General features: G+C 33.6%; 3 protein-coding genes across 3 annotated transcripts; 1 reads left to right on the top strand and 2 right to left on the bottom strand.

Moving 5' to 3' along the window:
* Nucleotides 1-32530: 32530 nt before the first annotated feature.
* LOC130948690 (disease resistance protein RPV1-like) lies at nt 32531-41675 on the top strand. Its single transcript, XM_057877533.1, has 5 exons — nt 32531-32840; nt 33759-34331; nt 35957-37061; nt 38634-38957; nt 40215-41675. Exons 2-5 carry the CDS (start codon nt 33775-33777, stop codon nt 41403-41405), a joined length of 3177 nt encoding a protein of 1058 aa, XP_057733516.1. The 5' UTR covers nt 32531-32840; nt 33759-33774; the 3' UTR covers nt 41406-41675.
* Nucleotides 41676-44628: 2953 nt separating this feature from the next.
* LOC130949175 (uncharacterized) lies at nt 44629-49642 on the bottom strand. Its single transcript, XM_057877971.1, has 6 exons — nt 49410-49642; nt 48885-48990; nt 47787-48292; nt 47229-47334; nt 45770-46639; nt 44629-45346 (listed from the first exon to the last, which is right to left on the bottom strand). Exons 1-6 carry the CDS (start codon nt 49640-49642, stop codon nt 45263-45265), a joined length of 1905 nt encoding a protein of 634 aa, XP_057733954.1. The 3' UTR covers nt 44629-45262.
* A 4206-nt stretch (nt 49643-53848) lies between these two features.
* LOC130951440 (developmentally-regulated G-protein 2) lies at nt 53849-59634 on the bottom strand. Its single transcript, XM_057880090.1, has 11 exons — nt 59421-59634; nt 59214-59281; nt 58160-58236; nt 57760-57940; nt 57440-57496; nt 56509-56583; nt 56281-56400; nt 54930-55100; nt 54658-54771; nt 54381-54551; nt 53849-54240 (listed from the first exon to the last, which is right to left on the bottom strand). The coding sequence occupies exons 1-11, from the start codon at nt 59488-59490 to the stop codon at nt 54145-54147; spliced, it is 1200 nt and encodes a 399-aa protein (XP_057736073.1). The 5' UTR covers nt 59491-59634; the 3' UTR covers nt 53849-54144.
* Between the last annotated feature and the right edge of the window lie 12455 nt (nt 59635-72089).

Raw genomic sequence — 72089 nt, 5'->3', positions numbered from 1 at the left:
ATGATTAAAAGCTTAAAGAGTTGTTTTCCTAGTCATATGCTTGTGGTGTGATTGTGTCAAGTAATCCTTGAGACAGAACACTTAGAGTCGAGACCAAGTGTGTTTAACAGAGTATGCCAAAGGCTTTGAGCACCACTGTCTGGGAGTAACTAAAAGAAAAATCAGAACTCAAAGGGAGTTCCCCAGTTAAGTGCTTGTGGTGTTTTTGTGTTAAGTAACTCTTGAGACAAAACATTTAAAGTCACGGCTAGGCTCAAGGTGCAAAGCACCAAAGAAAAATAAATTAAAGTAAATGTTGCTGTGTTCAAGGATTAAACTGAAATGTAAAGATTAGAGAATTCATAATATTATCCGGATTCTAATTCCGAATGACATTAACATTCTTCTGATTCAAAGGAGAGTGAGATGCCAAACCTATTCAGGATTACAGTTATAAACCCCACTATAAAAAGAGACATAAGCTTAATCGAACTCTCATACTCATGCAAATTCACATCCTAAGCCTATATTAGTTTTGGTTGCTTGAGGACAAGCAACAGTTTAAGTTTGGTGTTGTGATACGTGAGCATCTTATCTATCTTTTCCTAGTGAATTTGCATCTAATTTGTTGAGTTTAATTTAGAATTAATTATATTTTAGCCACTATGGATGCTATTTTGAGTTTTGTGCAATTTTATTTATTTTAGGTAGCATTCGGAGGGATTTGATGAAGTTTCTGCAGAGAAAAAAAAGAAACCAAAGAGATGACCAGCGAAGACCGACGCGGACGCATGGCTCACGCGACTGCGCAGAATGGAGAAATCGCAATGATGCGATCGCGTGCTTGACGCGAACGCGTGGACTGGAATCTACACAAATGACGCGAAAGCGTTGACGACGCGGACGCGTCACATGCACGATCTGCAATATTACAGAAAACGCTGGGGCAATTTTGGGCCACATTTTGACCCAGTTCCATTCCAGAAAACACAGATTAGAAGCTGCAGAATGGACAAATCAAGTGGTCCCCACCCATCAACTGAAGATCTGTTAATTAATTTAAATTTAAATTCAAATCTTATCTTTTAGGAAAAGATATTATTTTTATTTTTAGAGAATTAGATTTTAAATTTATTAGGATTAATTAAAAATAGGAACTCTGTACATTTAGACACGGAGAGAATTTTTACGACAATCCTTATTTTCTACTCTGAACCATGAGCAACTAATCCTCCATTGTTAAGGTTAGGAGCTCTGTCTATTTGTAATGGATTAATTCGTTTGATCTTTCTAATTTATTCCATGCTTTTATTTATATTTCAATAATTGTTTTCGCTCTTTATTTTATGAACATGGGTGGAACGGAAGTATGACCCATGTTCTAATTGAGTTCTTGTAAAACTTGGAAAAGCTCTTTACTTGAACAACAGCTTGGAAACATATAATCCTAAATTTTAATTATTTGGATTTAATGGGATACGTGACATATAATTCCCTTATTTTTGGGTAATTAGAATTTTTGTGGCATATAAACTGAAAATTGATTTTTACCCTCTAATTGGAATTAACTGACCAAGGAATTGGCAGTTAATGAATTTTAGAGGAGACTAGGAAGGTCTAAGGAATTAGGGCCTAGTCACATATAGTTTGCCATGAAATTATATCTTGCATGATTAAATTAGTTAGTAATAAAAATTAATCCGGAAAAAAATAGATAACTCTGAAACCTTAACTATTTTCTACATATTTTATTCCCAACGCATTGCTGTTTTTGCTTTCTGAAAGTCTAACATTACTGTTTAATGCTTTTGAACTTCCAACATCCTTTTCTGCTTGCCTAACTAATCCTATCAAATACTATTGTTGCTTAATCCATCAATCCTCGTGGGATCGACCCTTACTCACATAAGGTATTACTTGGTACGACCCGGTGCACTTGCCGGTTAGCAAGTGTGGGTTATAAATTCCGCATCAGTTCTCAGCATAGTAAAGGTGCCACATACATAAGATATAAGGTCCTAGAAAAGTCAGAGACGATCCTAGAATTTCGACACTCATATGATAAAACTTAACGATTTAAAACGAAAATCATAAACAGGGTGGTTCTCTAAGGTTCTTAAACTTAACCAAACTCTAACTAAAACCCTCCAAAATCTTTCGCCTTCCTCCAAAATTCTCCAGAACACCAATAAAGTCACACAGACAAAGGCGAACACAATTAGAGTACAGTTAATGCAGGTAACAAGTATGACAAATAGCATATTGATCCATATAGGCAAACTCAATTAATAAACAAAACAAGCATATGCATATGATATATACCTACCCTATGGCAGATGAGTCTCATCTTTCGGTTATAAAGCCAACCCGACATGTCCGGCTGCTAAACCCTAGATAGTCCCCCATGCACGCATCCCCAAGAGTCTATGCATAACTTTTTCACATTCATAAATAATTTTAGCTCATAGGGAGAATTTCCGGGGATTTAAAGTACCCGGCTACATCTTGCGACGTACGGTCAACAGAGTATCGAGTCTCGACCTAGAGCACGTGGTGACAAGCCACTGCATTTACCCAAAAAAACTTGTATCTTAGATAAAAGAAGTGCATAAGCCACATTATCATTCATATTTATTTATACTCATGCATAATCATTCATTACGGCCATATTCATCATATGTACATCATATTTCTGCACTTCTCCTTCATAATTCATCATGTATCAAGCTTTCTTTACCTCCAAATTACCCCCTTTTCATAGCTTAATATCTTCACTATACTTAAAACTAATATTTAGGGTCTAAAAGAGTAAAAATAGAGGTTTAGAGGTTTAAAAATCATGTTTAAAACACAAAAACTCAATTTGCTAAAAACAGGTCCCCACGTACGTGAACCATGTCCTGCGTACGCGGATGTGATATTTTTCCCATCCCGCGTACGCACCCCTTGTCCGCGTACGTGAGTACACTATACAGAGGTGAATGACTGCGTAAGCAGCCATGTTCCCGCATACGCGCCCCCTTTATTTTCCTTAAAAAGCTACTAAAATACAGATTTCACATTTTACATCTCCAATTTTCGACACGCATAACCAGTGACAGACCCAGAAAAATTTAGTAGTGGGGGCAAAAATATAATAAAATTTAGGTATAGATTTTTTTTGGCTTTTCACGATACCCAACAAGTTAAGGACTAATTCATCGTGAATTTGGGTTCCATTTAATAGTCTACAATTGACCAGTACTGAGTTGCGTGCTACACATACGAGATGGAATTCGAATTCCCAATACTTATTTAAGCGGACGACTAGGCTATCACTTGACCAATCCAAATTGGTTTAGATATATTTAAAATTTTAAATGAGAACTATCTATATATATATATATTGATAAGAACTAAAAATATATATACAATTACTTATTATAATATTTAAAATAATAAAAATATAATTTCATACATACAGTATAATATTTAAAATAACGAAAAAAAATTATAACGACTTTTTATTTTTATTTTTAACATGACTAAATATTATTTTTTATATATTTTTTAAACAATTATTTTACTTTTTATTTATTTAATTGTTAAATCTACTTATTATAATCCTTCTGATATAAATAAATTTTTTAATCAAAATAATTACAGTATATTAACATATAAATAATAAATTTTTTTCTTAAATAATTTTTAAAAAATTACTAATAATTTAAGTTGTATTTAATTAAAAAATTAAATTTTAATTTAATTATCAATGATTTAACTAATATAATAAAATTAATTATCACTATTTTTTGAATTTATTTATTTATTTTTATATTAAATCAAATTTAATAAAAAATTTAATATAAAATACAAAAAAATTATTTATATTTTATTTTGAAATAAATATAATATAATAAGTTATATATATATATATATAAGTGTAAGTATTAGTTTTTTTAAAAACCTTTGTGGGGCAAATGCCCCCTCTTCCTTATGCGTGGGTCCGTCCCTGCGCATAACTCTTTCGTTAAAAATTGCTTTTCATCTGTTCTTCAAACGACAAAAACTTCACGGACTAAATCTTCATATAAAACAAGTTTGGAAAAGTTTAGGGGTCTGGAAACCAAGTTATGGCTCGCCGAAGTTCGGCCGAAAATTCAATTTTTCACAAAACTCCTCCAACCTCTATTTTACGAAAATCATAACTCATTACCAACACTCCAAGCCTTCAAACAACACCAAAACACATTTTATCATTTCACATTCATATCATAGCACTCTCATACACAATTTTTCCAATTCCACCCCCAACCATTCACATTCAATACCACACATATACTTAATCATCAATATATCATTGTTATTCAAAATAATCATTATTTCATCAACCATTCATCACATCCATTTAACAACCAACATACCTAATACCCACATCAAACAACACATAATCGATAATCAAAACTACCAAATGTGCACCAACATATGATTCATCTTATCTTATGGTCATCTAGCCTAAGTTTCCACAAGACATTATATATTACATACGAGAAACCAAAATTATATCTTGGCCGATTTCTCTTCTAAGCCAAAGACACCCAAATTGGCAAGATCACAAGCCTCCAACACTAAAACCTCAACACCCAAGGCTCAATCAAGCTTCCAATCTCTTCAAATGAGTTCCAAATTCACATATATACTACCTTACATATATTATCACATTCATATACCAAATTTTAATACCCAAACATATATAATCAAGAGATTTACTAGGGTTTGAGGGTCCTTATCTTACCTGTGTCTCAAGTCAACAAAAATTTGCTAACTCCTCAAGCTAATTGGATCCTAAAACATCAAAGAATAAAAAATCTCAACACCTCACAACATTAAACTTTCGAAATTGGGGTGGAGAGAATTGATACTGAAGAGAAAACTTTCTTATCAAATTGAGTACTGGACTTTGTAGAGCTTGACGCGGTGAACGCGTGGCCGCAAATAGTGTGGTGATCGGAGCTCGGAGTTGGAAGATATATGGATTTGAAGTTGCGGTTAGGGTTGGGAGCTTACCTCCTTCTTCCCTCTTATGTTCAGCATTCTTCACATGCTGAGGAAGAGAAAATGAGCTGATGCTCATTGTTTAAGTGTTTTGGGTTGGGCCCTTGGGCCTAGTTTGAGCCTAGTTTGTTTGATTCGGTCCAATTTTAGACCAAATTTTTTAAAATTAGTGTCAAAATTCATGTTTTAATTAATTCTTTCTCATTAAACTATAAAATTTTATTTTCTAATTTCTTAGATTAATAATTAATTTATTGGCTAATTATTTGTTAATTACACAGGGTTTACACTTTACAGCTTGGAGAAAAGGTCCTGATGGCAAACAACGCTGGTTCCAATACGGTGGTTTATACACTGACAGAAGGACAATCCAACAATAGACCTCCATTCTTCAATGAGAAAAACTACAACTATTGGAAAGAAAGAATAAAAATCTTTGTTCAATCGGTAGATTACAACCTCTAGAAGATAATCATGAATGGTCCTCAAATCCCTACCAAAACTGGCGCTGATGATGTTGTTACTGCCAAAACCGAAGCAAAATAGAATGAAGATGACAAGAAAAATGTGGAACTCAATGCTAAGGCAGTCAATATGCTAAACTGTGCAATCAGTTTCGAGAAATATCGGAAGGTTTCAAGATGCAAAACAGCAAAGAAAATATGGGATAAGCTCCAAGTCACACATGAGGGCACCACATAAGTAAAGGAAACAAGAATTGACATGCTAAGCAAAGAGTATGAGATGTTTTCTATGAAAGAAGGAGAATCAATTGATTACATGTTTAAGAGATTCTCTATCATCATTAACAACTTGGATGCTATGGGAATTACTCATTCCGAACAAGTGCTGGTGAGGAAGGTCTTGAGAAGCCTAACAAAAGAGTGGAAAACTAAGGCTACTGTTATCTCTGAAAGTACTAACCTAAGTCAAATAACATATGATGAGTTGAGAGAAAAGTTACTAGCATATGAAATTACTCACATAAAGAACGATACAAAAAAAAGGAGTGGCTCTTAAATCTTGCATTGAATCATTAGATGATGAATCCAGTGACTGTTTATTAGATGACGAGATTATATTTTTTACTAGAAAACTTAAAAGAATGATGAGACAGAAAGGAAGAAGCAGAGGAGACAGCTCAAAGGATCCAAAGAAGGACATTAGCAAGGTCATTTGCCACAATTGCAGAGAAGTTGGACACTACAAATATGATTGTTCCAAGTTAAAGAAAGAAGACAAGTCTCGAACGGACAAGAAGAAAGGACTCATGCCTTCTTGGGAAGATCTGGAATATGATAGTGAAGAAGATGAAGAGTCTGACAACAATTCTCAAGCCTGCTTAATGGTTGACCACAGTAACAAAAATGAGGTAATTTTTCTTGAACCTTCTAATGAAGAACTCCATCTTATTATCAATGATCTTATTGAAAAAATAAGAAACTTTCTGAATCAATTCAATGAATTTGAATTTGAAAATGATATCTTAAAAGCTGAAAATGCTTTTCTCAAAGAAAAATTAAGAAAAGCCAAAACCACTGTTGATCTTATTGAAGAAAACAAGCGGTTTAAATCTGAAATAAAAAGTCTTGAGGGAAAGTATTTTGTTGTTGCCTATTTGAATTGCATTGAAGAAAATAAAAGTTTGCATAAAGTGATTAAGAGTCTAAATCAAGATTTAGCTAAATTTGCTCAAAGTTATGAAAATTTAGACAAATTATTAGCTAGTTAAAGACTTTTTTTTTTTTTGAAAAAACTGGGTTGGGTATCATGAAAAATCTGAATTTGTTTTTAAAAATTCATGTTATGAAAATGAAGTCTCAACTTCCAAAGATAAAAGATTTCAAAATCCAAATCACTTTTAAGAAATCAACAAGCAACAAATTTTGTCACACATGCAATCGAGTTGGTCATTTGCCTATTCAATGTTTTATTTTTGAAAGAAAAATTGGTGATAAAATTTACAAAGTAATTAGCAATACAATGCTCTTGGGCAACCAAGAAGGTTTAATATTAAAGGATTCAAAATGATTTAGATATCTAAGGTCACTTAAAAGCTTTCTGCAGTTTTACCTAGCATCCAAGAAGAAGAATGACATGTGGTACTTGAATAGTGGATGCTCTAGGCACATGACCGAAAAGTCCACATTCTTCATCAAGCTTGATAAATACGATGGAGGCTTTGTGACTTTCAGTGATAATGGAAAGGGAAAGATAGTGACCGTAGGTAAAGTGGGTAAGAATTTCTCCACTTTTATTAATGATTTTAGTTGACGGACTGAAACACAATCTTCTAAGTATTAGCCAATTGTGTGATTTAGGTTATTTGGTTATTTTTAAAAAATTATAATGCTTGGTTGTGTGTAAAAAAATCTAATAAAATATTGTTTGTAGTTAAAAGATGCAATAATGTATATGAACTTATCTTTGAGGAACTAAAAGAACAAAATGTAGTTTGTTTTACTTCCATTAAATCTGAAAAATAGTTATGGCATAAGAAATTGGGACATGATAGCATGTTTCAAATTTCTAAGCTAGTAAAAAAAAATATTTGGTTAGAGGTCTTCCAAACATAAAATTTGACAAAGACGTCACTTGTGATGCTTGTCAATTGGGTAAATAAATTAAAAGTTCTTTTAAATCCAAGGATGACATCTCTACCAAAAGACCATTAGAAATGCTACATATTGATCTTTTTAGACCTCCTAATACTCAAAGTCTAGGAGGCAAATATTATGGTTTGGTAGTGGTTGATGATTATACTAGATATGGATGGATTCTTTTCTTAACTCATAAAAATGATGCTTTTTTTTGCTTTCTCAATCCTTTGCAAAAAGATTCAAAATGAAAAGAATTTGAAAATAGTTTCCATAAGAAGTGATCATTGAAAAGAGTTTAAAAACCAAGATTTTGAATTATTTTGTGATGATTTTGGAGTTACTCATAATTTTTCATGTGCTAGAACACCTCAACAAAATAGAGTTGTTGAAAGGAGAAATAGAAGCCTTCAAGAAATGACTAGGACAATGCTTTGTGAAAATGTTATTTCAAAATTTTTGTGGGTTGAAGCAGTTAACACTACATGTTATATTTTAAACCGCACCATCATTCGAAAAGTTTTGAAGAAAATCCCATATGAGCTTTGGAAAGGAACTCCACCCACCCTTAAGTACTTTCATGTTTTTGGATGTAAATGTTTTGTTTTAAACACTAAAGACAATCTTAAAAATTTTTATCCAAAATCTTATGAAGGTATCTTTGTTGGTTATTTAACCACTAGTAAAGGATATAAAATTTATCTCAAGGAACATAGAATAATAGAGGAGTTCATACATGTCACTTTTTGTGATTCTAATACCATTTCAAGTGTTATTGAAAAAAATGATGCAGGAATTGAAACTGAATTGAGCTCTGAAAAGATTCATGATCAAGACCACTCAAAACCTATCTTAGAAAATGATGTTCCTATTTCTGTAGAACAAAATGCAGGAGACAATTCTGTTTTGTCTCCTACCAAATTTGAGATTTCTTAAAATCTCAACAATGCAGAATCAAATCATGCTCAACCTAAGATCACTTCACCAAAACCCAGAGAATAGAAGTTCTTAAAGAACTATCCACAGGAGTTCATTATTGGAGATTCATCTCATGGAGTTACTACAAGATCCACAAGTAGAAATAGAGCCGAACTTAATAATCTTGCTCTCATATCACAAGTGGAATCCCAAAATGTGAAGGAAGTCCTTGATAACAATAGAGGAAGAATTGGTACAATTTGAGAAGAATGAGGTTTCGTCTCTAGTGCCTTATCCAAATGATAAGAATATAATGGGTACTAAATAAATCTTTAGAAATAAATTGGGTGAGGATGGTAATGTTGTTAGAAACAAAGTTAGATTAGTATCTCAAGAGTATGACCAAGAGAAGTGTATTGACTTTGATGAGTCATTTAATACGATTGCAAAAATGGAAGCAATAAGATTATTTCTTGCTTATGCAGCCCACAAAGTGTTTAAGCTCTTTTAAATGGATGTTAAGTGTGCCTTTTTGAATGGGTTTATTGATAGAGAAGTATACGTAGCTCAATCCCCCAGTTTTAAAAATAAAAATTTTCCAAACCATATTTTTAAACTCTCTAAAGCTCTTTATGGTTTGAGACAAGCTCCAAGAGCTTAGTATGAAAGATTTAATTCTTTTCTATTGAAAAATGGTTTTCAAAGGGGTACTACGGATACAATTCCATTCATTAAAGAATCTAATGATCATTTCATACTTGTTCAAATTTATATGGATGACATTGTGTTTAGATCGGCTAATGAAGCCTTGTGTGATGAATTTGGAAAATTAATGACCAGTGAGTTTGATACAAGTATGATGGGAGAACTCACATTCTTTCTAGGACTCCAAATCAAACAAACTCCTAGTAAAATTTTTGTGTACCAAGAAAAATATGCCAAGGAGTTGGTAAAGAAATTTGGTTTAGAAAATCTCAAACCAATGAGTACACCTATGTATCCAAATTCCAAACATGAAAAAAATGAAAAAGAGAAAGATATGGATGAAATAAGGTATAGAGATATGATAAGATCACTCATGTATCTAACATCCTCTAGACTAGATATTGTTTATATTGTGGTGTGTGTTCAAGATTTCAATCTCATCCAAAAGAATCATATGTTTTTGTTGTGAAAAGAATCATTAGATACATCAATGGCATTGTTGATTTTGGCCTTTGGTATCCCAAATATGATGAGTTTTGTATAGTTGGTTATTGTATGCAGATTTTGCCAGAGACCGTGTTGATTGAAGAAGCACTTCATGTATTTGTTGCTTTCTTGGGCAATCCTTAAATGTGTGGTCAAGTAAGAAGCAAGCTACTGTTGCTCTATCCACAGCAGAGGCCGAATATATCTTAGCTTCTTCGTGTTGTTCTCAATTAATTTAGCTTAAAACACAACTTGCAGATTACAAATTGCAAGTAAAAAATATACCTTTATTTTGTGATAACTTGAGTGTAATTAAGATGAGAAAGAAGGTTGCTACTCGCAAGGCACCGGCACCATACGTCCTCTTCGCAACCCTCCATAAAAATCACAAACCCACACTCACATTCATATATATTCTTACTTATAATCTCATTCCTATCAGCCACCCGAACCTATGGCTAGAACAAAAACCACCAATCCGAGGCCATCTTCGGCATCTCAGGAGGAAGGTACTTCAAGGGAAAAAATAGCCAAAGGGAAGAGTCCCATGATCGATGAGGAACCACCAACCTCTCCTCTTTCTCGATCTTCTTCTCATCCACAAGGATGCTTAGCCCCCTCTTCTCGTCCTTCAAAAGGTAACAAAAGACCTTTCATTAACACTGTAAAGGAACCTATTTATCCTGATTCTATTGCCTTCAAATCTCATTTTGGTAAACACCCTCACTCTCACTATGATCCTCTACAGTTTTCTTCTAGCATGAATTTTGAGTTTCACAGAGACATTGTTTCCAAATGACCCATGTGCTCCACTTTTGTTGCTAACATGAAAACTTTGGCTGAAAGAAGAATTAATTTTATTAAAAATTTTAGATATTTGAATTGGGAAAGACTTTTTGAAATTTAAAAGCCTGTATACCTTGATTCGGTAAGAGAATTCTATGCTAACATGCTCTATAATGAGGCTTTTGTTCACTCATATGTTAAGGGTTACCAAATCTATTTGAACAAAGAAAATATTGATGAATCCCTTGCTTATTCTAATGTAAGAGTAAATGCCTACATTTCTAAAAAGTGGGATAATAATCTTGGGATTTCACACAAAGATGTTTTAGCAAACATATGAGAACATATTCTTCATGGATGGTGTCACACCAAATCATAGAGCCTTAGGTCCTCCAAGGCACAGTTTCATTGTCTTATCACTCACATTTTATTGACATAAAATGGTTCATATCAAAGGATCACCCTCTGTGATACCTTGGCCCTCTATGCTATTCTCAATAAAATAGAAACTTTTGCTTACTTGATGATGCAACATATGTTTGACGTATTAAAAGTGACAAAAATGTCTCTTTTTCATATGGAATATTTTTTACTTGCATCTTTGATTATTTTGCTATTGATCTGAGCAATGAGACCATGGAAGACAAAATTTCATATCTCAAGGATGGTGGTGCAATAAAACAATCAAAGAAAAAAAGTACAAAGGCTACTAGGGACACGGTTCTTGAAGAAGATGAGGAAGAAAGTCTTCCTCCTCCATCCACTGCAGGAACTTCTTCCTGGCACAAGTACCTTGTGAATGGCATTGTTAAGGACATTTTATAGGAGTTTATAAACCTCACTAAATAAATGATCAACTCGAGCCAACAAGCTAGGAAACTAGCTCTCCAAAATGAGAACTAATTTCAAAAATCTCAAAGTCGAGTTGAGTTATTGCTCAAGTATATAGACTCTTTGGATGACAAACCGACAATGTCCGATCAAGAAAAAGATCTGCTTGAAACCGAGGATGAAGGATCTAATGTCTAGCCCCTCTTTTCTATTGCTGTTGATGTTTAAAACTTTGTTTTTCTGAATTCTGGTTTTTATTTCTTGCAAATTATTTACATTTGGATCACTATAATAGTCATAGGAACTTAACTCTGTTACTAACATTTTTACCTGTTTTGCACTTTTAGAACGCATGCTAAACTATTTTCTCTGCACATTTTTCACCTTAATGACAAAGGGAGAGAAAATGTGAAATGAATTGAAATAGTCCAGGAATATTTTGATGCTATTTCTGTGTTGTATGGTGATGAAAATTAATTGTTGCAACTTATAAAGATTACTTTGATTGAGAATTTTGCTTATAGCTTTTGAATTTTTTATTAGGCATATTGATCTAATTTTTAATATAGGTTTGTTAATACCTTGATTGTTGAGCCTTTGAATGAATGATTTTAATCAAAAGTTTGGTCTTGCTCTGAATTGGCATATGTTTTATCTTAAATATTAGCTCTGATTTAAGGCTGGTTGATGATATATTTTGGTAAAAAGCCTTGAAAATATTTGAAAAATCAAACAGACTTACCAAGATATTTAAATTGGTTGTAAAATTATATGATGTTTAGATTTGTTTTCATTGTGTTAAATAACAAGTTGATAAAAGCAAACATTTAGAGAAAGCTTGGTGATCAAAAGAAAGGAGAAACCTGAAATAAAAGGAAACATCAAAGGGATGTTGCTAAAATTCCTCTCATTTCCTTTTCAATTTATTTAAAATATTTGTCATCAAAGGAGAGGTTGTTGAGTTTGAAGAACTAAAAAAATTTAAGATGATGACTAAACATTATTTGGTTAAAATCAAATTCTTTGTATGATTCATTTTGTTTAGTGTGCATAATAGAAATCGAAATAAAATTAGCCCAAGAAGCACATATACAAACCCAACATTGGTTTAGCTTGAACATAACACTCATCACTCTTAATCCAAAAATTGAGTTGCTAAACCATTTGGAAGAAAAACAAGAAATCTGGCCCAAGATCAAACCTAAGTCAAAATCGTGGTTCATATCCAAATCCATACATTCAACTTAGTTACTAATTAAGTAATGTAATCCCACTTCATTTGAACTAAACTTCATATCACCAAAGGCCAAATTCTTTCTTCTCTCTTCTCTTTTTTTTCACATCACAGCACGTGAACTCTTTGGAGAAAGAAAAAGGAAAGTCTGAAGCTAGGGTAAAATCAAAGATAAAAAAAGTTTTTAATTTCAAGCAAAAAAGAGACTAAGGTAAAAGCTAAAAATCACATCCAAGGGCAAATCACAAAAAGAATATTTTCACATTCGTGTTTTGTTGAAGGTTGCTGAAGAAATCCACTGAGTTACAAGCACCGATCCAGAAAAATGAAGAAAGTAAAGATAATGGTGCTCTGCTATGAATCAATGCTCGGTTCAGATTCAAGAGGCAAGATGAAAAAGGTTGAAAGAGAAGATTGAAGGTATGATTACATATTTGATTCAGTCATTGCTTCTGTCCACTATCTCTTCTGTCATGCCGTTGCTACAACTGATCTTAGGAGAAGAAGTCAAACAAGGTGCTGAAGCAATTTTCAAGTCTAGAAAGCTTCACTCCTTTATTAAAGGGTTAAACAGCTAAGGATTGGAGTAAGGAGTGAAAGCACAATGTTTAGGTTTCCATAGCTCACTGAGCTGTTTATTCTCTCCTTCATGGTTTTTATTAAGTATCTCTTTTTTTCAGTTTAATCTTTCTGTGTTTCAATGGTAAAAGACAAAATGGTGAGATTTGTAAAAAAAAGCCATTGAGTGAAAAAAGACAGAGAGTTAGACTTGGATAAAAAAAGGCATAGTTATTTTATAAATTCTTTGTAAGTCTTTTTGTTTTGTTGTCATGATCTTAAGGGGATTCTCTTATAAGTTGGGTTAGCCCTTTGCTGTTGAAAAGTTAGGGTAAGTTCCTATTCAAGTCTAGTTTGGGTTAGAAATTGGATTTGTCCCAGATAGGATTGGTTAGAATTCTAGGAAGAATTTGTGAATGTAATTCTGTTAAAAAATAGTGAAATTCTATCACTGTTGTGATGGAGACTGAATGTAGGGTACATTGCACTAAGTAGTTGAATCAAGATACATATGTGTGTAATTATCATTTTTCTTCTTTGTTTCTTGTTCTCCGTTAAAGGAGACAAAACTGAAGTATCTCCTTATTCTACTATTCAATAATACTTCTTCATAACACACCTTGCACATTACTCTGTTTTGGCTCCTACGGCGTCAAGAGACAAAATCACAATTTCTCTTGTTTTCTACTCAAAGTATCTCATCTGAATTTAAGGTTTTAAACAAAATCAAAAGGAGGCCAAAATTTAACCCCTTTTCTCTTAGTTACTGATAACCATTATACATCATTTTAACTTTTTTTAATTTTAAAAAAGTTTTTTATATAAATATGTAATGTCTGATTTTGAGGCAAATTTTTGTTTATTCAAATAATATTTTTTATTTTTATTATTAGCCTTGTTTATTTATTAATTTATGTTTTTTGGAAGAGAAGAAAGAAAGAAGGAAAATGAAGAGAAAAAGCCGCAGCTACACCAAGAATAATTTTATTCAAAAATAAATAGTTATTTCTAATTATGAAAGATTTGGACACTGACATTTTTATTCATAAAAGATAAAAATTAAAGTTATAGTCATGAAAAATAGTTTTTTGTAAACAAAATTATTCGAACTTTAAAAAATAAAATAAAATTCCTAAATTACTCTTTAATATAATCTAACTCTAACTTCTAATTTTACTCCACACCATTACTCTTTTAATCAGAAATCCTACCACCCCTAATTTTCATCTTTAAATTTTTAGGGTTTGAATTTTTTATTGTCAGAAATGACTAATTACTCTTTTATTCAATATACTCAAATAAAAGAAAACTGATTTGATTGATATATCTACTAAAAATATTACTATATATGTTGGCATTTTGTTAAGTTCGTTATATATTTTGGCATTTTGCTAAAGCTATATTTGATTGGAAAAAAAGAAATAGAAAGAAAGAAAGTAGAAAGAAAAAAATAAAAAAAAAAATTGAGTAAATTTTTATTTTTTTATTGAGTAAATTTTTATTTTTTTTAGATATATATAAATAAAAAATAAAAAAATGTTATAAAAAGATAATTTTATTCTTATATTATAAAATATATTAAAAAAAGAAATAATATTAGAAGTAAAGAGATATAACAAATTTTTTATTTATTTATTTTTTAATATTAGAAAAAAAATTAATGAATCTTATTAATTTTTTATATTATTTAAATTTTTTTAATTTTTTTATCAATCAAACAATAAAAAATAATTATTTTTTTTAATTTTTTTTGTTATATTTTTCTCTCAAACAAACACGCTAAGGGAATGATATTTCCCAAGTATTTTTCTTAGAGACTTGAGCTATGAAGCACGGATTCTCTCATGGTGTCGGTGTATCCGTGTCGGACACGAATCCAACGCCGACACGCAGTGGATACTTCAAACGAGCATATCGGCGGCGTGTTTTCTTGCGGTGCAGAATTTTGGTGGAGCGGTCACGAATCCGAACGAGTCCGACCCAATTCAGATGTTCATGAGACGAATCTTTCTGCTAGACTGCAAATCTTCAATTGATTTTGTGATTTTATGGCTCGATTAACCAATTTTTTCTTTCTAATTTTAAAATATTCTAAAATTAAAACAAATCAAAATTTAAATTTAAAAGTAAAATAATTAATAAATCAAAACGTAAATCTATTTACGGTTTCTCACTAGCTTAGCCGTTCTTGGTTCTCTGCGTTATATTGAAGAAGAAGAAGAATAGAAATATAGAGGTTGAAGACGAATTGAAGAACTACATTATGTGGTGCGTGGTATTTGCAGATGATGGACTTGGAGGAGAAGAAATTGATACATTTTCTGTTAACGAAATGGTAAGAGTAGATTAAATTTTTTTATTTTTTAATAATTGCATAATTTTAAGATTTTTTATACAATTATATTCACTCTTATATTTACAATATGATATTTTATTAATTTAATATATTATTTAAATTTTAATTCACAACGTATCCTAAACGGGTCATATCCAATTTTTTATAAAAAGAACGTGTCGGCGTATCCGTGTCGTGTCGTGTCCATATCCCGTATCGTATCGGTGCTTCCTAAGACTTGAGTCTTTATTATTTTATAGATAATACTATTTTAGTCATAATAATTGTTGAAAAACTTTTACTACTCAGTATATATAGTAAAAATCTCTACACAAATAATTATAATAAAAATTTATTAAAATTAATTATTAATATAAAATATATATTAAAAATAAGTTAAATAAATATAAATATATAATAATTAATTTTAATATAAAAATAATATTTTTGATACGTAAATATAAGAATAAAGTTATAAAACATTGTGCCACCTTTTCATCACTACAGAGTACAGTCTAAAATGCCATTGTGTTACTCGCGTGTATATAATATAATATAACTTACATGCTATAAATATTAGTTGTATATTAAAATTTGTTATTAAATTAAGTTATTAATATAAAATTTATATTAAAATATAAAATATATATTAAAAATAAATTAAATTATACATATATTTATATATAAATATATAATATTTAATTTTGATTATTAATTTTAGTATATAAATAAAATTTTTATATAAATAAGAGAAAAAAATAAAAAATAACATTTGATAATTATTTTAAAAGACAACAAAATTTTTAATAAAAAAATTATTTTTTGGCCGTTGATATTTAGTTTTGTGAGACAAATTAATCTTTTCACCAATAATTTATCTCTGAAATTAACAAAATGTAATTATGTGATACGTTAAGATAGTGACATGTCTATTAAATGCCAGCTTGAATTGGCTGAATAATGGATCACCCAATCCAGCCCTACTGATTATTAAAAAACGACACCGTTCAACACATTTGAAACGATAAAATTGTATTGTTCACACAATGAGGACATAAAAATCCTCTTTTACTCCCTGAAATTACACAAAATCCTAACTCTCCCTCCAAATTTTGGTGACGAAGCTTGACTCCCAAAAAAGAGTTGTTGTGCAACGGAACTATTGACGGCGTCGTAATGAAAAAACTTCAGTGTTGAGGTAAGCTTCTTTACTCACCAACTCTTTAATTGCATGTTGATTATCAGATTGAATAAGCTTTGACCGAAAGGAAAATTTTTTTACCAATATTTTGTGTTAATGTGTGTGGAAGTGCCTGATGCTATTTGGATTTAAGTGTGTGATTTTACATATAAGTGATTGTGGGTGATTCATTTCAGTCAAGATTCACAGAATAATGTTAATGATAACAACTAGGATTCATCTAGTGTACAGATGCTTGTTGGTAAAGATTTAAAGAGAGTTTTAATAATAGGACACGTGCACGTTCATTTTGCATAACGGAAGTTGTCACTTGTCAGCTCATGGTTTTGGTATATGATAGATGGTTAGCTTGATTGAGCCTAGCCAATGCAGTTACAATAATTTATTTATTTTTTTAGTGGTTAGTAATGGGCTGCATGAGTTGGTGGGTTGTATTTTGGGTTATTTTTTAATTTTTTTTTTTGTGGAGAATTGGTGGTGGCAACAAAATTATAGATTAGCATAGCATTTAAAATAAATATAAAAGTTGTGATGTATTGTACAGGAAAAAATAATATGTGACCTTAATATTAGAGGAAAAAAAAAAAAGAAGAGATGTGTTGATATGAGTGAGGAAATTTCTCGTTAGTTTACGTCCACGACTTGTTAGGTCGAGCAGGTTGTCACGGTAAATTTTTAGAAGGTTAGATTTAACAGTGTTTGTATAGTTTTCTGGAGTATTTGAGAATACTCTAGATGGTTCTGGAACGTTCTAGAATGTCCTAGAAGTTTCTGGAATACTCTAGAAGGATCTAGAAGATGCTAGAAGATCATAGAATATTCTAGAAGAGTGTGGATTGATATAAAAGTATGAAGAGTTGTATGGAATAATCTAGAAGTATTTAGAAAGTAGTGGTATGATAGATATTTATAAAGAAGGTTCTAGATGATTAATCTAGACCATTGATTAGATTTAATCCTAACCATCCATTGAGGAGGTGGATGGCTATAAATAGGAGGTAAGAGTTAGTGTGAGGGTGTGTGAATCATTTGTAACCAACACTTGAGTAATAAAGTGTTCTTCCACCAAAGCTTCCTTTCTCTTGTGTTCTCTTGTGTTCTTAGCTTTCTTGCTAAGTATTGAGGGTTAGGCTGACTTGGTCTTAGCTCAAGAGGTTGAGTAAGTCCGAGTGCCGGCACGGTAGCGTTGGAGTGTGTCCAAGGCCGTGACAATTTGGTATCCGAGCAAGGTTCGAGAGGGAGCACAAGTGGTTTGTGGGTATGGCTTCAAATATCACCATGGAGCATGTTGAGTCACAAAGGGGAAGGGATACTATTCCTTCTCAATGGGGAGGCAAGAAGGTACGTTCTTCAAGTGAGCCTAGAGGTAAGGACTCTAACTTCTTAGAAGAAAGAGTTTCTATGTTGGAAAATGTTCTATTCTCTATGGATGAGCGGTTCCAAAGGATAGAACATGACAAGGAGACCCTAGAGGCTCACGTGTTAGGAGAACTAGATGCTTTCAAAGAAAGCATGCTCCAAATCGAAGAGAAGCTTGAGAATTCCTTGAAGCTATTTGAGGAAGTTCGAGTTTGGTTCGAGGAGGCAAAATCTCGACCAACCATTATAAGGGAGACGACAAAGATTGATATCCCCAAGCCAAAGGAATTCAAGGGCGTAAGGGACGCTCGCGAGGTGGAGAACTTCCTATGGCAAATGGAGAGGTACTTCGAAGGCCAAGGGGTGGTCGAAGAAGCAATAAAAGTACGCACTGCAGCTCTCTACCTTTCTGATAATGCTACTTTGTGGTGGAGGAGAAAGTACGTAGATATGGAGAAGGGTACTTGCAACATAACCACATGGGAAGATTTCAAAAGGGAGTTGAAAAGACAATTCTTCCCTGAAAATGTGGTTTATGAAGCAAGGAAGAAGTTGAGGGAGTTGAAGCACAAGAGTACAATTAGTGACTACGTAAAGGAGTTCACTACTCTCACGCTTCAAATCCCCAACTTAGCATCAGAGGATGCATTGTTCTTCTTCATTGATGGACTCCAACCTTGGGCAAAGCAACAACTACAAAGAAGGAATGTTAAGGATGTCGATGAGGCCATCGTGGTGGCCGAATCACTCACTGAGTATCATAGGGGAAACTCTAAACCCAAGTCTTCTTCCAAGCCTAGTTCTACTAAAAGTGGGGGAGACAAGGGGAAGAGTTTCTCAACTAAGAAGGAAGGAAAATACTCTTCAAAGAAAGAGTACGAGGAAAAGAAGAAGGCTTTCGTACCTAAAGGATGATGCTTCGTGTGCAAGGGACCACACCAAATGAAGGACTGTCCCAAGTTAGGGACTCTGGCATCTATCGCCAAGGAACGAGAGGCCCAAACTCAAGTAACTGAGTGTGTTGGATCCATCCAACACATAAATGCTGTGAAGGGCAAAGAGGCAAGCACTGCAGAAAAGAAAGGCTTGATGTATGTCAAAGCCTTTATCAATGAAAAACCTGTCATGGCTATGATCGACACTGGTGCTACACACAACTTCATCACACCTGATGAAGCAAAGAGGCTTGGGTTGAAGATCACCGAAAAGAATGGTTGGTTCAAACCCGTGAACACCAAGGGTGAACCCCTTAAGGGAGTAGCAAAAGGGGTTGAGATGACTCTTGGTTCTTGGAAGGGCCTTGTAGATTTCTCAGTAGCACCCATGGATGATTTTAAAATAGTCATCGGGCTCGATTTGCAAAGGAAGGCAAATATAATACCTATGCCATACTACGACGTAGTATGCATCATGGAGAAAGGGTCTCCATGCATGGTCCCTACAGTCTCTAAAGTTGGAGGACCACCGATACTCTCCGCTATGCAACTCAAGAAAGGGTTCAAGAAGGGAGAGATTACATATTTGACTCTACTACAAGAGGAGTTAACACTTGAAAGAGAAGACGTTCCTCTCGAAATCAAGGAAGTCCTTGAAGAAAATAAGGATGTGATGCCTTCCGAGTTGCCAAAACAACTACCACCTAGGAGAAAGGTGGACCACAAGATTGAATTGGAGTTAGGAGCAAAGCCGCCCGCCTCAACACCGTATAGAATGGCACCGCCAGAACTCGAGGAGTTGAAGAAGCAACTCAAGGATTTGCTAGATGCTGGGTTCATCCGTCCATCGAAGGCACCTTATGGCGCACCAGTCTTATTCCAAAAGAAGCATGATGGTTCATTGAGGCTATGCATCGACTATCGAGCACTTAACAAGGTAACCATCAAGAACAAATACCCCATTCCTTTGATAGCCAATTTGTTTGATCAACTTGGTAGAGCCAAGTGGTTCTCAAAGCTAGATTTGAGGTCAGGATATCACCAAGTGAGAATTGCCGATGGTGATGAGCCTAAGACCACGTGTGTCACGAGGTATGGATCGTATGAGTGGTTGGTGATGCCTTTTGGCTTGACCAACGCTCCTGCGACCTTCTGTACCTTGATGAATGAGATCTTTCGACCTTACCTTGATCGGTTTGTAGTGGTCTACTTGGATGACATTGTTGTTTATAGCAATACTTTGGAGGAACATGTAGAATACTTACGAACCGTGTTCAAGATCTTGTGAGAGAATAACCTATATGTGAAGAAGGAAAAGTGTTCCTTTGCAAGGGACGAAGTCCACTTCTTGGGACACATCATTAAAGGTGGAACTCTCTGCATGGATCAAGGAAAGGTGAAGGCTATCAAAGAGTGGGAGCCGCCAAACAAGGTATCTGAATTGAGGTCATTCCTTGGGTTGGCTAATTACTATCGGAGGTTTATCAAGGGATACTCCGCCAAGGCTGCACCATTAACTGATCTTCTCAAGAAGAATCACTCTTGGGAATGGTCAAAGGAGTGTCAAAAGGCCTTTGATGAGTTGAAGGCTGCTATCACAGAAGGACCAGTATTAGCACTACCCGACTACTCAAAGGTATTTGAAATCCACACTGATGCTTCTGACTATGCCATTGGAGGGGTTCTGATGCAAGAAGGACATCCGATTGCCTTTGAGAGTCGCAAGTTGAATGATACAGAGAGACGATACACCGTCCAAGAGAAGGAGATGACCGCGGTAGTGCATTGTCTGAGAACTTGGCGTCACTACTTACTTGGTTCACACTTCATCGTCAAGACAGACAATGTAGCTACAAGCTACTTCCAAACTCAAAAGAAGTTAAGCCCCAAACAAGCTAGGTGGCAAGACTTCTTGGCTGAGTTTGATTTTGAATTTGAATATAAGTCAGGCAAGACTAATGTGGTAGCTGATGCGTTGAGTCGCAAGGCTGAGTTGGCGGCTATTTCTATGGCTGAAGGAGATATTGTGCATACCATCAAGGAAGGGTTGCATCACGATCCACTAGCCAAGAAGTTGGTGGAGTTGGCTAGAGAAGGTAAGACCAAAAGATTTTGGTTAGAAAATGACCTTCTCTACACAAAAAGGAGAAGATTATACGTTCCTAAGTGGGAAAATCTGAGAAGGAAGTTGGTAAGAGAATGCCACGACACCAAATGGGCTGGTCACCAAGGTCAGCGAAGGACCTTGGCACTCATTGAATCTTCTTATTATTGGCCTCAAATGAGAGATGAAGTAGAGAGCTATGTGAAGACTTGTCTTGTTTGCCAACAAGATAAGATTGAAAACAAGACACCAAGCGGGTTGTTGGAACCTTTGCCTCCATCAGAGCGACCGTGGGAAAGTGTCTCTCTAGATTTCATCTCTGCCTTACCGAAGTCTGAGGGGTTTGGATCTATTCTCGTGGTAGTGGACCGATTTTCGAAGTATGCTACCTTTATACCCGCCCCTACTGACTGCACTGCAGAGGAGGCAGCACGACTATTCTTCAAGAATGTGGTGAAATATTGGGGATTGCCTAAGAGCATCATTAGTGATCGAGATCCACGCTTCACAGGACGACTATGGACAGAGCTGTTCAAACTCCTTGGGTCGGAGCTTCATTTCTCAACAAGCTTCCATCCTCAAACCGATGGGCAGACTGAGAGAGTGAATGCCTTACTCGAGTGTTACTTGAGGCATTTTGTAAGCGCTAATCAGAAGGACTAGACAAAACTCCTCGACATTGCTCAGTTCTCATACAATTTGCAAAGGAGCGAGTCCACAGGGAAGAGCCCGTTCGAGATTGTGACTGGACAACAGCCGCTTACACCTCACTCTCTTTCTTCTTCCTACTCAGGGAAGAGCCCTGGAGCTTATCATATGATTAAGTCTTGGGAAGAACAAGCAGATGTCACTCGTTCTTACCTTGACAAAGCTGCAAAGAGGATGAAGAAATGGGCTGATAAGAAGAGGAGGCATGCAAGCTATCAAGTGGGAGACAAGGTAATGATTAAACTTCTTCCACAACAATTCAAAGCCTTTCGCAAGGTTCATAAGGGCTTAATTCGCAAATACGAAGGGCCATTTGAGATCATTGGACGTGTTGGGGAAGTTGCTTACAAAGTACAACTCCCTCCCTCTATGAAGATCCACCCGGTCTTCCATGTGAGTATGCTTAAACCATATCACGAAGACCAAGATGAACCGAGTAGAGGTGATTCGAGTCGTGCTCCGCCTGTGGTGATTAGATCCTTCGATAAAGAAATCGAAGAGATCTTAGCTAATCGCATTGTGAGACGAAGAGGGGTACCACCAAGTATTCAATATTTGATCAAGTGGAAAGGGCTCCCGATAACTGAAGCTAGTTGGGAAGCTCGTGAAGATCTGTGGCAATTTCAAGAACACCTAGAGCGCTATCATGAACAGAACGCGACGAGGACGTCTGCGCATTAGGTGGGGGAGAATGTCACGGTAAATTTTTAGAAGGTTAGATTTAACAGTGTTTGTATAGTTTTCTGGAGTATTTGAGAATACTCTAGATGGTTCTGGAACGTTCTAGAATGTCCTAGAAGTTTCTGGAATACTCTAGAAGGATCTAGAAGATGCTAGAAGATCATAGAATATTCTAGAAGAGTGTGGATTGATATAAAAGTATGAAGAGTTGTATGGAATAATCTAGAAGTATTTAGAAAGTAGTGGTATGATAGATATTTATAAAGAAGGTTCTAGATGATTAATCTAGACCATTGATTAGATTTAATCCTAACCATCCATTGAGGAGGTGGATGGCTATAAATAGGAGGTAAGAGTTAGTATGAGGGTGTGTGAATCATTTGTAACCAACACTTGAGTAATAAAGTGTTCTTCCACCAAAGCTTCCTTTCTCTTGTGTTCTCTTGTGTTCTTAGCTTTCTTGCTAAGTATTGAGGGTTAGGCTGACTTGGTCTTAGCTCAAGAGGTTGAGTAAGTCCGAGTGCCGGCACGGTAGCGTTGGAGTGTGTCCAAGGCCGTGACAAGGTGCAGGGAAGGAAAGGGTTGATTCTGACACTCAAGTGGAAGGAAAAAATAATTTATAATAATATTCTGTGGAAGAAAAAAATAATTTATAATAATATTCTTTGAATCTTGAATGAATTAAAATTTTTAATAATAAAATTAAAAAATTAAATTTTTTAACAATTTTTTTCAATATATATAATAAATTATCCATTAGAAAATCATCTTCTATCTTATATCCTATAAAATATACAACAAAAAAAAATATAAATATTTAAATTTATAAAATACTTATAGAATACTATTTTTAGCCAAAAGATATTCAATTAAAAATTCAACAAATATAAAATAATACTAAACTATATAAATAAAAAATTATTTTATTTTACGGTTTAGTATTTATGATTTAATATTACGGTTTAGACGGTTTATTTTTACCACAATAAATTAACAAGTTAATTGCATTATTCATGAATCTAAACTTGATTTTTGTCTCCTTGTTACTTCTTCCACTATTTCATAACTTCCACTAAATCAAGAACATTTTACATCCTTCGAAACGATTTGGACAATTTTATTAAAACTTTTAACAGTTTTATTGATGATAATTTTTTAATTGATATTAGTATGGTCGGAAGACCATTCACTTGGTTGATATAGGCAGAGTGATAATGAGTTGATACAGAAAAGACTGGACCGATTTCTGGTAGGAGTTGACTGGCAGCAACTCTATCCCAATGCATCGGTTCTTAAACTGTCAGAATCAGGGTCGGATCACTCCCATCTTCTCTTAGACTCTAATCCGAGAACTGAGAGATCTAAATGTGAGAAAAGATTGATAAAATTCTCTAAATTCAACACAAGATAAACCCTAAAATTGGGGTTTATCACCTAACTCAAAAAATAAAGCGTTGTCGGCATAAGATTATCAGATGGCAGCATGAATACAGATCTAATTCGAAGGTGGAGATTGATTTACTAAAATCTGAATTTGAGATTGATTTACTAAAGTCTGAATTCAGCCATGTATATCCTAACGACTTTTGGACATGGTGGATTGCGTTAATAGAGATGCTTAACCTGTTGAAGAATGTTGACCGTAATCCTCAATAACTGCTGGAAAGCTCGCAACCAGTTAATTTTTGAAGGTTCTACTTCAATGCCATTTGCCATTCTAGCAAGCTCTGTCAAGTTGCTTCGTAAAATCCGAAGAACTCCTAGTTTAGATCATCATCTTCATGAGGCAAACTCTTAGTTTCATTCAATTTGATTTATCATTCTTTCTTCTTTAAGATTTTTCTTTGTTTTTCGACTATGCACCGTTGGAGGAATATTTTTAGTGTATTATTTTGGAAAATTTCCACCTTTTATTATGCTGTTCTACTTTTAGACATCTTTGTATTTCATTTTTCAATAATTAATGAAATATAACCTACTATCTTTGAAAAAAAAAAGTAACTGTTACGTGAGTAACCTGAAATAGGTGGATTGGACTTCAAAGAATGGTCCAAGTGTTACTGGAAGGTGGTCTCCGACTCAGATCACGTCTGGGAGTCGCCGTCCGAGTTATGTGTGTGAAAGAATGGGGGGTGGTACCTGCAAAGACACTCTGATGCCTAAGTCAGAAAGGGGTTTAAGCATGTTTTTAGAGTATTGGAACTTAGAGATACAGTGTATTTATAGTGGTGATCCAATAACCACCGTTAGAGAAGTTTCACCTTTTGGGAGTAGATAACCGTCCCTTTATCTTAGGGTAGTTGAGATATGACTCTTGAAAGTGGGTTGAGAGATTTTAGGAGCAGTTACTTATTTAAGTAAGTGTAATCTGCCAGCTATCCTTCGAACTTGACTTCTTTGGGAAGGAGTCCACGTTGAATCCAACCTCTTCTGAGAAGGTCGGTGGGTAGTCGAAGGCCAATTTTTGGATTGGGCCTTTTTGTGTGTTTGGACCTAGACCACAGTATTAAATCAGATATGAACCGTAACCAATTTTCAATTATTGTATTTGAATAAATATTTAATTTATTTATTTTATTTAGATAATTTGTCCACTTAAAAATATTTTTTTATTATAATTTTTGGGCAACATTGATTGTCTCATACATCTATTATTAATACTACAATGTTTAATCACATATTTAATGTTGACTAAATCATATTTACTATATTAACTTAAAAATATTTTTTCTGGCCTTATATATATACACGTATAAATATACATATCTTTTTTTTCTTCATTTTGGTCATATACTTTTAGTTTTTTGTTCAGAGGTCATATACTCTTCAATGATATATGAGACACTTTATTATACAGATTGAAGTGGTATAAAGAAAAAATAAATTCCTTTTATAGTTATTTTTTATTATTTTATTACTATTCAAAGTGTGGGTCTTATCTTTTTCAATTTCTCCTTCATCTCATAAAAAAAAAGATCTATAAACTTATATTTTTACCATATAATTCATCATGATATATTACTCCTACATCATGGTTTTTTCTATCGATAACACCACCTACATCAACCAAGGCTTTCTGTACAATTTTTTTTTGTCTGGACCCAATCATTGCAACAGCATATTCAGCTCCAACTATCCATTTTAAAGTTCTTCAAAAAAAAAAAAAAAAATACCAAACAGAGCCATCCACTATTCCAGCTTCAGCAGTTCAGTTTTGTGGTGGCTTCCGTACATACTCTTTTGCACAGACCTCCAAGCTGCTCCCAGCATCATCTCTCATGGACACATGTCACTTTTAGCTTCTTTCAATTCAAACATCTATAAATTTTTATACAATAAAATCTGTACACTATAATTTTTCTAACGACTATTGTGCATTGAAGATGATTAAGTGTTGTTATTGTAGTTGCTAAGGTAGGATATATTTGTAATTTCATTGATAGACATGATGACAGGATTATTATATATATGTGTTATTAAACTATTGGAAAGTTATCACCTGTTCCAATGTACTATATGGAACAGCAATGTTCTTAGCACTACCAGGTATGCTTGTAACTTTTGTCCTTTAACAAAGGAATGAATGACTATTTCAACCAATAATATAGTTCTGAAATGACCATATTGGTCAGCTGTACTGGGGAGATTATATTTTATTGGTTTGTCTAAACTTGTGCCATGTGATAAAGCCGGTTCCATTGAGAAATTAAAACCGTCCTGGCACTTCATTCGTATCCAATTGGGGTCAGATTACTAGAGTTGGAAAGCATGGAAAAATGAAAGTTAGGCACTATTATTAATACGAATTTATTATTATTATTAGTGGAAAAATGAAAAATGAATGCTGTTCTCTCTTATTATTTTTTAGCATTATTATTATTAATACGAATTTTATTATTTTTTTAACAATTTTGTAATATAAATTTTACTTTTTATTATTATTAATATTTTTATTTTTTTTAATTTTTTTATAATAATTCTTTGATAAAATATTTTTTTGGTCTAATAATTTTTTTTATTTTTTGTCAAAAATAATTTATATTAAAAAAATATAAATTAAATTTTAAAATTTAAATTTAAATAAAATGTGCAAAAGGTAACTATTAATTTCATTTAGTAGATTTAAACTCTTTGTATTATGGTCATTGAAAATTTCAAATACTATTATAAAATTTTAGATATTTTTTATCTTAATATTCTTAAATTATACATTATACTGTATATTTGAAGAGCTTCATTTTTTTTGAAATAAGTGTGACATTATATACTTTTTTTAATACAAAGAGATAATGAAGTTAAGGTGAGTAACAAAATTGATTATATAATAAGATATAAATTTTTAAAATTTCTAGAACAATTGATAAATTTTTACTCTATTTCTTATCTTTTATTTGATTTTTTTATAATTTTTTTCTTAATTAATTATAATTGTAATAATTTATCATAAATTTATATTTTGTAGAGAAAATTTATTAATCATAAAATACAGAAGACTTAATAAAAAAATTTAAAAAATATTGATTAACCACAAAATAAAAAAATATGAATTATGTTTTAATTATGTTATAAAATATAAATTGGGGCTATTTAAAATTAGTTTTTTACCATTAATGTTAACTTAAATTATAATAAGGTAAAAAGTAAAAATTGTATATAATAATTTAATTTAATTATTTATACTACCAAAATTATTCTTTATTATATTCCATTCATTTTTATTAATTAGTGATCTTTGATTATCTATTTTAAATAAAAATTTGAATGGATTGAATTGATTTTTTTTTTAAATTAGTAATATAATTATTGGGGCATTTGTTTTGCTTAGTAATATTTTTTAATATATTTAATCTGATTAATCATGTCTTTTTTATTTTATGTTAATTTAACTAATTAAATTTAATGAATTTCAGTTATTTTAATTCTTGCAACTTTTTATTCTAATAATGTATTTCAATTAATGCATTAATACAATTTTAATATTTATATGTCATTAGTAATAATCTCATTTTAAAGTGATGTTTAATTCCCAATATATATATATATATATATATATATATATATATATATATATATATATATATATATATATATATATAATGTTTAATTGTAGAAAAATCTACTATTTTTTTATACGAATAGATTAGACATATTTATATTCAATTTATTTGATTATTTATTAGAATCAATTATATTAAAAGATTAGATTAAGATTATGGTAGAATAATTATATTGTTATTAATTAATTATATTAAAATATTAAGATTATGATAGATTATCATTATTTTATTACTTTTTATTTTGATATTAATTCAGATATTTAGTTTTTTTATTATTATTTTTATTCTTTTATTCTATGTGTTTATTTTGATAAATCTTGCTAAATTAAATAAGGTATTGTATATTTTCTTTTTATTTCTCTTTTATACACACATAAAATTTATTAAATTATTTTTCTTCTGTCTAATAATTTTGTTTCTCTTCTATTTATATTTCTTTCGTTTAATACTTTTATTGGTTTTTATTTTTCTAAATTTTACTTTATCTTATATATTTGTTCTTATTACACCGAACATGTTTTATTTATGTTTAATATACATTCTTATATATGTTATAGAAATATGATTTTATTCTATTAACTTGTCAAATTTTTTAAAAAATCTAAAGCTAAAGCACAAAAATATATTTATAGATATTTTATTTTTTGACTAAAAAATGTAATATTTTTTGTCATATTTGTTGAAATCCTAAATTAAATATGAATAATAATTTTTGAAATAGAATAAATATATTTTAATTTTTTTGCATCTAAAAGCAATATTCTATCAATGTTATAATTATTTAGATAGATAAATAATAGTGAATATAAAATTATTTAGAATTGATAGAACTAAGTATATCTCTTTATTGAAAATATAAATTTAAAAATATAGGCAAAACGCCGAAATAAGTCAATAGCATACACTAATTTCACAATTCAGCCAAAATGAAAAACGTTACAAGGTTCCACCAAAAGCACCTTTCTATACAGTTCGAATTACAAATTCATAGTAATTCGAATCACATTGATTCGAATTACACACACGCACACAAGTACTAATTCGAATCAGACTGATTCGAATTACACACACTATTATAGAATTCACGAAGTCATTGAATCTCATCGTAGGTCTCATACAAATATTAAGAGGATCCTTATCATAAACTTCACACCAGATCGTGTTTTTCTCTTAATTGTCCCTTTGTAATGTACCAACACTACAAACTCTTCTCACTAGCCAATTAGTCTCACTCAAATGAACTCAATTCACGTTCACACCATATTTATAAATGTCTGGGACTTCTTAATTCGAATCAGATACATTCGAACTGTAATCAGAATTCCTCACCATGTAATTCGAATCGAGGTGATTCGAACTTCACCTTGCATGGTTCGAATCAGTGTGATTCGAACTATTCACACTGCAAACTCCCTCACTAATTCGAACGTGTTTGATTCGAATTACTAAACTTTTTAGTTCGAAAGAGTTTGATTCGAATTATATAGAGATATGCTTTTGGTTGATCTATGTCTCATTTTTTTGTTTGGCTTAATCACGTAAATTCTCATGCAAGCTGGCTTAATATTGCCATTTGCCCTAAAACCATTATATTCAATTCTCAATACTCAACCTCTCATTGAACCATTGTATGTTTAAAAGATTTTTAAAGAATAAAATAATTTTAGGATATAAATTTTTTTAAAAAGTAATTAATTCAAGAGCTATGAAGTTTTTTGTGGAGAAGCCGAGAAGAAGAAGATTTTGGATGAGGATGACTAAGTTTCTCTTGCATGGCTATAAAGTATGGACTGAATATGTGAATCATTGAATATGTGATATGAGGCAAATCCTAATTTCTAAAAAGTATTTATATGTATATATTCGGGACAGGTACATCCTAAACTCGACCATGCATTGTCCTAAGCAAAATCTGCCCTGACTCGGGTCAAGTTATTACTCTCCCCAACCGGGTATGGACGGCTCGGGTATCCGCGTATTTGGATACTCCTGCCAAGTCTAACCACGCATTGATGCTCCATTGATTAAGGGCTTACTGCTAGTCAATAGATTGCTATACACACAAAGCGAGATTCTAACTCCTAATAATTGTTTAAGCGGACGAGTGAGATGATCACTCAACAAACTCAAATTGATTAAGACAAATACTAATTATTTTTAATATTTTAATATTAAAAATTTTAAAAATTTAATTTTAATTATAACTTTATAAAATATTTATAATAATAATTATTATATATATTTTATTTAATTTTTTAATAAATTTTTTATATAATTTTATTTATTATCCCATACGATCTACCAATATATATACTAATAATAAATAACAAGCTTATTTTAGTAGAATGGACTAAATAGTCCAACAAATTCTCAGCTCGACTCACCTTTATAGGCCAACATAAAGTTACATTATAGCCGGACAGGGACAAAAAGAAAATGTTGGATCATTATCCACCGATGCAAGAGTCAAACGGTTGCTTGACCACTATGAAGCTCTTTTAATTGCTGTCCACACCAAATTATTTCCACTAAATCAGGACCGGTTTCATTTTTAACATTAAATCTTGATGGTAAAATTGATTGGAACAGAAAAATTCCAAAGTCGTACTGTGGAATACGTGAACATCTTCCTAAACTATTAAGCCTTAGTACTGTTAATTTTAAAATTCAAAGATTCATCATGTTTGATACATGAAATCATTATAAAATAGTTGACTATGGTTGTTATATGAAACCATTTTAAAATATATTAATTATTGTGATTGATGTATTAACATATTCAAAGTGTAATGCAATCTCATTTAACATTAAATAAATTAATAGTAAGTTGACAAATAAAAAATATAACTAACATCAAAGTCATTAGCATAAAATTTAATTTTACATAAGTTTGCTTATATTTCAAAAGCATTACAGACTAAACTAATCATCATAATATATCCAATATAATCTTGCATCATTTATTTAAAATATACTAATCACATCTACAATCACAATCTTAAAATATTTGTTATCTCCGATCCACTACCTTGGAATCCAACTTCATTCTAAATTTTTAAATTTACTTCCATATTTAACTCTTTCACTATATGTTAGAACTTCTCTTTTCATTAAAATAGCATTCTGATAAATAATGTCTTCATCAATATTTTTTTCAATTAAAACATTTAACCACTTAAAATACTTATAATGTGAGACTGTTGTGGTCTGAAAATTAAACAGAAAAATTCAATTGTAAGAATATAAAAATTATACAAAGATGAGAAAATATTCAAAATAAATTCAAATTCATACAAAAAATATGAATTATTACTTACATTGTAATTAGGTCATCCTAAGAAGAATCTATTTGAGTTAATTTTTGTACAAAATTGAAAGAGAATCGCATAACTACCACAATGATATTTGGGAGAGACGAATTTCTTTTTTCATTATCACTTTTACTGTCTCCACCCAAACTATAATCACGCAGAGTATGACTCCTAGTTTTTGAGAAATAGTTTTCACGGCTCATGATGTGATAGAAATAGTGGCTATACAAGGAAGAAGGTGACAACAACGTTAGGGTTAATAAAAAGGGGCTGCTCATGTTTTTTTCTTTTAAGAAGAGAGGAAGTCGTTGATTTTGTAAAATTAACCGGAGCCAGATTGGGTGAGCATTCCAAACTGGCACTTAACGGCCAAATTACCATATTAATATGTCATATAGGTATGTTTCATTAATCTCAGAGAAAGATAATTGACGCAGAGGCTAACAAGTCTCATAGATTTAACGTTCAAGGACCATCTAAGATTTTTTTATGGGGCCACGTTGTCCTTCGAAAAATTTTTTAAGGATCGAATTGGATATTCACTCTATAAGTAATTATAATACTTTTTAATTGAATTGGATATTCACTCTATAAGTAAAAAATATTATGTTAAAATTCTTTGAGTGAATTCTCTTGTTAAGTTGGGTGAGTAGTGAACACTTAGTGGTTACAAATCTAAGGAGTGAACCTAGCCAAATTTAGCTTGGGTAGAAGTTGAGTTTATCCCAAATAGTATTGGGTTGAATCCTAAGAAAATTGGTGTTTGTAATCTTGTTAAAGATAATGAAAATTTTACCATTGTTGTGAGCGAGACTGGATGTAGGTCACATTGCACAAAGTAACTGATCCAGGATACATGACTGTGTGATTTTCTCCTCTCTACTCTTCTTCTATTTTCTTTCGGTATGAGACAAAATGAAATTGTCTCCTACATCATCTAATCTCAAAAGTCACAGTTATCCAAAAACAAAAGTTGCTCTATTTCAGATCGTATTGTGAATAGACAAAATAAAATTGTTTCATAAAAACTCCAATTGACAGACACAATAGCAACTAAATTTCTATTCTAATCTAAAATAGAGACCACAAATTTAACCCCTTTCTCTATATCATTTACAAACTTTCATAGTTATATAAAAATTCTGCTTAAATGAACTTTTATTGCTACATGCTAGAAGCATCAAATGACACTTTTATAGTTCTCTTATTTAATATGAAATAAATAAATGTTTATATATTTTATTAAAATAAATTTTTTAATATTGTTATTCATATAAGTTTTTTTAAATTAATCTAACGAACCATTAAGTATACCAATTATTTTATTTTAAACTTTTGACTCAAATAACAAAAACAGTAACAATTTTTAAAAAAGTTAAAATTAATATAATCTCATTTTAGATATTATTTAAGTTAAAAAATGCCAAAATAGATTAAAGATAACCCAGATGAAATTAAATAAAAAAAATTAGAGAATGAGAATTTCTTTTTCATATCAAACGAGCATAAAGATAAAGGATTTAAAATAAATGTGTTGAAAAAAGCAGGGACAATATTAGAACATGGTGAAATGGTAGTTTTTCCCTTCAGTTTTTCACATTTTTGTCCAATATTGAAGGAGAAAAAATTAAGTGAGTCTGATCCATCTTTTTCCACCATTTATTCATTCTTTTACAACCTTTCACCTCAGCCAAATAATAAAAAAATAGCCATTTTCCTCTCAAGTTCCTTCTATTCCCACTCTTTCCTTGCATTTTCTTCTCAAAGGAACAGACTTTTCTCTTAAGTTTGGGATGAGAGGCCTACATCAAAAAAAGAAGCGTGGTTGTTAGCATAAATCAAAAAATAAAAATATAAGAAAAGAAGAGGAAGAAGTGTAGTTTGGCGTCTTCCCCATGTGCGAATATATAGAATAACTTCAATTCGGTTGACTTATTTCTTGCAACACTATTTTCAGAGTTCAATCAAGCTTCTATCGTCCACTACAAACCCATCATCAAAAGGGTAAAAGACGATTCCGGGTAAGTAGTAATAATATTGTTCCAAAGTCTTTCAGTTTCATCATTATTCATCTTTGGGTTAAAACTTAAAAGTTAACTACAAGAAAAATAAAATTAAAGAGTGAAGGAAACCGATGGTTATATGAGCAAAAGTTTAATCTGATCTCTATCATCATCATCAGTCCCTAAGTATAGATGGAATTTGGTATCTTGCTAATGAAGGGTCGGCTTTCCTCTATATTTCAATGTTTTTCTAATGTAATGATTTCTTCATTACACAATTATTTCAAACCAAAAGCAGTATTTGAATTTGCCGATAATTTGGATTTGTAGGATATATGAACTATGTTATTTAAGAAATTAAAATTATTAAAGATAGTATTTAAAAATTTTTTGGTGATTTTAATGTAGTGTAACATACAATTATATCTGTTCTTTTTAGATGATCATTTATGCAATTAATATAAAAGATAATTATTTTTATTAATATAATATTATGTAATTGAATACAGTGTAAAATTATTTTGACTATTTTTATTTTGTTGATCTTGAGAAAAAGACGGACAATTGATAAAATAGTGAAAGTAGGATATTGCATTCTTTTATAGGTGTTTTGAATTTACTCATAAATGATTCATTTTGTCAGATATTATTATTGGGTGATTTTTTATGATACCTAAAAATTAATATTTAATTTAAAAATATAAAAATTATAAATGGTAAATTTGATATCAAAATTAAATGTCAGCAACAGTAGAATTGGTGTTCTCTTTTAGCAACAGAGGAGACTTCTGTTTGTTGGGGTCTATATTTTTTAGCGTCAATATTTTTTAGTATCGTTTTACTGGTTTATTCACCATAAAATTGATCTTTCTTCTCTTTTTTCTTTTTTTTTTCTATTTTTACTGTGGCTCACTTATTTTGATACATGTACTTCAGAGTTCAATCCTATGCTATGGCACATGCATCTTTTTTCCGAGTATCACAGAAGGCATATGTTTTATTTATTTGTCTCTTGCTTATTCTGAAACCGAAGGGTGTGGCTTCTTCTTCCGAAAATACCCTTAAGATAAAGTATGATGTCTTTGTTAGCTTCAGAGGCCCAGACATCCGCCGAGGTTTTCTTAGTCATTTGGTTGACGCACTTTCTAGAAAGAAAATTAACGGCTTTGTAGATGATAAAATTGAGGTAGGAGATGAAATACCAAAATCGCTCATTAGAGCAATCGAGGCATCATTAATTTCACTAGTTATATTTTCACCAAACTATTCTTCTTCACACTGGTGTTTGGAGGAACTTGCAAAAATAGTTGAATGCAAAGAAAAAGAAGGCCAGTTTGTGCTACCAGTTTTTCTTGACGTAGATCCCTCAGATGTGCGGCACCAAAGAGGATCCTATGAGGACGCATTTATTAAACATGAGAAGAAATATGACTTGGTCAAGGTTCAGCGTTGGAGAACTGCTTTGCAAAGAGCTGCTAATTTATCTGGATTACATTCAACAAAATATAGGTATGTTATTTTTTATTTTTCTCCATGGAAAGATTTCAAATACATTCATTTTTTATTTTTTTTAAAAATCAAACAAAATAAAAATAATTAATTTATAAATTAAATCATCTTACTTTTATTTTTTCACAGATCGAAATATTATTTAATAATTTATTGCTGATCAATATAAATTGCTACATGCACAAAATACAATACGAACTCCAAAAATTTATTTAAACTGATCAGTAAATTAACCATTAGATCAATGAAAATTGATTAATAAATACACTAGCTAACTTCTACTCTTAGACATAATAAAAATTAAAAAATGTTAGGCATCTAACTATTTTTTAAACCAAATTTTTAACCAACTCTTTGTGTGCTTCTTCTTTATCGTAGACAGGCGAGTACTTCTTCTTCCTCTTTTTTTGTTATCGTTGTCGTCATCTTCTTCTTTTGTAGGCTTCTTTCTTCAACATACATCGTTATCATTGTCGCTATCATCACAGTTTGTTTTCTTCTTGATGTGGTGTTTAATTTTTTCTTCTCTTCTTTTTTCCTCATCCTCTTTTATTATCATCATCATCTTAATAGTTATCATCTTCGTTTTTTCTTATAAATGTTCAGAAAATTATAACACATAAATTATGTGTTATGTGCAAAAATTTGTGTGCTATACACAAAAATTTATATATTGTATCAATAAAATATGTATAACACATAAAATTTTAGTGTACATCATAAAAATCTTGGTACATAACATATAAATTTTAAGAGGACTACATATCTAGACTATTGACTCCTTCAACTAATAAAATACATTTTTGACAAAAAATTTGTATATTATGTAAAAATGTTTATGTGCTATATTTATATAGCGTACCAATGAAATATGCACAAGACATAAATTTTTTGAGGACTACATATTAAAAATATTGACTCACTCAATTAATAAAATACATTTGAAGTAAAAATTTGTATACTATTCAATAAGGTTGTTATAAGTAAAATTTTTTGTGCTGTATCTTAAAAATTTATGTACTATAACAATAATTTTTTGTATTTTCCAACAAAAATTTGTGTACTGTGTTAAAAAATAAGAATAGTGACGTATGCATGTATTTTTTTTATTAGTCTTGCACTAATTTATTTGAACTAAATTACAAAAATATTTGTATATATAACATTACCCATAAAATTTTATCATACTATTTATTTAAATTCATATATAATATAGTCCTAAATATACACAATAATTGCCAATGAGTTATAGTTTAAATGGCATAGTCTCCCCATACTCAATTAAGAGGTTACGGATTCGAGTCTCCTATCTTTGGTAAATATATAATTAAGCGGATCCTTAAGTATATAATTGAGTAAATAGTCAAAATAATCTCCAAAAGTTATTCATTAATTAAGCGGATCCTTAAAATTTTCATGAATTTCATTTTTCCATATGTAAAATCAAAACTATCAATCCCTATTTTGTTGGTCTGATCCTTTGCAATTTTAAGGATTTTACTCTTACACTCGAGTTAGAAAAAAATATATACTTTATGACATATATACATGATCCCTTTATATCCAAAATTACTAAGGAAAAAACTGAAAATATTGTCATTCAATACATCTTCCTTGTTTTTTAGGAATGACTATGGGCTCCTTGAAGCAATCATCAAACATCTGATAAAGAGATTGAATCTTGAGCAGAAATATATCTCAAGAGGGCTTATTGGAATTGGCAAATCAATTGCACTCTTAGAGTCAGAATTGAATCCGGAGTTAGGAGACGTGCGTGCTTTGGGAATTTGGGGAATGGGGGGCTTGGGTAAGACAACTCTTGCATGGGAAGTGTTTAACAGCGTACGCTCACAGTACGAAGGTTCTTGTTTTCTGAGAAATTTAAGGGAAAGTTCAGCCAGGGAAGGAATATTTTCTTTGAAGAGCAAACTTTATTCTGAACTCGTAGGTGAACAAGACTTAAAAATTGATAGCTCAAATGGATTGCCCCCTTTTCTTGAGAAAAGACTTGGTCGAATGAAGGTAATCATTGTTCTAGACGATGTCAATGATTTTCGGCAACTGAAAATACTATTTGGAACAAGGGAACAATTTGGATCAGGTAGTAGAATCATTGTAACATCCAGAGATAAGCAAGTGCTCCATACAGAAGTTGATTTTATCTACCAAGTTAAGCCATTACAAGTTGATGAGGCGCTTCGACTTTTCAATTCAATTGCCTTCAAACACGAACATCGTGATCTTGAGATGGAATTTCGTGAGCAATCAAAAAAGGTGATCGAGTATGCCAAAGGTGTTCCATTAGTCATAGAAGTTCTGGGCCACCATGTCCATGGAAAAGGGAAAGAAATATGGGAAAGCCTGTTAGAGAAGCTTAAAAATATGCCAGACAAAGAGGTCCATAACGTGATGAAACTCAGTTATGATGATCTTGATCGGGATGAGAAAAAGATATTCTTGGATATTGCTTGTTTTTTCAAATGGATGCCTTTGTCAGAGGATTATATAAAACGACTTTTGAAGGATGAGGTCAATTCTGTGGCTTTTGTGTTAGAAAGGTTAAAAGACAAAGCCCTCATAACTGTTCCTGAAAGAATTTTCGTATGGATGCACGACATTATTCAAGAAACAGCAAAAGAGATTGTTCGTCAAGAATCTATTGAAGACCCTGGAAAACGAAGCCGATTATGGGATTCTAATGACATTTATCAAGTGCTAAAAGCTGATAAGGTATATGTCATAATTTGTGTCGGATTCTTTATGGTAATGTTTTTTCAAAAATACTATTTAAACATTAAAAATAATCATTAAAATCAGTCACTATGTATCTGTAAATAAATATATATGTAATTTAATTTATTTTTAATGTATATATATATATATATATATATATATATATATATATATATATATACTGGTGATTGATTTTAGTATATAATTAACATGTTTAAATATTTTTTATTTCTAATTTTTTTAACTTTTTAAAATTATTTATTTGCTTAACTTTTATTCTCAATGTTTAAAATAGATTTAAATTTCACCTTTAATATCCTCATAAAGCTAAATTGAGGAGAAAGTTAAATCCAAAGAAAATTTACATCTTATCTTATGTTTTCTTAAATAAATTTGGCTTTTCCTTTGTCATCTTCAATTATTTATACTTTATTTAAGAGGTCAATTTCTCTTGAGAGTGTGCATATTATATAAGGGTAACATTAGGAAAATTTTGACCACCTGATCGTTGAAAGACATACAATAAGGGAAGAATTGAATACGATCAAATTAAAATTTATTTTAAATGTTCAGAATAAAACAAAATAAAATTATATATTAATTAAGAACCAAAGCATATTTTATTTGTCAAATATTTTTTCTTTCATAAAAGGAAAAAAACATTTCTATAAAATTTTAAGGATATTGGTAATCATCTTTTTAGAAAATAATTTTATTAAAATGGCAAAACAAATTTTATAAAATTAAACAAGCAATATATAACTTTCTTTTAAAAAAATTTAAAATTTTAAAATATTGACTTTAAAAAATGTGATTTTGATAAAGACCTAACATTTTGTAACTAACAATTAGTGAACCAAGTAGTTACGAATAAAAATGGATCGGGCTACTTGGTGGGAATTTATAACTAGGCTCATTTTAAATTCTGACTAGTTTTATTTTTTTTTTTTTTTGGTCGATGGATTGGACAACCCCCAATCCTAGGTTACACACTCACACACCCACTCACACACACTAACCTAGCCACTGCTAGGGTTTGAACTTGTGTGGCTTTGGATTGAGGCAAATACTTTTGCCATTGAACCACATGCCTCAGCCACGACTAGTTTTATTAAACAGGTTTGGTTCGGATCTTTTAAAGTCTACTATTGAAAAGGTCATGTCATAAGTTTTTTTAAAGCTTATAATCTAACTTTTTTAAATAATAGATTTTACAAAAAAAAAAAAATCAAGTCTAATATATTTAATAAAACAAACCAAACCACAAGACCCGAATACATAGTCCAACCCATTTTCATTCCTACCTTCAAGCAGTGAACGGACAAAGATTGCGGTTTTGGATTATTATTGTAAAGAAGAAAAACAATGTTGGTCGATTATTAACCGAAAAAAGTTTATTTCTAATTTTTTTTAAATGAAAATGTGTATATATATTACCAAAAGACAAACTTTTTATTTGTTTCGAAAAATTGTTACTTTTTTTAAAGCCGAATATATAGTAAAGTTAATTTTATAGAGGATTTTATTTTTTGAATGATATATGGTATAAAATGTTTGCAATATTTGTAGGGGAGTGAAGCCATTAGAAGCATCTCCGCCAAGTTGCCATTGCTTAATAAGAAGCTGCAGCTAAGCCCTCAAGTATTTGCAAAGATGAGCAACCTACAGTTTTTGGACTTTTTAGCTCCTCACACGTGTCCTTCTTATTTCCCACGAGATCAAATGAGTTTGTATTTTCCTGAAGGGCTTGAGTCTCTGCCTAATGAACTAAGGGTTCTTCATTGGTTGCACTACCCTATGGAAGCCTTGCCAACTCAGTTTTCTGCTGAAAATCTTCAACTACTCTTCTTGCCCGTTAACCGAGTGAAAAAACTTTGGCATAATCAAGAGCAGGTAACAACCAAACATGCTTGTCTTTTATAATTTCAAATCTTGTATTTTATGATTCTATCATCACGACAAAGAAAAAGAATAAAACAAGCGTAAACTCAAATCAATTTAAAAAAAATAGTTAAACATTTTAGTTTTCAAAAAATTTTAACTATTAAATTAACTCTCTACTTTTTTTTTGTTAAATAAATTAGTCTTCATCGTTATTTGATAAAGAATTAAAGACATAAAAGTCTCTAAATTTTTTTTTAAAGTTTCAAATCAGTTCTTATACGTAGATGAGTAATTTAATATGAAGATTGATTTATCTACAAAATAAATTTGAAGATTAACTTTGTAATTAAATTTGTTGGAGTCTAAAATATTTGACAATTAATTTTAAGAATTAATTTGGATATGACATAAAAAATAGAAGGTAAATTCGGTTTTATTCACTAATATTCAGACTAAATCTTAATTTTATATGGGATGTTTAAAATATTATATTTTTATTTTTTTTCTCTAATTAAAATAAAAAAGATTTTTTTAAAAAAAATACCATTATTTATTATTGTTATTTATTTTTTAATCATATATTCTTTTATCAAGTTTATTCTCAGATCACTATCAATATTATTTTGACTATTATAATTATAATAATTATGATAGTTAAAAAATTTAATTTTGACAAAAAATTAAAAAGTATGATAATATAAAGCTTTTAAGACAAAAATAAATATTTTAAATATTAAAGATAAAATTAGAACTTTGTTAAATATTTAAAACTAAATATTTTTGGTAAAAATAAAATATATACACTACTTTTTTTTCTCATTGTGCAAGAGTAAGATGTGACATGTGAGTAAAAACATGTGCATTGTTCCACTAACATACTAGCAATATATTAGAATAAAAACAAGGCAATATATTATGCAGTCAGGGAAGTGGATATTCATGAAATATTTCATCCATTGTTAAATATTTCAATAATGTTTGAAAAAAAAAGTCAAAATAATCTAAACTTATCTTATTAAATATTTATTACTTATCTGAATTTTTTTTTCATCATTTTCGTATACTCACTACTTAGAAGCTGTGGATTTAAGTTTTTTAATTTTGGTAAAAAAAAGAATTGGATTAAAATTTTTAAAATACGAGTAACTAACAAAAAATAGAGTGAAACTACAACCACTCAAAAATAATTAATTAAATCCAAAATTAATTAGCTCATGTTATGTATGTATGATTACTGATGAAATCTTCATTTGTTGAGTGTTACAGAATCTTCGAAGTTTAAAGAGCGTTAGCCTTCTATGTTCCACCCAATTAACAGAGTCACCAGACTTTTCAAATGCAACAAATCTTGAAGTGCTTATTCTCAGTTGGAGTTCAAAGTTGATTCACGTACATCCATCTGTTTTCTCTTTAGAGAAGCTCACGGTTTTGGACCTTTCAAGCTGCGTTTCCCTTACAAGCCTTATAAGTGATACTCATTTAAGGTCCCTTCGCTATCTCACTCTCTCTGGCTGCACAGCACTGAAGGAATTTTCTGTTATTTCAATGAATATGGTATACCTGTATTTAGATCACACAGGGATCAAACAACTGCCTGCATCTATTGGAATTCAAAGCAAACTTGAAGTGCTAAGTCTAGCAAACAGTACTATTGAATACTTGCCTGAAAGCATTAAGCACCTCTTGAGGCTAAGAACTTTAGATTTAAGCCGTTGCAGGAAGCTTCAAACTCTACCGGAGCTACCCCCTAACATCAAAGACCTAAGTGTTGAAGGTTGCATATCATTGAAGACCGTGTTGTTCCCTGTGACTTTAGCTGAACAAATGAAGGAAGAAAGGAAAAAGGTTGCATTCTGGAATTGTGTGGCATTGGATCAACACTCTCTTAAGGCTATTGGCTTGAATGCACAAATCAACATCATGAAATTTGCACATCAAAATTTGTCCAGATTTGAAAGTGACAGTTACCAAGATTATGATGCTGATGGAGCCACCTATGTGTATCCGGGAAGCAGAATTCCGAAGTGGTTGTTGCACAGAACAATTGGCGATCACATAACAATTGATGTCCCATTTGGTCTGCCTTCCAATCAGTTAGGCTTCATTTTTGCCTTCATTGTTCCGAAAGTTGCATCTGAGGGTCTGTTTTTAAACTTTAGCCTCAGTGTTGGTGATGATGAGGATGAAGGAAACAGTATCAAGTTGCGCTTGCCTAGACCAGGTCAAGAAATTGCATCGGACCACGTGTATCTGATGTATGACGTGGCATGCTCTAACTACCTAAGAAGTAAAGCCAAATCTCAGCCACAGTTTGAAATTAGGGTTAGTGTGGCATCAGAGTACACGCCGTTGCTATTGAAAGGATTGGGGGTCAGCCTAGTCAATGTGGCAGAATATCAGAGTTTCGTTCAACAAATGAAATGGCTTGACACAACTTCAGATACCATTTTTAACTGATCAATAACAAGAGAAATGGATTCATATCATTGTGAACCTTCATATCAGAATTGTTCTCTTGAATTTGGGAAATTCTATGGTACGCAGTGCTTATTTCAACAACATGTGCACGCGCTTGGAGCAGGCCGAGGAAGGGATATGTTAGTTTTATGAAATAGATTGCAGTAGTTTGTTGAGTGCATTATAGATTTAAATTTTGTAGTTAACAGAAGAGATAGTTTTGATTAAGGAGTAATTTAAATGAATGGTTGAAAATTTTTGATAATGTTATATTATTGATAGAAATATTTTAAAAATTTAATATATTTTTTATTTATTTAATTATAATAAATTTTATGATGGTCTATTTATAAGTATTTTAGATCACATTTAACTTGAAATTTTTAAATAATTCTTCTTATATATATTTTTAGATATTATTTTAATAAATATTTCTAATAATTACTTTATATATTTATTTAATTTTTATATTTTTATATCATAATATCTAAATATTTATTCTTTTTAAACAGTCACCAGAATTTTAGAGATTTCTACAGAAGTGGAGCATAATTAATAGGGTCTCACTTATGCGGTGTTCCGACAACAACCGAATGTTTAGTAAAGAAGCAACTTCTCTTTCTTTTCTTTTCTTTTTTTCAAGCAGTTGTTAAACTTACTTTCTGAATTTGACATTGGAGCAATAAAAGGAGCAGAAACTCCTCGTCCTAATCTAAGTCAGAACTTCTGCAAATAGTCCTTTTATTTTGTGTTTACTTATTCCATTGCCATTGTTTTTACCTCTTGATGTTGATTGCATAACTGGTTTTACGAAGGTAGTCAATGATCACATTTGATAACAAATTTAATAGAGGCTAGCTTGCACATAAGAAGGTTCTTAAGAACTTTGGGTACAAGCTTCATAATAGTTTACAAAATATTGGTGCCATTTATGTGGAGTGTTAGGCTTGTGTGTTAAAGGTTGGGTGTCTAAGGACTTGTAATTTAATAAGGAAAAGTATTGGGTACCAAATGATCCTTGGGTAGACTATTGTTTTTAAAATATAATGTCCTTTCTTTGATGGCTGCACTAAAAGATCAATGCGAATACAACTAAACATGTTTATTATTTAATATTTATTGCTACAAAAAATGTGAAGTTAGTATACGATTGACTATCTCTTCTTTTATATTGCTTTTAGTAATATTAAGGAGACAAAAAATAATAGACTTAAATAGTCCAAATTGTTTTTATTTAATATTTATTTATTATAGAATGTATTAAATAAAGTCAAAAATAATAAATTTTAATAGTTTTTAATTAATATTCTTTTGTTACTAAATATTTTCGATTGGCTTTCTTATAACATATTGAACATGAACCTTCATTTAACTAATTATTTATCCAAAAGATAGATTTGCACATGGTAAAAAGAATATGTAGAATGTATGGCAACGAAAATGAGCAAATAAAGAAACGATAATCACGTCATCAATAAATTATAGCAGCAATTAAAGAAAACAATTTAATATAAGACCCTTCAAAAAGAGGGCAAAACAAATCAAAAAAAAGAAAAAAACTATACTGTGTTTAACTTGCATATTACAAGATAGATCAAATCAAACATGAAGCACCGTGCTAGTCCCTTGCCTGTCACTTTCAGCATCAAAGAGTGTTGAAACTAAAAACTTCAACATTTGTTTTGTATGTAATTTTTATTCAAACTTAAGTCGCATGCCCTGAGCAAGAGCTTTCACTATACTGGACCTGTGGCATACTTCTAACTTCTTAGTCTAAGCATCAGCATGGTACTCTAATATGCTTCAAGCACACCAACTGCTAAGACCACCATATATGGGCAACTTTATGTTAGAAAAAAAGTTAAGGCTTGGCTCTTTTTTTATTTTCACAAAAGACAATGCCATTTCTTACTAAAATAAATGATACTTTGGCTCCCTAATATCATTCTCATCATTATAACTTCTATTTTTATTAAGAGAAGTGCTACACATACAAGTCATTTTGGCTTACAAGTCTTACAAGTTGGACCAAATCTAAAGCGCGCGTCACTGAACAATCTTTGCGTGTTTCATCTTCGTTTTCTTTTTCGAGTTTCTTGTCAAATTTGTTCGATCTCCTTCGTGCGTTCTCTCTTTGTCTTCGATCTCCTTCTGTTTTTTTCGATTTTCATGGTTTCTGAAATCAAGTTTTGAAATTGTTTTGAAGATGATGGATCTTCAGAAATACACCCGAACGATTACAAAAATACACCCAAACGATTACAGAAATACACCCAAACAGTTACAAAAATACACCCAAAGGATAACAGAAATACACCCAAAGGATTTAAAAAATACACCCAATATAGGAGGGAGACAGTATATTTCTTCTTGAAATCTTTTAATGTTTTACTGGTTAAGGATGAGGCACAGAAACAATCTAAAAGAAAAATCTAGAAGAACAGTAAAACAGTACCTTAAATAAAGTTTCTTCATTTTTTCTAGTGATTTTGAGTAAGGAGAAAGATAAAACGAAAAGAGGAGAAAAAATTTCAATAAAAAAAGGAAGAAGAGGTGGTATTGATGACGATGATAACAAGAGAGAAAAATTACAAAAAAGAAGAAGAAGAGACACGGAGAAAGAAGAAGAAGAAGAAGAAGCATGGAGAAAGAAGAAGAAAAAAAAAGGCACACAAAAAAACGTGAAAACGACGTGAGTATAAATGACTTGTATGACTTGTATGGGAAAATGCTTGTATGTAGAGAATAATCCTTTTATTAATTCTATTTTACAACCATATCTTATTATCATCGTTATCTCTTCTACTACCGCCAATATTACTATTCTCTTCTCTTATTTTTTGTGCAAAGATGCTATTTTTTTTTAAAAAAGATTTTTGTATTATAATTATCTTTTTTTTCTTGTAACATCATTTCTGGCAAGTCTTTTCTCACTAGACTATCTCAGTGAAGGAATTTTCAATAATAAACGGCTTGATAATTTTTGGAAAGTGGATTTTAAATCCCACCTATTACAAATAAAATCACCACAAAATCAGTTTTCGTTAATATTTGATAGACAATTTTTATCAAATAGTTCATATTGTCTCAAAATAATAATGTTGGGAGGCTAACGTATCACTTTTTTAAGGAGATTGTGTTATTTTTCGTAAAAACAGACAAGAAAAGAGTTGAATCTTTACTCTAAAATGAATAAGATCATTGACTAAGATAATTAGGGGACTGGGTATAATTACCATCGGCAAGAAAGGATTTTAATTTACTCCTAGGTCGAGTGTGTTTGTCTAGTCATTTAATGCAACTTGGAAGAGGTTGGGGGCTTGCAACTGCTGAGTTTGAGAGTAAAATCTTGAACTGAATCTAGGTTCCATGCCACAGCATCGACAATCCCCATTCCACAATACAAAAGATTCCTTCCACAACGCAGGTCTTACTATATTTGTCATAGTCATACAAAGATGCCTATTTTATCTTTAATTAATTGGTCGTCGTCTTGTTCACTGTACTTCATTGAATAAGCATTTTGACAACGCCGCTTTGGCCAGTCTCCAGCCATTAAAGGATCAAAGTTGGGTCTTAACTGTAGATTCAAATAGCCTGCAATTACAACAACTAATTCCAAGTACCAAAGCTCATCTCACTTACTAGGTTAAATTAACGAGTTCCTACATATCTTACAGTGTCTACCAACAAGAGTTTGGGGGGTTCCTAAACCAGACTACTCTGCAAAATACACATTCCACATTACGATCCAAAAACATCATCTAGCTTTAGTGAACAAGTAGGTAGTTCAATAGGTAAGAGTTGCTTTCCTAAACCATACAAAACATAAAAACGCTTAATTATCAACAACTGCATCAAAGAAACTTGGCAAACGATACCGGAGGCAGAAAGTCAACTGTCCTTTTCCGCTTCACAAATTCTTGCTGGCCCATCACTCCCTGCATTGCAATATATCACCAAATATGCAATAATATTAACAGCATACACACACTCAAACGAAAAAGAAACAAACCCGTGCAATATTCCCCAGGCACAAAAACTCTAACTGCCACACAAAATCAGTATGTCAAAAAAGGCTCACTCGATACGAACCTGAAGTGTCAGAAATTCAGAATTAGATTAATCATAGAAACAAGAACCAACTAACAAAGTGATTAGTTGTATACTTGTATTAACAAACCAACATTTGTCATCTATGCAAGTTCGGCAGAAATCACAACTTATCCCATAACTGATACTGACATCGACTTAAATTATCTCAATCGGAACTATAACAAATGCATTTTGCTTAGCCAAAATATTGTTTTCAATTTAAAGGCAACCATGGTAAGAACCGAAAACAAAACAGAGATTAAACTTACATTTTGAAGCCTGTGGCCCGTGCGGTCTTGTACAGCATCTTCACCAGGCAATGCAGCTGATGGCGACCCATTCGGGAACCTAGTCCTGCGATGCCCGCGACGGCCCCAGGTGCTGCACTTGCGTTTCTTTGTTCCCTTTGAACCAGATGCTTCGTTGGCACAGCCTGTTCCCTTTGTCCCCACGTGGATTGGATCCTTTGCTACCTCAGCATTGACATTACTTCCTCTCACGACCTCAACACCCAACCCGTTCTTGATTTCTAATAAAATTGTATCTCTCAAAATCCTATCGGTATACAACTTGTAGTCCTCATCCGTCAAGCAAGCTGCCTTTGCTAAACGCTTACACAGATGCACAAATGCATCCACTCTGGTTCTGTACAACGCTGTCATGTCGCCAGTTTGATTGACAACTCTTCCCGGTCCCAACAGGTACCTTGGCGGAACAGCCTCATGGTTATGTTCGTCAACAAACCGCGATACATACCATTTCCCACTCCCAGCTTTTCTCTTAATCCTCATTTCGGCAAGACAGCCGCAACGGGTTACAGCCTTGTGGTCCCTCTTTCGATCACTTTTGTCCAACCACTTCTTGTCTCTAAATCCTTCTCTGTTGCAGAGATAAGTGTACCGAACAAATTCCCCTTTACTGTTTTTTATCTTCTTTCCCTGCCTTATAGCAAAACCCTTAGCTCGCCCGTACTCATTGTAGAAGCGACTAGCTTCCTCAGGATCATTGAACTCCATATGTAGTACATCCTCAGCTCGAAGGACTTCAGACTCTATAAAGCCATCGTCCAACCTTACACACTTGTCAACATTGTCCCCGTCGATGTCATCGGGTTCATTCACTGTGTCCAAGGATGTTTCCTGAACAATAACAAACAAAAATTTAGATATATTTTCTACATTCACTCATACAGTAATTATTAGCAACCACAAGCAATGTGCATGTATTAATAAACAATAATACTCTCTGCATCATTACAAACGTCGAATCCCCAACAAATCGGCGTTCTGATTAAATTCCTCAAATTTTGGCTAACAAAATCTGCTTTGTATTTTCATATGCCACAACAACTCCAGTATGCCAAACTGGGAAGAACATGTTGCCATCATGTTATTCAATATTATTCTTAAACCACTCAAAGTGGTGCGGCTTCTAATTTTACACAAGTATCACTATTGTATCTATCATGGCTCAACATAAATCCTCTTTTGTGGTTTTCATGAATAAGATTCTCGTTCCCTGTAGAACATGAATCATATAAATGACAATGACTACATTAAACATCAATCCAACTGTTAGGACTTGCGACCAAATTTACTGGATCTCAACATTGTCTTATTAATGGAACCTTTGAAATGCTTGAAACATGGTCACTAACCCAAGCTAATGGCTACATGCTACAAACAATATCCTGGAAGGGAGACAAAGATTCATGTAATGAGCCCGTACCACTTCATCATCAACAAGGTCCTGCCTTTCACTCCCAACTTGGATTGTGTCAGCACTCCTTTTGCAATGATCATGCAGCTTTCTGCTAGAGGAAGCCATTCTCAACCTGAAATAAGAATGGAACCACAAAACTTAGCAATGAAAATCATAAGACAAATAAATCCCTTATTGCACTCTTCGAATTCTTCCTATTGCTTTACAAAATCTACCATCAAGTCTCTTCATTCCAAAGAAACATAATGCGTTCACAACATTCCTTGATCCTTCCCACTGGTCACTTCCATGGCTCTCTGCACCATCTCTACTCCATTTTTTTACTCAATTTCTTATGCAATAGAGGTGCCTAGATTGTCTTTGACATCTTTCAAAATTTTCTAACACAACATATTCCAGGCTCAAACAATAAAGGAAGTGCAATTGTCAAATCTATTCCATACTTGAACTCCCAAAGTTTCCATTGCAACCACTTTAATGGAGAAAAACATTTTAATACAGTAATTGGTACCTTCTTTAATTCTAGTTTTAAGTCACAAAAATGAATTAAGTAAACAAACCCACAATCTGGTTCTGTACAATGCTGTCATGTCACCAGTTTGATTGACATCAACTCTTTCCGGTCCCAACAGGTACCTTGCTGGAACAGCCTCATGGTTATGTTCATCCACAAAGCGTGACACATACCATTTCCCACTCTCAGCTTTCCTCTTAATCCTCATCTCGGCAAGACAGCCGCAACGGGTTACAACCTTGTGCTCCCTCTTGCGATCACTTTTCTCCAACCACTTCTTATCTCTAAATCCTTCTCTGTTGCAGAGATAGGTGTATCGAACAAATTCCCCTTTACTGTTTTTTATCTTCTTTCCCTGCCTTATAGAGAAACCCCTAGCTCGCCCATACTCCTTATAGAAGCGACTAGCTTCCTCCGGATTGTTGAACTCCATATGTAGCACATCCTCAGCTCGAAGTACTTCAGACTCTACAAAGCTGTTGGCCAACCCTACACATTTGTCAACATTGTCCCTGTCGAAGTCATCGGCTTCAATCATCGTGTCCAAGCATGTTTCCTGATCAATAACAAACAAAAATTGAGATATCTTTCCTACATTCCCTCATACAGTAATTATTAGCAACCTCAAGCCCTGTACACGTATTAATAAACAATAATACTCTTTGCATCATTACAAACGTTGAATCCCCAACAAATTGGTGTTCTGATTAAATCCCTCAAAGTTCGGTTACTAACAAACTTTGCTTTGTATTTCATATGCCACAACAACTCTAGTATGTCAAACTGAGATGAACATGTTGCCATCGTGTAATTCAATATTATTCTTAAACCACTCAAAGTGGTGCAGCTTCTAATCTTAGGCAAGTATCACTAATGTCTCTATCATGGGTCAACATAAATCCTCTCTTTTGGTTTTCATGAACAACATTCTGAATCCCTGTAGAACATAAATTATATAAATTACAATGACTACATTAAGCATCAATCCAACTGTTAGGACTTGCGACTAAATTTACTGGATCTCAACATTGTCTTCATTAATAGAACCTTTGAAATGCTTGAAACATGGTCACTAACCCAAACTAACGGCTACATGCTAGATACAATATCCTGAAAGGAAGACAAAGATTCATGTACCGAGCTCGTACCTCTTCATCATGAACAAGCTCCTGCCTTTCACTCCCAACTTGGGCTGTGTCAGCACTCCCTTTGCAATGATCATGCGGCTTTCTGCTGGAGGAAGCCATTCTCAACCTGAAATAGGAATGGAACCATAAAACTTAGCAATTTAAAACATGAAACAAATAAATCAAACATGAAACCAATAAATCCCTTATCTCCACCATCTCTACTCCATTTTTTATTCAATTTCTTATGCAATAAAGGTGCCTCGGTTGTCTTTAACATCTTTCAAAATTTTCTGGCACAACATAATTCCAGGCTCAAACCAATGAAAACATTGGTTGGTACATTACATTTAATCTATCAAACAAAAAAGGGAGTGAAATTGTCAAATCCATTCCATACTTGAACGTCCAAGTTTCCATTGCAACAACTTTGATGGAGAGGAACACTTTAATACAGTAATCGGTACCTTCTTTAATTACAGTTGAAGTCACGAAAATGAAGTAACTAAACAAACCTACAATTGGTGTTGGTAGCAAAAAGAAAACCTTGATTGGAACAACAGAGAAAGCAGATTAAATTTGGAAGTGTTAAACGCACTGATCTCTTTAAGCAAGAAACAATGCGCCTCCGCCGGAAGTGGCCGAAACTCTGTCTCCGGCAGCCGTGACTGCAGCAATGAGCTTTGAAGCCCTTGTGACACGCGGCAAAACCCTGCCTGTTGGTGTGCTCTATTATTCGGGCTATTTTTGTCTTTTACGAATATGGAAACTCCGGTCATCTAATTAAGTTGGAGCGAGTGAGCGACAAACTTTTTTTCCTTTTTACATACATGAAATGAAATGTTAAAATAAATTTAAATATAATTAATTTGAGTTGGTGGAGCGGTTAACTTATTCGTCCGCTTAAGTAAATGTTGGGTGTTCGAATTTCACTTTGTGTATGTAACAATCCATTGGCCAACGATAGACTCTTAAATGGAACTGAGATCTGTGACGGATTAGACGTTAACCTATCGAGTTGGGAGAAACCATGGAAAACAAAAAAAAATAAATTAAATATCAACTTAAGATAAAGACGTAAATTATCTTGTGTGTCCTAATTTATCTTGTTTGCTTAGAAAATAATATAAACTTACAAAAATTTCAGCTCTATAAAAATAAACTCTAATTCCATTGAGTCTAAATTATCACGTTTCTTTTTCACTTTTTTCTCTCTATCTTACAAATTGCTAGTAGGATATATATTTATTAGTGTGTATCAAAATAGTTTTAATGTAAATTTTTTAGTGCCTAATTTTTTGCACCATTTCTATTATTGGTGTTTTGGATGCATGGTGGTGGTTGAATAGTTGATATTTTGTTGTTCATTCAAGTAGTGTACAAAATGTTATGAAATGAGATGAATGTAAGTTAGTACATAAGCTTTATTGTTGTTTATATGAATAGAAAGAATTACCTTATTTAATTTGAATTTGTGAAAGCATGACATCGTTAAAATTTACCAAGTTTATTAATATATTTTTTAATATTTCTTTGACTGTCCAAACAGCGTATAAAACATTAAAACAAACATACACTAGGCAAGACTTATCAAATAGGCCAGACAAATCCAAAACTAAAGTCTTCAACAAGAAATAGGCCAAGTTGAGGCCCAACTATTTTTATCCAAGCCTAGCCTTTTTTTTTCAAAGATAAAAATATATTTCATTAAATATGGTAAATGAAATATAGGATCTATGTGAGGACAAAAAACAATGAAAAATGAGAATCTACTAAATAAATTTCACTTAGACTTTGTTTGGATATAAGAAAAAAAATAGAAAGAAAGAAAATAAGAAAAAAAAATGAGAAGAAAGAAAATAAAAGGTTCTGTAAAATTAAAATAAATAGAAAAAAAATAGAGAAAAAAAAAATTATTTGGATAGAAAGAAAAAAAAAAAATTATAATAATGTAAAACTATATTAATATCCTTAAATATTTTGTTTTTTTTATTAATCAAAGAATAAATTTATAATTTTACTAATTTTTATCCATTTTCCTTTTATTTTTATCTCATCTATGGAGGAAAATTTTGTTTATGGATCCACTTTATATTTTTTTCTTTCCATCCAAATAACAAAAAATTCACTTTTTCACTCTTTTTTTTTTCTCAATTTTTTTCCTCATTTTTTATAAATCCAAACAACCTCTTAGAAAAAATCTAATGGTCTAGAAAAAAAAAGAAAATTGTAAGAAGGGAAAGTAAACTTCTTTTAAGTGAATAGGGCTTGTGATCCAACTCAATGGAAAGCTACATGGAGGCATTGAATCTCTCGAAGGAGTTTACTGAAAGCATCAAGAATAAAAGTTGGGCCAGTGTTGGTTCCTTCAAAGATAGTTTCCAACATAAAATAGCAAGCAGTTGTTGGTTTCGATTGACACCACCCATAGAACAAAGCTGCTCCGAGGAGGTGTTCTACCAAGATCAAAATTCAGTAATTGAATGAGTGGGGAGGACAAGCTCAGAAAATTATTGGACCAAGTATCTCTTATTGCTGGGCATTGCATGAGACAGTGAGGGATTGTTTCGTCTTCTTTTTGGCAACGGGGACACAGTGCCGATGTTGCAGGAAATCTTCGGTGAATCTGGGCTAGAACTGGGAGCTGACCATGGAGGCACTTCCAGATAAACAGTTTGATTTTGTGAGGGAGCTTCATCTTTTAAAGGTTGATCTAGGGGGCTTTTTTGCTGCATATGGGTTGGACAGAGTTCAAGCGGAGGGTGCAAGAATAGGTACGCCACTCTATAACCTAATGTTGTATCGTACTTCTTTTGTTTGTTCAATGCCCATTGGAGTGAGTGTGTCATCTTCATCTTCAATTTTTAAAGATAGAATTCTAGTTGAAATATCTCTTGGGAAGATCTCTGTAATTAACGGCTGATTTCAAATTTTTTCTTCAGTGAACATTTATTTTAGCACAGTGAATGGATATGGAGGAGGTAGCCATGGATCATCAAATGTACGAATGTTAATACCGTTACCTATTCTCCAAGAAAGTCCCTTCTCCACCACATTTCTACGTTTGGTGGAGAGATAGAGACTGAAAGACTGAGACTGAGAGACAGAGACTAAGAGACTGAGACTGAAATAAGTTTGGTACCAAGTGAGAGACAAAAATTGAAATAAGAATAAAACTCTAATTTAATTTGCACAAAAGATAAAATTAGAATTAATTAATTAAAATGAGAGTATTTTAGGTATAAAATGTTATTAAAATTTTAGTCTCTGTTTCTAAAAATATCAGTCCCCTGTGTCCCTATATTTTGGAGGCACTAAAATACTGAAATTTTGGAGACAGAGACAGAAATTTTAGTACCAGTCTCTGAACCAACAAACATGATACTGTGTCTCAGTCTCTCAGTCTCTTTCCCAGTACTGCAAAACAAACACTACTTACAAAACACTTCTCCATCCCCAAGAAGAGAGTGTTCCAGTTTCTGCATTTAGAATATTTTCGTTTTTGAAATATTTACTTCTGTAAATTATGGCTAATAGAGAAGTAGAATGTGTCGCTACTTTCCAATACTGTTTGCCCAACAGAGCAAGGTTTTGGGCCCTAAGGTCTTTGAAACCAAGGCCTCCTTCCTTTCCTAGGCGGATCATAGTATCTCAGCTGATTCAGGCCATTCACCTTTCATTTTCTTTTTGCCCCCACCAAAACTGAGTTAGGAAGGAGTGAATATCGGAAATTAGACTGTTTGGTAATCTGAAGTAGGAGAGTGTGTAAATTGGGATGGCCTCTCCAATTGCTTTTAATAAAACTAATCTTCCCCCAGCAAACAATAGATTACGCTTCCAACCTTGAATTCTTTTCCGTACTTATTCCTTAACCATGTTAAAAGTAGCTCTTTTTGATCTATTAATAACATATGGCAACCCAAGATATTTATCTTGAACTCCTATATATGAAATGTTTAAGGAGGCCGCCAGACGAGTTCGAGAGTCAAGAGGAGTGTTATGGCTGAAAAAAACTACAGACTTGCCAAGATTAATTTTCTAACGCCTGAAGCACTCGTACATAGTTAATAATTTAAGGATATTTCCACAAACAGTTGTATTGGCCTTACAAAAAAGAATAGAGTCGTCTGTAAATAGAAGATGATTGACCTTAGGACAACGCCTATTAATCTGAATACCCTTAATGAGACTGTTTTGTTCTGTTTTGTGTAGCAAAAAGGAGAAAAAGCAAATACTTACAGATATTACTCCCAATAAGAATTTAATTGGGACCCACAAAATCTCTACGAAGACGAAGATAGACGCTGGGATAGGAGTAGAGATACCCAACCCATGAAACCCGCCAAATCCCGACAAAAAGTGAAATTTATAAAATATCCTCGCTTATATATAAAAAATATGCTATATTATTTTGAAAATTATTTCTATTTAATTTTCTTTTAATGTGTATATTGAAAATTTTATGTATATATAAACTATGTTAAAGTTATATTTAAATTATATTATAATTGTGTTCATTTTTCTTTAAATGTTTTAAAAATTAATATCTATAGATACCCAATACTCCGCCCAATAACACCCATTGCTATTGCCATTCCTAGTTACGATCTCCCATTGGGATCCCCGTTAGTAACAATAGAGAGTATACTTCAATCGTGTACTATTATTATTTTAACGATATTTCATGTCCGAAAAAAAAAACGATATTTAATTTTAACCCAGAGGTATCAGAAAATAAACCAAGTTAATCGATCCCTTCATTATCGAAGAGATCAAATTAGTGAAAGAATGAACAAGAGAAAACGTGCATTGTAAATAATAATTGAGTAAAGAATATCAGTAAATAAAGTCCATGTGAATTATTGTTTCCCAGAGACTAATATCTTTGATCAGTTCACCTTTGAATAGGTATTTGAGCTCCTTATAATAAACCAAAGCAGCACAAGAGAAAGGGGATTATGATAACAAGCAAATATGACAGCAAATTTTCAAGATGCAGTACAGGTTTCTTTTGCTCTCTATTTCATTTTTCAAGTCAGATGCAAGATTCACAAACAATAGAAATTATTATAAAAGAAAAAGAGAGAGAAAGAAAGAAAGGGGGTGTGGGTGGGGGGATTACAACACATGGGTGGCTACAACCTAGGACTTCACAAAGTAAGAGCTCACATGAAGAGCACTTGATCCCTATGCAGCAAGAGCACTCAAAAAAAGTCCATTGCTTTGGATATATATGTCCTTTAGCCTGTAGTAACTTTTCAAAAACCACGCTTTCATCAAATTATGTCTTAAGTGGTGCCTTCTTTTCTCTGTCAGATATCCGAGCTGGAGCATTGGAATGCGACTTGAATCGGCCCCTTCCTCCCTCCTCCTTTTCCTGAAGGATACACATGTCAAGATCACTCTCATCATCACACAGATACATCTCAAGTTCAATCTCCAATGATCACAAATTCATGGACAATGATGTACAAGTGAATGAGAATAGAAAACAAGATAAAGGGTTTCTATCCAAACCTTTTTCTTAACGATTTGAACCACGTCTTCGTCACGAAGAATATGACTAAGGCCACAATGTTGAGGGTAGTGCCTTGCACTTATACCCCAGACGAGAACATACTTCACATCCTTCACCAAACTTCTATGTATGTGATTGCAGAAGTCTTCTACACTGCAGCCACCTCTATCCTACAATAATGTGCCAGAGGAAGTGAAATTTCTGAAGGATGACATAATTTTCAAAATGAACATGGCAGACTGTTCCTTAGCAAGAATATTACATGATGAAACATACCGCGGAAAGAACCACAGGATCAGAGAAATCAGGCTGCTGCCCTTGGGGTTTTGTGTAAACTCGAACCAGACCCATTTCGTCCCACATCCTTGAAAGTAATCTGTCTAAGTTCAGCTGTTTACAAGAAACAAAGTGTTACCCACAACATAACCGAGTAAAATTAACAATATATAGCTTTCGGAATAGTTAGGTTGTAGTACATTTTAAAAAGATAAAGGGTTAAAATTATGTGTTGTCTCAAATTCTTCAAGTGACACAAAATATTAATCTACCTTCAAATTGCAGCTAATGACAACAGAATTAGGTTGGCGGGCTAGTCTGTCCACATCGTCAATACCAACAACATCTATCTTGTTGTAGACATATATACACTTCATGTATTTACGGTTTCCTTCAATGACATCTATGAGATCATCGACTGTGGCGTCCTCCCGGAAAAGAATCTGAAAAAGAGGTTGTCAGTCCAAGTCCCTTTACACGGATATGCAATTATAAGCAGAATCAGATCTCAGTAATATTTTTACTACATTTAAATTTTACTATACTTATCATCATGTAAATAAAAATAAATAAATAGAAAAGCCTGCCTAATGTCCATAATCAGAGTTATCGACCAATTTCACTTCTACTTGGAATAACATAGATGGAAAGGAACACTGATATTGAGGGTTAATATGAGCAATGTAATAGATGCACTCTGTTGAAGCATTTGGCGTTAATAATAAATTTTAAAGAAATAATAATAAAAAAAAGGGACTAAACTTACTACTGGTTACCAGGGAAGCCTGAGAAGTGAGAACGCAACATAAATGAGAATCCAAAGAGAAGTTTAATAAGAGACAATGAATTCATCAATTATATGTAGCAGACACATTTCACATTTTATCAATATATAAACACTTTTCTTCACATCTCAGAAAGAAAAGGAACGATTGGGTAAATGATGACTTTGATAAAGAATTATTCAGGGGCATTGGGGTTATTGGATTTGAATCCTCTAAATTTTGAATTTCACTTTAGAGGGTAAAGTGTGATCTCTCACCATTTATTTTATAGGTAGGACCAAGAGAAAACATGAGAGAGAAACTATTCAAGGGTGAGAAATCATACTTTATTCTCTAAAGTGAAAATTCAAAATTTAGAGGATCCAAATTCTATTGTTAAACGTATTTGGAACTCTGCACAATTGCATAAAAGTTTAGGACAGTCAGTGTTTAACAAAGTGTCAAATCCTCTACAATGATGTGGTTTGTTGAGTTTGCTCTTTGGTAATTGAATTCAATTTCAGCACCAGGAAAACTGCATTATCCATGTCTGAAATCCAAAATACTCGTGTGCATGGCTGATATGAAATATGAATCCATAATTGGGATTTCCACAAAGCATTAGTCTTAGCTAGAGTTTGCTTACGCAACCATAAAATCATGGTTTGCAGAAATCAAAGCAACCTCACATCACCAACCAAGCTATCAATCTATTCACCGCACTTGTTCCGCCACATTGAAACAAACTAATGCAGTAGTACAAGTGTATATTTATCATAGAAATAACTACAACTCATTTATATACATACATCCTTGGAAAGGAAATTTAAATGACATTACACTAGAGTTTGCTATGTACCTCTGCATTGTGAATTTTGTATTCATGCAGAATCTGATAACAAAGCTTCTCATCCACATGAGTCAAAGGCAGAGTGCTGTTAAATGAGATGCCACCAGTCTTTTTCTTTTTGAAATATATCTGCCAGGTAAGAAAGCTCCAATATTACAGACAGAAAAAATAATATAAACCCAATACAGGCTTATGTTAAGTCCCAAAACATCCTCAGGGACACAGCTAGAAACATACCTGAGGTGGTCTCTTGTTCAACCGCAAGCCCACAGCTTCAAGCTCCCTAGTCAATATTTGCCTATGGCCCTCACTCTGACACAATTAAGGTACAAATAACAAATAGAGAACTATCTCAGAACAATCCAACATGAACATGGTGTAAAAACTGGAAACAACGCAAGGGAAAGTGAAGCACTAATGCTCGAGAACAAGATATCAGTGTGATATCAGTCTTTTTGGAAGTGTATTCACAAAAGAAGGAAATAAATGACACAGCTGGGTATCCGGGAGAACCAAACAAGGAAAAATTAAACTATCATAAGGGAATACTGTCTTTATATTCATAAGTTAGTTATGACAGCTTTGTGGTAGTTACAGCTGCCCCATGTCCCCATCCTAGCTGGCACACTGCTTTCTAAACTGTTCTACTGCTCTCTTAAGCTCTCATAGCTCACTCTATTAGACACAAGTGTTGCTCTACCATAACATATTCTTTGTACGGCTATGCCATAAACAGTAATAACGGGGAGAAAAAAAAGAAAAGAAAAAATGTGTAAAGGAGAATATGTTGAAGACTCAAATATGTTTCTATCCAAGTGGAACATGAAGTAACAAACATGATTCGGTAAAAATAATGATCTTAAACAGGCACATAAGAGTTATGCAAGTCACATTATGTTTAGAGGGTTGGACAATAATAATTTAAGGGAATACAAAATAACTATTATATAACGAAAAAACTTGGTTAGTTTCTCACCTTGATTGAAGGGTGTCTCTTTAAACAATAATGTTTAATGATCGTCAATATCTTAGCTAGTTATTGTATTTATTGCCAGTTAGAGCAGTAATTTATTAAAATAATTAACATATCATCATAGAACATTCAACTACCAAGACTAATTACAATAAGATTGAAAGACTGCAGTAGGAGATGCCAAGAAGAACTTACTTTTGAAGCATCAAGAACCATCAATACTATGTCGGAAGACTTAGCAACAGCAATAACCTGGGAGAACATTCACATATCAAAACTTTTCCATGGTTCGTAATCTGGAAAAAAATCATGGTTTCTGACTTGGAGGAAAATGGGATATAGATCGGAGAAAGAACCAAGCATGAAATGCACGTGACTAGCCACATCACCTCTTTTTAGTATGTACTAGGTAATAAGATAGCAGCACTGTTTAAAAGTTGTTTATCAATTCTTAATTGCAAAGGCAATACCCTGAAAACTACAGGAATGATTGAAACAACAAATTTGCGTTTTACCTGTCTCCCACGTCCCTTGCCTTCAGAAGCACCCTCGATAATTCCAGGAAGATCAAGCAACTGGATTTTAGTATCATTATAGTGTATGATGCCAGGAATGCAAGTAAGAGTTGTGAACTCATAAGATGCAGATTCTGAATGTGTGCCCGTTAACATTGTCAAAAGAGTTGACTTTCCCACACTGGAAAATGACAAAAAACATTGGAAGGGTGAAATCTTAGGAACACGTGAAATTTACACATATAGACAGCAAAAGCATGTAAACCCATCACAGATACAAAACATGTGAAGGTATAAAGTCCAATACACCTTTAATATTTTAATCAATTTCGATAGCAAAAGAAAATAATAAAACATTGATAACCAAAACTAATGAGAAAAAGAATTTTAGAATGCAAACCTTGGAAATCCAATCAGTGCAACACGCCCATGGCCAAATTTTGTAACTTCAAATCCCTCTCCTCCTCCACTAGATCCCTATCACATAATTTGACAAGATACAGTGGCTTATGAAACTATGACCAGAGAATATCAAACAATGACAGACAAGTAATTGAGAAACATATGCATGCTGAACTAAACATGAAAATAATATGTAATTTAAAAGATTCACCCATCAGACATTTCTAAACATTAGTACTTATCAATAACGGATACATTCTTGGGTTAAAGCATTTTATACTGTTTCTTTTCTGTGGGAAATAGATAAGATTTCATTAGGGCTTAAGGTAAATGAATTGGAAGCCCTGAAGTCTTGAAAAATTCCTGGATCTCACCACAAAGTGCATTCATAGCATCGCAATCAAATATATTGCATAATTTTCAACACTTTGATCTACATCTCTTTCTCCATCATCGTAGATTTGTGAATCAACTTCTTCAACATTAGGAATTGAGTTTGAGCATTTCATTGTAATCTTGGCTTCTAACTTTACCTTACTAATTCCCTAAACCTAGTCTAACAAAATTTCTCCAATTGTAAACAAGCACTTCAACAAAGTAATACAACTATCACGATTAATAAATGCCTCATTAAAGAGACAGTTGCAGAGCCAGTGTGAAACACTTAGGCCTTGCGCACCCCACATTATTGCTTAGGATTCCGGTGTCAATTTAGCGCCTTCGACCACGGCGAGTACATAAACAGAGTAAAGAACCACATACCCCTCCCTTGGAATCTTTTATTCATCTCAGCTAAATACGTATACTCATACAGTATAGTGATAGAAGCAATATGAATTCAGGATCCAAGTATTAATTTGACAAAAATCATACTAAAACTAAAGACATATGCGAAAAGACAATACGAATCATGTCAAAAACTTAATCATGTGAAGGAAAACAAAATATTGAACTTAAAAGTAAATGTATTTATAACTAACAATTAATAACAGCACAAAGCAGTAAATACAGGCATGAGAAGGAAAAACAAAAAAAAAAGTGTTTTTAAATACTTTTGGAGGCTCCAACAATTGTGTCCTTAACTTGGCTATCTTTGCCTTGAGCTGCCCGAGATGATACTCTGCGTAACAAACAAATCCAAAAGCAGTTATCATAATAACGAAAATCGTAAACATAGTCCAGAACTGGTTATAACGCATAATAATGAAATATGCAAGATTTAGAAGGGTGGAACTGTGCAAGTGGCACATAATGAGTACCTGTGGCTTTGTTTTTCTGAGTCCGAGCCATCTCGGCTTCAATCTCTTTGATCTTCTCAATGATACCCATTCTGCCTGGCTATTTCGTCTACCCAGCTATGCTAAATTATATGCTTCTTTTTTATGGAAAAGGTGCAATCTATTATATGAAGAAAACAAAAGTGAGCGAAGGTATTAGGCAACCTCCGAGAGAGAGAGAGAGAGAGAGAGAGAGAGAAAAGGGAGTGGAATGAAGAGTGAGGAAGAGTGTAGGTCTCACGAACGAGTTTGGGCCCTTCAGGGCCACAATTCTTCATATTGGGCCACGTTCAATGTTTCCACACTAATCTAATAATCCCTCAAAAGCCCAAATTGGCCCCTGTCAAATCTTGTGTCATACAGTGTAATACTGATACCCCGACACTGACACTCTACTGATCTTAAGCAGTTTAATTAAATTATTAAATAATTTTTAATTATTATATAAAAATATTTTTGTGTGAATAATTACTCAATCAAAAAATAGGAATGGTGTATTATATATGATTATTAGTATACTATCAAACCCGTATTTACGCACATGTATAAAATTTTTTTCTCCAAAAAATAAATATCAAGGAATAAACAAAAAGTCATATATTGCATAAAAAAGGACCAGCGAAAGTTTCTATGTTGCACAATAATCCTTTTTTTTCCCAAATAGAACAAAATCCTTAATTTATGTCTGCATTCAACAATTTCATATAAAATCTAGAGTAAACACTTAAAATTATAAATCAGATATTTTGGTTCTCATATTTTGCCCTCCATTACTTTTAATGCATATTAGACAAATAAATCTAATAAATTTTATTGTAAAACAATTAAATTTCTAAAGTATAAAATTAGTCCATTACAAAAAACAAAGAGATTAATAGGGGAGTAATTTTTAAAAACTCCTAAAAAAATAAAAATTTATTGAAAAAAAGTGTACAATTTAATTTTTTTTATGGTATCTTTCAATTTAAGAGATTAGGAACTAATTCGTTGTGCGTATCTGAACTCTATTTAAGAGTTTGTTATTGGCTGACTAATGAGATGTTCATACATAGAATGTGATTCAAACTTCCGATGCTTGAGCAGACAAGTGAACTAATCACTTGATCAACCCAAGTTGGTTAATCTAAAATTCTTCAAAAACGAACTTGAATGTTTAAAATTTATCATATAGTTTATATTTTTGACAAAAGAATACATTTCATTTATAATAATAGTTATACGACACTTACAAATAATAGAGACAAATTAGATCCATGTTTAAAGAAAAATATTAGATATGTTATATATTGAATTATAAGCTAAAAGTAAGCTCAATATTTAATTTCAAAAAATTTTAATAAATAAAAACAAAGACAAATATAAATATCTATAGTTTCTATATTTATAGAAAAAGTGTTGCAACATGCTAAAATATTCATTTTTCTCTTTGGCTTAAATATGAATCCTCCTCTAATCTGAAAATATTTCTATGAACAAAAAATAAACTACCATGTATCATTCTCTCCAATTTAAAATATTTGTAGCACCATACCTAAATCATCCTAAAGAGAAAAATAAAATAACACAAAAGGAGAGAGGACTAAACAAATAAAAATTACACTAAAATAGAAAGATAAAATAAAATAAAAATAAAAAAATAGAAAAAAGTAATGAAAAAAAAGGGGATAGGATAGGAGAAAAGGGATGGGGATGAGAGAAGGGGAGGAGGAAAAACAAAGGGGAAGAAAGGAAGAAGGTGAATCAGAGTGCGAAGAATGAGAAAGGGAAGAGAAAAGTAGAAAAGTATAGAAAGAAAGAACGAGAGAAAGAAAAGAGTGGAGAAAGGAGAGGGAGGGCCGCTGCCTAGCAAGATTGATGGCGGCAGCAAACCCCAACAAGCAAATTAATTTTCTTGTTTACAGAGAGAAAACGATGACAGCAACCCCAACTTCAGAAAAAGGCAATGAATAGGTTCCATATAGTTTATACATCATTGTACATTTGCACATAGGGAGAGTCTTTGGTGTGGATTGTATATAGTATCCACATGTGTGGATCCTATGTGGAAGAGATGACAATGAAATATGCGTGGGACGGTTTAGGTGTGACAGGATGTTGTTGCATCATCCCTGCTGATAGCCACAGAGAGGCTGCAGAAATTGTCGTTGATTAGGGTGCTAATGAAAAAGTATTCCATTTTGTTATGCTTAATTTTTTTTTTGGGATTATAGAGCAGACATGTTTTTAATGGGGGTTGATGAGTTTGGAAAATTCTAATTTAATTTGATGATGAACAAATATTATTAAAAATAATTAATTACAAAATTATTAATTTTTTTTTGTATACTAAACGGGGCTAGAAGCCCAAAATTACATTATAGAAATAGTTCGGGGTAGTACAGCCCCTCTCGCATCATCTAAGACAATGTTCCTAAGTTCTGCAGACGGTAAGTCAACAAAATGAAATCCCGGTGCTGCCATCAAGCTTTTACGGGATAAGAAGTCCGCTCCTCTGTTTCCTTCCCTGTATGTATGTTTGAATTCAATTTTCCATTCCCTTATCGTCATTTGGTGAATTTGTCTAACCAGTGGCTCGTGATGATTCATGCATCGCTTGGGTTTGATCATTAGGTTGTACACCGCTCTAGCATCAATTTCAAACACGATTCTTCTTAGTCCAAGCTCCCAAGCTGTTCTCAATCCATGTAGCAGTCCCCATAATTCTGCTTGAAAAGCTGTACAATTTCCTATATTTACCATATATCCAGCTAACCATTTACCGTGTTCATTCCTAATTATGCCACCGCATCCTGCTTTTCCAGGGTTGCCCAAGGAGGTTCCATCTGAGTTAATTTTAATCCATCCAACAGGGGGCGGCTTCCACGAGATTTGTATCTCTCTTTTTTGCTTGGGATAATTGATAAGAGGCTCTTTTTTAAAAGCTTCTTTTATGTTTTGGACGTAAGCCATGATGGAGGTTTTAGCTTCCGCTGGTCTTGTTGTGGATTGGGTAAATATTTCTTTATTACGCCAATGCCACAACCACCAACAAGTTACCAGGAAGTATGTCTTCCATTTTTCCTGATTAATTCTACCAATTTCTGTTATCAAGTTCCACCTCACCCAGATATTAAAAGGAGCTCTAAAGAACATGTTAAAGTGCTGCGGATGAATTAATTGATGCCAAACCTTAGCAGCTGGGGGACAGTCCCTTAGTACATGTAGAATTGTTTCTTCTTGGCCTTGGCAGATGTGACAGTCCGGATTACTACCGAAAAACCTTGCTCTTCTCTCTGCTGTTAAGAGTCTTTTGTGAATCATCAGCCATCCGAAACATTTTATCCTTTGTGGTCCTTGCCAGCTCCACAGGATTTCCCAAATTCTATCTTCAACTTCATTATTATTATTATTACTTAAGTACTTGTAAGCGCTTGCTATGGTAAACTCCCCATCTTTCGAAAGATTCCAAAGGATTCTGTCCTCACCTCCTTCATCAATTGGAGGAGGAGTTGCTCTTATCTTTTGGATAGCTTCGTGTGGGAGATAGCGAGCAAGAAAATGTAGGTTCCATTCTCCAGTTTCCAGTCTAATGTCTCTCACCTTGAGACTGAAAAGCTCTTCTTCTAGAGATTTTGTTACTTTCAAACAAAGTTGCCCTTCATTTCTAACCTAGGGGTCAGTCCACAAGTTTATAGTCTTTCCGTCACCCACCGTGAACTCTATATGTTTTATCAGTTTACTCCATTGAGCAGCCAGATTTTTCCATAAAGGGGAATCAGTTTTATAGGTTTCCATACCTTGTAGGAGGTTTTTTCCCCTCCTGTACTTGCTATACATCACTCTGACCCAAAGCGCCTCCTTTTCTGTGAACAATCTCCATAGTGTCTTCATTAGAAATGCTTGATTCATCACATGAATCCTGCGGAATCCTAAACCTCCCAGCTCCTTTGGCTTACAAATTTGTTCCCAGCTGACTGCATGAATTTTCTTGTTATTTTGATCTTCTCCCCAGATGAATTTTCGTTGAAACTTCTCAACTTCGGCTCCTATCCCTTTTGGTATGAGGGAAAAAGGCATGTCAAAATTTAAACACGGACTCACAACTGATTTAGCCAAAGTGATGCGTCCCACCATTGATAGACAATTGACTTTCCAACCCTTGAATTTTCCTTTAACTCTATCCAGGATATTTTTGTATTTTTCTTTACTTTTTCGACCATTAGTTAACAAGGCTCCTAGATATCTCCCCAAATAAGAGACTTCTTGAAAATTGCATGCTCCCTTTATACTTTCTCTAATATTATGTTCCACATTTTTTGAAAAAAGAATAGATGACTTTGCCACATTTATTTTCATTCCTGATGCCTCTTCAAATCCTTTGAGAGTTCTCTTGATTTGCTTTATTTGGGATAGAGATGCCTCTGCAAAAAGTAAGAGATCATCTGCAAATTGTAGATGTGAAATTGGAGGTCCATCTCTTCCTACCTTCATCGGCTTCCATAGTCCCTTCCCAATATCATCCTCTATGGCATGAGATAATTTCTCCATGGTTATGACAAACAAGTATGGAGATATGGGGTCTCCCTGTCTAAGTCCCCGATTTGGTTGGAAAGTCTCCGTTTTACACCCATTCCAGAGTACCTTGTATTTCACCGACTTTACACAGGCCATAATAATCTCCAGCTCCTGCTTTTTTATGCCAAACTCCCTCAAAGTGGCTTCCAGGAAGTTCCAATTTAATCTATCATACGCCTTCTCAAAATCTATCTTGAGAGCCATGAATTTCTTCTTCCCTTTCATCCTCTTCATATCATAGGTCATCTCTTGGGCTATGATAATATTATCATGTATATTTCTACCCGGTACGAAGCTTGATTGGCAGGGAGATATACGATCTTGAAGGGTGGGTTTTAACTTCTCAACCAGAATTTTTGTGATGCATTTGTATGTAACATTACATAATGAGATTGGTCTGAATTGTGTGATGAACTCCGGCTGATTTACCTTAGGGATCAGAGCCAAAAGGGTATTGTTGATGTGCTCTATCTCTCTTGGGTTTTTCCAAATATGTGCTACATATTTTGTAATCGATTCACCCAAAGTCTTCCAGTTATCTTTGAAAAAGAGGGCAGGGTACCCGTCCTCTCCAGGAGCTTTTAACGATCCTATGTTGAACATGGCATTTTTAACATCCTCTGGGGAAGGTAGTCGACACAAGTCTTCATATTGTTCCTCTTCTAATCTTGGGAAGGTATTTTCAGTAACAAGGATTGGTCTTCTTACCATCTCATCTTGATAAAGCTTTTTGAAAAAATTGAGTGCTATGAGCTTTAACTCTTCAACATTCTCGCACCATGAACCATCCTCCTTTCTTAATTTTAAAATGCGGTTCCGTCTTCTTCTAATGATTATTTTGGTGTGATAGTACTTCGTATTCCTATCACCCTCTACAATCCATTGTTGTCGTGACTTTTGAAGCCAAAAAACTTCCTCTTGGTCAAGAATCACATTAAGCTCCTCCTGTAGATTCTTTTCAAGTTCTACTAAAAATGGGTTCCTTCCATAAGTAGGTGACTTCTGAATACCATTCAATCTATTTAAGAGTCTTCTTTTCTTCTTAAAAACATGGCCAAAAACTTCCAGATTCCACTTTCTCAAACCCTCTATCATGATGCTTAGTGCTCTGGGAACATCAATATCCTTATTCCACAACTCCTTTACAACTCCTGTAAAATCACTGTGTGTCTTCCACATGGCCTCATATCTGAAGGGTTTTTCACCTTTATCCACTCTTTCTGGTTCTAGTGAAGCAAGGAGAGGATGGTGATCTGAGTTAACTCTTGGAAGTATGTTTATGTTAGCATTTGGAAATGCAATTCTCCCATCAGAGTTTGAAAGAGCCCTATCCAGTCTCTTATAGACTCTGTTCAACCCTCCTCTAACTCCCCCAACCCATGTAAACTTTGAGCCGATATATCCCATGTCAATTAAACCACATTCCTCTATCCATCTCTTAAAACGGTTCACAGCATGCATGTCTAGAGTAGCACCTCCTTTTTTCTCATCTGCCTTACTAATATCATTGAAGTCTCCAATCAAAAGCCATGGCAATTTCATATCAGTCGCAATTTTCTTCATTTCTTCCCAAAGTTTAGATCTCAAGTGAGCATGTGGGCTAGCATACACTGCTGTTAAGCACCAAACTCTTCTCTTAAAATCAACAATTTGTAAATGAAGGAACTGCTGATGGTTTCTCAACACTTGTACATTCAGGTTAGGATTATTCCACAAAACCCAAATGCCTCCCGCAAACCCCTCAGCCTCCTCCCTAATACAATAATTAAAACTCATTTCTCTAATTACCTTATCTGCTGTGTCGCCACTACACTTTGTCTCCAATAAAATTACCATATCAGGTCGATACTGTTTGCAGAGTTCTTTTAAGGTGCGTATAGATGCCTTGTTCACACACCCTCTAATATTCCAAGATAACAAATTCATAGAAAAGAACAAAAGAAAAGGAATAGACAAGCAAATAAGCTGTACAGAACCTGGGCCTCCAAGCACAATCAACAAGCATCCAACGTAATCTCTTCCTCCCTTGGTGGGGCATCTTCCCTGGCTTTATTTCCCTTTTCATACTGTATCATGGCTTCAACAAGCATTTCAGACTCCACCGAGACAAAATCCGGTGGTTTCGGGTCAGGTGGATTGTCAAGCTTCATGTCCTCCCTTCCAGTGTTTTCGACTAGAATTGATTGATCTGTTGAGGGCTGAGTTGGGGTCACCCAGTTCTCCTGAAAATGATGAGGATTGTTCTCAGTGTGCATGTCTTCTTGCAGGGGGGTTGCTGTGTGGGTTGTGTTCTGTTATGGTTTGGTAGGTGGTTTAACTTGTTTTCAGATTTAGAGAGCATAAATTGTTCAATTTGTGGGTTTTTGCTTTGATTGTCAGAGCTAGGGGTCAGGGATTTGTGATTCCGTTTGGGGCTTTGATTTGGACTGGTGGTTTCAATAATCGTTTTCTGTTGTGGATGGGCTCTTTGGTTTGCAGGGGTTTTTGGGCTGGTTTTTTTGTTTTGAGTATCTTTGATTTTTGAATTTTTTTTCCATTGCTTTCTTTTTGGACTGCATTTTAAGTGTCACTAATGGCTGATATATCTTTTTGCGTTATATTCCTCTCTCTTGCTCCTTTGTCATTGTCATTAGTATCATTATGTGGTTCTTCCTCAGCTTGCAGAACGGAAAAACGTGACCTCTGTTGTACGTTGATGTTGTCGGCCTGTATCTTTTCTTTTACATTATTCACCCCATTACTTGTACCTTCTCCAGCTGTAGTGGATTTCTTTCCACGCAACGGCCTTTGAACGATCATCCAGGGACCATAGGCCCCTTCATATTCTTCTGGACTAGCCTCAATGACTTCTTTACCCTTTGTTTTTGCTTTAATTCCACTTATGCCCCCATCTTCTTCCTCCCTTGTCTCCATTTGCTTCTAGTCGTTCCTAACTTGTGTCTGGTTCTTTAAATTTGGACATTCACTTTTTTCATGCCCAACACGTCCACAATGGAAGCAAACCTGATGTAGTCCCTCATACTCCACTATGTGTATATTTCCATTGATGAGGTATTGTGAGACTAATGGCTTAGTTAAGTCTACTTCAACATATATCCTGGCAAATTTGCCTCTGGATATTTGTGAAGTGTTGGTATCAACTTTGATGGTTCTCCCCAAAATATTTCCTATTTTTTCCAAAACAATCCTATTATAATATTCAATAGCCAAACCTGGCAATCTGACCCAAGCTGCAATGTTGTCTATAGTGGCTTTACTTGGGTTGAAATCAGGTTTCCAGAGTTGAATAGTGAGATAGTGATCTAGTATTTTCCATGGACCCTCCATGAGTGCTGGTGTGCGAAATTGTGATCACTACTTTTCACAACTCAAATAATCCCTAGTAATGGCCCCAAGAACTTGGTGCTCAATACCATGGCATAAACACAACTTTGCACAACTAACCAGCAAGTGCACTGGGTCGTCCAAGTAATAAACCTTACGCGAGTAAGGGTCGATCCCACGGAGATTGTTGGTATGAAGCAAGCTATGGTCACCTTGTAAATCTTAGTCAGGCAGACTCAATTGGATATAGTGATATACGACTGAAACATAAAGATAAAGATAGAGGTACTTATGTAATTCATTGGTAGGAACTTCAGAAAAGCGTATGAAGATGCCTTCCCTTCCGTCTCTCTGCTTTCCTACTGTCTTCATCCAATCCTTCTTACTCCTTTCCATGGCAAGCTTATGCAAGGGTTTCACCGTTGTCAGTGGCTACCTCCCATCCTCTCAGTGGAAGTGTTCAACGCACCCTGTCACGGCACGGCTATCCATCTGTCGGTTCTCGATCAGGCCGGAATAGAATCCAGTGATTCTTTTGCGTCTGTCACTAACGCCCCGCCCTCAGGAGTTTGAAGCACGTCACAGTCATTCAATCATTGAATCCTACTCAGAATACCACAGACAAGGTTAGACCTTCCGGATTCTCTTGAATGCCGCCATCAGTTCTTGCCTATACCACGAAGATTCCGGTTAAAGAACCCAAGAGATAAACATTAGAGCCTTGTTTGCTTGTAGAACAGAGTGGTTGTCAGTCACTTGTTCATAAGTGAGAATGATGATGAGTGTCACATAATCATCACATTCATCATGTTCTTGGGTGCAAATGAATATCTTAGAACAAGAACAAGCGGGATTGAATAGAAGAACAATAGTAATTGCATTAATACTCGAGGTGCAGCAGAGCTTCACACCTTAATCTATGGTGTGTAGAAACTCTACCGTTGAAAATACATAAGAACAAGGTCTAGGCATGGCCGTGAGGCCAGCCTCCCAATGATCTAAGAACTAGGTGTCCAAAGATGAAAATACAATAGTAAAAGGTCCTATTTATAGAGAACTAGTAGCCTAAGGTTTACAGAGATGAGTAAATGACATAAAAATCCACTTCCGGGCCCACTTGGTGTGTGCTTGGGCTGAGCAATGAAGCATTTTCGTGTAGAGACTCTTCTTGGAGTTAAACGCCAGCTTTTGTGCCAGTTTGGGCGTTTAACTCCCATTTTGGTGCCAGTTCCGGCGTTTAACGCTGGAAATTATGAAGGTGACTTTGAACGCCGGTTTGGGCCATCAAATCTTGGGCAAAGTATGGACTATCATATATTACTGGAAAGCCCAGGATGTCTACTTTCCAACGCCGTTGAGAGCACGCCAATTGGGCTTCTGTAGCTCCAGAAAATCCACTTCGAGTGCAGGGAGGTCAGAATCCAACAGCATCTGCAGTCCTTTTCAGTCTCTGAATCAGATTTTTGCTCAGGTCCCTCAATTTCAGCCAGAAAATACCTGAAATCACAGAAAAATACACAAAATCATAGTAAAGTCCAGAAAAGTGAATTTTAACTAAAAACTAATAAAAATATACTAAAAACTAACTAGATCATACTAAAAACATACTAAAAACAATGCCAAAAAGCGTACAAATTATCCGCTCATCACAACACCAAACTTAAATTGTTGCTTGTCCTCAAGCAACTGAAAATCAAGTAAGATAAAAAGAAGAGAATATGCAATGAATTCCAAAAACATCTATGAAGATCAGTATTAATTAGATGAGCGGGGCTTTTAGCTTTTTGCCTCTGAACAGTTTTGGCATCTCACTTTATCCTTTGAAACTCAGAATGATTGGCTTCTTTAGGAACTCAGAATCTAGATAGTGTTATTGATTCTCCTAGTTAAGTATGATGATTCTTGAACACAGCTACTTATTGAGTCTTGGCCGTGGCCCAAAGCACTCTGTCTTCCAGTATTACCACCGGATACATACATGCCACAGACACATAATTGGGTGAACCTTTTCAGATTGTGACTCAGCTTTGCTAGAGTCCCCAATTAGAGGTGTCCAGGGTTCTTAAGCACACTCTTTTTGCCTTGGATCACAACTTTATTTCTTTCTTTCTTCTCTCTTTTTTTTCGTTTTCTTTTTCTCTTTTCTTCTTTTTTTTTCGAAATTTTTTTTTGTATTCACTGCTTTTTCTTGCTTCAAGAATCATTTTAATGATTTTTCAGATCCTCAGTAACATGTCTCCTTTTTCATCATTCTTTCAAGAGCCAACATTCATGAATCACAAATTCAAAAGACATATGCACTGTTTAAGCATGCATTCAGAAGACAAAAGTAATGCCACCACATCAAAATAATTAAACTGCTATAAAATTCAAAATTCATGCAATTCTTTTCTTTTTCAATTAAGAACATTTTTCATTTAAGAAAGGTGATGGATTCATAGGATATTCATAACTTTAAGGCATAGACACTAAGACACTAATGATCACAAGACACAAACATGGACAAACATAAGCATTAATTTTCGAAAAACAGGAAAATAAAGAACAAGGAAATTAAAGAACGGGTCCACCTTAGTGATGGCGGCTCTTTCTTCCTCTTGAAGATCCTATGGAGTGCTTGAGCCCCTCAATGTCTCTTCCTTGTCTTTGTTGCTCCTCTCTCATGATTCTTTGATCTTCTCTAATTTCATGAAGGAGGATGGAATGTTCTTGGTGCTCCACCCTTAGTTGTCCCATGTTGGAACTCAATTCTCCTAGGGAGGTGTTCAGTTGCTCCCAATAGTTTTGTGGAGGAAAGTGCATCCCTTGAAGCATTTCAGGATCTCATGATGAGAGGGGTCTCTTGTGTGCTCCATCCTTTTCTTAGTGATGGGCTTGAGGTCATGCCTTCTCAGTTGAACCGGCTTTCCTCTTGAATTTCTTTTCCATTGAGTGCCCTCTTCACAAATGTCTGTGAGGACTTGGTCCAACCTTTGATCAAAGTTGACCCTTTTTGAGTTTGAAAGGGACCTCATGGATCACCTTCTTCAAGGTCACAACTTCATAGAAGTGGTCTTGATGCACCCTTGAGATGAATCTTTCCATCTCCCATGACTCGGAGGTGGAAGCTTTTGCCTTCCCTTTCCTCTTTCTAGAGGTTTCTCCGGCCTTGGATGCCATAAATGGTTATGGAAAAACGAAAAAGCAACGCTTTTACCACACCAAACTTAAAAGGTTTGCTCGTCCTTGAGCAAAAGAAGAAAGAAGAGAGTAGAAGAAGAAGAAATGAGGAAGAAGGGAATGGCTTTTGTGTTCGGCCAAAGAGGGGGAGAAGTGGTGTTTTGGTTGTGTGAAAATGAAGGGGTGAAGAAGGGTATATATAGGGGAGGGGGGTCTCATGGTTCGGTCATGTATGGGTGGGTTTGGGAGGGAAAGTGGTTTGAATTTGAATGGTGAGGTAGGTAGGGTTTTATGAAGGATGGATGTGAGTGGTGAAGAGAAGATGGGATTTGATAGGTGAAGGGTTTTGGGGAAGAGGTGTTGAGGTGATTGGTGAATGAGTGAAGAAGAGAGAGGGTGGTGGGGTTGGTGGGGATCCTGTGGGGTCCACAGATCCTGTGGTGTCAAGGAAAAGTCATCCCTGCACCAAATGGCAAGCAAAATCACGTTTTGAGCCAATTCTGGCGTTAAACGCCGGGCTGGTGCCCATTTCTGGCGTTTAACGCCAGGTTCTTGCCCTTTTCTGGCGTTTAACGCCAGTCTGGTGCCCTTTTCTGGCATCAAACGCCCAGAATGGTGCCAGACTGGGCGTTAAACGCCCAACTGCTACTCTTACTGGCGTTTAAACGCCAGTAAGTTCTTCCTCCAGGGTGTGCTGTTTTTCTTCCTGTTTTTTATTCTGTTTTTGCTTTTTCAATTGATTTTGTGACTTCTCATGATCATCAACCTACAAAATAAAATAAAATAACAAAGGAAAATATATAAAATATAACATTGGGTTGCCTCCCAACAAGCGCTTCTTTAATGTCAGTAGCTTGACAGATGGCTCTCATGGAGCCTCACATTTTCTCAGAGCAATGTTGGAACCTCCCAACACCAAACTTAGAGTTTGAATGTGGGGGTTCAACACCAAACTTAGAGTTTGGTTGTGGCCTCTCAACACCAAACTTAAAGTTTGACTGTGGGGGCTCTGTTTGACTCTGATTTGAGAGAAGCTCTTCATGCTTCCTCTCCATGGTGACAGAGGGATATCCTTGAGCCTTAAACACAAAGGATTCTTCATTCACTTGAATGATCAGTTTGCCTCTATCAACATCAATCACAGCCTTTGCTGTGGCTAGGAAGGGTCTGCCAAGGATGATGGTTTCATCCATGCACTTCCCAGTCTCTAGGACTATGAAATCAGCAGGGATGTAATGGTCTTCAATCTTCACCAAAACATCCTCTACAAGTCCATGAGCTTGTTTTCTTGAGTTGTCTGCCATCTCTAATGAGATTCTTGCAGCTTGCACCTCAAAGATCCCTAGCTTCTCCATTACAGAGAGGGGCATGAGGTTTACACTTGACCCTAAGTCACACAGAGCCTTCTTGAAGGTCATGGTGCCTATGGTACAAGGTATTAAAAACTTCCTAGGATCTTGTCTCTTTTGAGGTAATTTCTGCCTAGACAAGTCATCCAGTTCTTTGGTGAGCAAAGGAGGTTCATTCTCCCAAGTCTCATTTCCAAATAACTTGTCATTTAGCTTCATGATTGCTCCAAGGTATTTAGCAACTTGCTCTTCAGTGACATACTCA

The sequence above is a fragment of the Arachis stenosperma genome, chromosome 9 (assembly GCF_014773155.1).
Source record: "Arachis stenosperma cultivar V10309 chromosome 9, arast.V10309.gnm1.PFL2, whole genome shotgun sequence".
Classification (NCBI taxonomy): Eukaryota; Viridiplantae; Streptophyta; class Magnoliopsida; order Fabales; family Fabaceae; genus Arachis; species Arachis stenosperma.
The sequence above is the reverse complement of the archived record's forward strand: the minus strand, read 5'-3'. Positions and strand labels throughout refer to the sequence as shown.

Excerpts from the sequence above, each read along its gene's own strand:
- LOC130948690 (XM_057877533.1), top strand. The coding sequence starts at position 33,775 with ATGGCACATGCATCTTTTTTCCGAGTATCACAGAAGGCATATGTTTTA. Across the intron at positions 34,332-35,956 it reads TTACATTCAACAAAATATAG|GAATGACTATGGGCTCCTTG; the intron begins GTATGTTATTTT and ends CTTGTTTTTTAG. Across the intron at positions 38,958-40,214 it reads TTTGGCATAATCAAGAGCAG|AATCTTCGAAGTTTAAAGAG; the intron begins GTAACAACCAAA and ends TGAGTGTTACAG.
- LOC130949175 (XM_057877971.1), bottom strand. The coding sequence starts at position 49,642 with ATGACCGGAGTTTCCATATTCGTAAAAGACAAAAATAGCCCGAATAAT. Across the intron at positions 46,640-47,228 it reads ACCTTGTTGATGATGAAGTG|GAAACATCCTTGGACACAGT; the intron begins GTACGGGCTCAT and ends GTTATTGTTCAG. Across the intron at positions 45,347-45,769 it reads CGGGCCACAGGCTTCAAAAT|GGAGTGATGGGCCAGCAAGA; the intron begins GTAAGTTTAATC and ends ATTGCAATGCAG.
- LOC130951440 (XM_057880090.1), bottom strand. The coding sequence starts at position 59,490 with ATGGGTATCATTGAGAAGATCAAAGAGATTGAAGCCGAGATGGCTCGG. Across the intron at positions 58,237-59,213 it reads AATTGTTGGAGCCTCCAAAA|GGATCTAGTGGAGGAGGAGA; the intron begins GTATTTAAAAAC and ends ATTATGTGATAG. Across the intron at positions 54,772-54,929 it reads TCATTAGCTGCAATTTGAAG|CTGAACTTAGACAGATTACT; the intron begins GTAGATTAATAT and ends TCTTGTAAACAG.